Source organism: Pelobates fuscus, chromosome 1 (genome assembly GCF_036172605.1).
Source record: "Pelobates fuscus isolate aPelFus1 chromosome 1, aPelFus1.pri, whole genome shotgun sequence".
Taxonomy (NCBI): domain Eukaryota; kingdom Metazoa; phylum Chordata; class Amphibia; order Anura; family Pelobatidae; genus Pelobates; species Pelobates fuscus.
Genome location: NC_086317.1, coordinates 160,053,877 through 160,125,965, shown reverse-complemented (window position 1 = coordinate 160,125,965; position 72,089 = coordinate 160,053,877). Strand labels below are relative to the sequence as shown.

General features: G+C 42.3%; 2 protein-coding genes across 3 annotated transcripts in view; both read right to left on the bottom strand.

The window, feature by feature from the left end:
- LOC134589613 (Krueppel-like factor 15) overlaps positions 1-8,959 on the bottom strand; it is a 22,376-nt gene extending 13,417 nt beyond the window's left edge. Inside the window, exon 1 of one of the 2 annotated variants that reach the window (XM_063444346.1) lies at positions 8,711-8,959. The gene's annotated coding sequence lies outside the window, so the exon portion shown is untranslated. The remainder of the gene's footprint in view (positions 1-8,710) is intronic. The other variant, XM_063444347.1, reaches the window with a different exon arrangement.
- A 47,527-nt stretch (positions 8,960-56,486) lies between these two features.
- Positions 56,487-64,648, bottom strand: SLC45A3 (solute carrier family 45 member 3). The gene is made up of 5 exons (XM_063451322.1): positions 64,618-64,648; positions 63,690-64,126; positions 60,444-61,262; positions 60,006-60,271; positions 56,487-58,312 (listed from the first exon to the last, which is right to left on the bottom strand). The coding sequence occupies exons 2-5, from the start codon at positions 63,856-63,858 to the stop codon at positions 57,902-57,904; spliced, it is 1,665 nt and encodes a 554-aa protein (XP_063307392.1). The 5' UTR covers positions 63,859-64,126; positions 64,618-64,648; the 3' UTR covers positions 56,487-57,901.
- Between the last annotated feature and the right edge of the window lie 7,441 nt (positions 64,649-72,089).

The window sequence follows — 72,089 nt, the reverse complement described above, 5'->3', positions numbered from 1 at the left end:
GATATAGCCGATACTACTCTAGATACCATGAGAAAGGGGTATACGTCTGAATTACCCTTGAAGCAGTACGAAATTATGCCCAAACTAGAGCTCTGGGCTGCTAATGTTAAAACTGTGCATAAGACTCCTCTGCAGTTGGCACACCTAGTGTGCTGGCAAGATATGAAATGGCAGCACAACCCACACCTCCCTCATTCCTTCCTTCCTTCCTGACATCCCTCAACCATGTCTTAACGCAGGATGCAAGGTAAGTATATTTCTTTTCTATTTGTGTTTTTAAACTGACCGAGGATTTACTGTGCCAGAAAAGGTTACTCCATCCAAAAACAAAAGTTTTATTAAAACAGTTTTTGGTTGGAGAACCCTCTAACTATTCTAACTTGCTATAACAACATACTAGGTTAAAAGTGAGAAAAATGTAAAATGAAGAAATGTCTGAAATAAATGGGATTTAACATCTTATCGTATCTGTGATTACTATAGTAACGAAAATTAAATTTACTTATCGAAGCACGGTTTATTATTTACAGTTCGGTGCCATAATATGGAGTTTAAAGGCAATATGATTGTGCCTGTCAATCAGCTTTCTATGGTAAGACTCTCTACCAGACCTCCAAAGACAGGTTACCCACAGGTTCTAAATCAGAGAGACTGTATAGTGAACACAAATGTGCACAATCAGTGTATGTTCATGCATCATATCTGCTTTCTGTATGCTTGTAGTGTTTTTAAAAAAAATGGCTAATGTGTTGAAGGGATGCTGTAAGCACTATAACCATTTAAATCGCTTTGAATTAGTAATTAGTTATAGTGCATGAAGTCCACAAGAAAAGTATCAAACCTTTGTCGAGCAGTTTAACCCCTTAAGGACACATGACATGTGTGACACGTCATGATTCCATTTTATTCCAGAAGTTTGGTCCTTAAGGGGTTAACACAAAAAAAAATGTAATTTTTTTTTTTTTTTTTTAAATGTCCCTGGCCATACAAGTGGTATAGCTAAAGCAGATTACACACTTTGTTCTAGCTATGATGTGATAGCCTGAAAGCTATGACACTCTCAGCCAATCACAGCACTCTACTGCTGCTCAGGGTAAGGCTTCCTTATTAGACCAATCAGCACACAGCAGATGGGCTGCTAGATACACTCGTTAAGCATTCAAACATTAAAAATGGTTCAACTCTGAATGGAAGGACAACACCTGGGGACTACAGATGTTATAAGATCTTCAATGACATGAAGCAATTACAGTGCTTAGAATGTTCCTTTACGTTTTAAACGTCGGAAACATTTTTCGGTTCCCAGAATAGTGTCCATTTAAAGAAGAGCTTTACCTAACTCTTTGTAATGATTACATTAAAAAATATATTTTATCTACATATTGCTTATATTAATATCATTAACAAATTGTTAATGTAAGATCACTAAGAACGGTATGATTTACTGACTGCAGCAAAGTTATTTAAAGGAGAGGGACAGATACACTTTGATTCTTCACACCACTCCCTGTTACTTTAATTACCGGTATATCATACACTTAATGTTAGACCAAGGACGTAACTCTACTGCTTTATATACTTTCACTTTGGAATCCGAAACGGTCATATACAAAATATATGCATAGCATTATAGAGTGGGTTACTAGATTTTTAAACTAAAATATATTCATGCATTAATACACGGAGTGCTGAAGAGTTCTGATAGCTGTATGATCCACACATACCCTTCTTTTCCATATGGTAACCCTAGTAGCACACCCAACTGACATTCAAATGGTTTTAGATTTCTGTGACTCAGCTTGTGAGATGAGGGGTCATGGAAAAGCATTTTAAAAGCAAGATATGCCTGCATCTCTCCCCTTATAACATGCTGCATGCGTTGAATTAACGTTTTAACCTTCTCCCCCCTCCCCCCCCCCAGAAAAGAGATATTTTATATGCAGTTTGTATACAGTTATGTATAATATTTAGATTGGAGATACTGGGTTTTTATCAATGAGCATGTGAGAGGACATGGACAAGTTGAGTGCTTGCTGGAGGAAAAGCCTTCACCTGGAAGGCAAAAAGGTTAAACTTCCTGCTGTTTAACTACAAACCCTTGCATCAAATAAAAAAAAAAAAAAAAAAAAGGGCTATTGTGGTGTTAAATAGAAGTGACTCTTATTTTTTAAAAAATATATACATTCAATTTGCCCACGCACCTAGTTTATATTATCTACATGTTTGCAAAGAGTATCCACTTCCCAACTAATTGCTAAATGTTTATCTAGTTCTTTGTATTTTTCCCAGCAATAAATAAAGGTTAAGTTGAAAAAGATTGCTAAAAATGTATTTGACACTGCAGAACTGAATTCGATTTAAAAAATAAAAAATACAATATGTGTGCCAAAGTTTGAGAAGCTCATTTGGAAGGCTTTCACAATGAATTATTATTGGCTCAGATCACTTTGACCCCTTTTTCGTATTTTCCCAAATTTTGGGCGTTTTTTTTATTTATTTATTTATTTTTTAAGTGTATATAGCAGAGCTTTATAGCAATAAAACAATAATCCACCTTTAAAATGGACACCCCACTGCCAAAATACAAAATAAGTCAATCACTTTTTTGTAGACATACCCCCTAAATAAAGACAAGCATACATCTAATTTTGCATTTTTGCGGGGTATATCTAGAAGCACTTTGCAAAAGCTGTGGTTCTCTAGTCTGCTGCCTTTGAAAACCTTCTACTTCTAACCCCGCCCAGACTTTCTGTGTCTATCCAATCACAGACTTCCTAATGCAGCTCAATGAGAAGCCTTTGCAAGGCAGGTGCTCTGGGCAATTACTGCCTCTTGAATTTAGCTCCACTGAGCTAAACTAACCAGGAAGTAACAAGAACTGTTGTCTAATTGACAGGAGAGAGAACATATTTAATGTATTCAAGTGCCAAAGTTTAAGCTCTTCACACAAAAAGAGCATTTAAGCAAGCTAAAATGCTTTAGGAGTTTGGAGTGTGCCTTTATATTATAATTACTGTGTTTAGAAAGCTGACTGTGTAAATATGCACCCGCCTTTTTCTAAATTATATTTCCATTAGAATAGTTATCAATAGCTTAACACTTTACAAATGAGAGAGAGAATATATTTTAAAAGGTTGTTTTTTTGTTTGTTGTTTTTTTAAATAAAATCAATATCTTTCTATTTTGTTTCCCAACAAAATGTTTTGAGAAACTATTTTCTCTCCCAGGTATGCTGTATGCTCAGTTTGTAAAAGTCAGTTTATAAAACGCAAGACATCCTGGAAGTTCAGCTAAAAGTACAGTCAGCAAAGGTACATCCACTTAATCCTTTGTTTAGATATTATACTTTGTATAACCACAAGTGCAAATGTCGCAGGCTGCTATCTAAAGCGGACTATTTTTTGTTTTCATTAATATTATTTTAAAAACAAACAAAACAAAAACAATTAGCAGCTAATAAAAAAAAACAAAAAACAAAAAACAACAACAATAGAAGGTAAAAAAAAAAAAGTGATACTATGTTTTAGTTAATGGTAGGACACTGGTAACTTTAGAAGGCCTCGTATGCAAATTAACTATTCCAACATGCAGTTACGGTCAGTCTGCTGGCTGTACTGACTTGGAAACATTTCTATCAAACTCCACCTTATGAAAACATGGTACATGTGATATCAGATAAGGGTGTGAAGAAAAATGTTTTGGTTTCTGCACAGAATATAAAGTAACTAATAATATGTTACCTTTCTATATTTAGTAAAAAATGAGTTCAGGTAAAAACTTTATGGACATCAAAGATTTATTGAATAATATATGCAGATATGACTCAAGTCAACATATGTTGCAGTATGAATGAGACTCGCAGGTCTCGGAGCTAATTAACGTGGCCATGCAAGGCTCAGCAAATAAAATGTAGTGCAATACAGATATTTACTGAGTAACAGTAAGTGGATATAACACATTTAATGATACACAGGAAGTGGAGCTATGTGGTACCTTGAAAGATGGTATTATAGGTGAGAGGGATGAAGGATGGAAAGGTATGTTTCTACTACAGCTCACGTTACAAAAACTCTGTGAGGGTGCTAAGATCGTTCTGAGGCAGTTAATGAGAAGCCCGTGTATGGGCAGTAGCAGTGTATCAAGTGTGTGAGAGTGGCTGTGACGTGCTATGTATCTGTACATATGTCCTGTTGGTGGTGAATGTGTGGTTCTCTCATTACCTGGCAGAGGTGTAGCTTTACCGTACAAGATTGTACTCCATGTCATATAAAGGACCAAACAACACCCGCCAACTGCACGAAGAGTATGAGGAAGAGTGGAGTATACATGAGCATGTAGCTGAGAAGCATGTAGCTGAGATGTAGGGTAGTTTAAGTAGATGAGGGTTGGTTGGGTGGGCAAGAAGTGAGCTGCGCGGCTCACCCCTCACTGAGGGACCCTCCCCGCTCCCCTGGGCAGGTATTCAAACCATGGTCGCCACCACTCTGTGTTGATTGCCTCCCGTCCTGTTAAGGATGCTTGCAAGTCTTCCGCTGCCTGGATCTTGCCTACTCTGTCTAACCATTGCTCTAATGTGAGGGTCTTTTCTTGTCTCCAGCAGGTGAAGAGTTTAATTGCTAAAGTAGACTGAAAATATTATGCGTATGGAAGTCACATGCTGTGAAGCAGCAATTCTAGGATTCCTGTTATTGTGATATCTGTGTCTCTACCCAGAAAACCGAGAAAAATACAGCAAATTATATTTTAGGCCCTTCCTCTCTAAATGGTTCTTATGTTTATGTGCATCTTTAATTCTCAGTTTCAATTTACTAGTTTTAAGTTCTTATAATAAAAATGTTTTGCCTGAAAAGAGGCACTGATATGTAGGGATACAGAGGGGTTGACAGTGTGGGACCATAACCTGTAATCTAAAGAATCTGAAGTGTTCTACAGTTGGTACATTAACCAATTGAGCTAATTGGATTCCCTCACTTGGCTAATAACTTTTTTTTTTTATGTTTTTGAACTTTGACAGTTCAATATTACAGAAGAATACTGCTCCAAAGCAACGCTGACTTTAAAAAAGTATAGCCAATAGTCTCTGGTAAGTGGCACTGCCAAGAACCAGGGACTGCATGGAGCTCTGTAACCCTACAGATTATATGGAAATCTCCTCAAACCAGATTGCAGATAGCTGATGGAGCAGGCCTCCCACCAGACTCACTGCTTCCATTTCTCTCCTGCATGGTAGCACCGTATGAAAACAAGCTGTATTTTGTGTATAAACGTATGTCTGTCAGTATGCAGACAAGTGTGTGCGTTTGGCATTATGTATCTGCAAGTATGTACCTATTGGTGTACGCCTGGTGCATGAAAATCAATACTAGGAAGGGGTGTCTGAGATCACCTGAGAGTATGCAGAGGGGGAAGGATGGCAGCCACTGGTTTTGTAAAGGGCAACAAAAGGTTCTGATGGTATTCCTGCTCCCAGGTCTGTGCTACTATAAGCCACTTGACGTAATGAAAGTGGACTCAAGGTGTTCTAAGCATCATGCCTCTGCAGTAATGCTGAACTACTTATGGTACAACCATTATAAAAGTTCTACTGGGCATCAAAAGAGAACATAATCAAGGGGTACAAAATTGCCAAGTCAAATGCATATACGAATTATACCAATTAAATAGTGTGTGATCTGAAAATATGCATTCATTTAACTTTACACTTTTGACCCTCAATTATTTTCCTTCTGGTCTGAACTTATAGAGTTGAGCTATAAATGTGTCTGTTGAGGTCTTGTGATATCATTTCTAGTCCTTTCAGACTCTTTGGCTTTTACTTAGTGGACACAGGATAGAAGCAATAACATGGTTTAAGGAAGCTTAGTTTCTGCAAAGACAAGCCCTATCATTTTTTTTGTGTGTAAATTTCTTTATTTTTCAACATAAAACGTATATCAGATAAGCATTGGCGAGACTCGCAGCTCTCCATGTAATTGGCGTCATTGCGGGACACGCAGGTCCCTAACAATGAAGCCCTCTCATTTTTATTATTGTGGATTAATGTAAATGCCCAACAACCAGAGATATATATATATATATATATTTTTTTTTTTAGGTCTTTTATTCTGATAAGCAAAATGCAAGCATCACAATTTAACTGAAAAAGTACTAGCTGATGAATGCATTTGATAATGTGCTGATGCATTGTTACATTGCATACAGAACACGTTCCATTTCCTTGCAATGATTGTTCTTTGATAGTGTTCGCCTTTGTTAGAGTATCGGTGTTACAGAGGAGACATAATGCTTCAGATTAAATGCAGCAACCTAGGGATTTGTTCACGAAACACTGAACTATAGTGAATTAAAGACAGAGTTGCGGGTTAAAGTAGCAGATTTGGAAATGTTCCTCAATTCAGCTAAAGCCTCAATTAGGGTATTGTAAGCAAAGACTTTGCAGTTTGTGTCTCAATTTACTAGTTACTCATTTAGTGACTAAATTCCCTCTACGATAGGGAGGGGGGGAAATTACATACATGTATACAGTACATCCATATGAATCCAGCTCTGGTTGCATGCATTTGCCAATTCCTTAATGGGCCTGTAGACATATGCTTCAGATATTGCTTGCGCTAAATTTGGCACAGCCATGTGATCAGTTCTTCTATACACTCTCATTCATAGTCTCCAGCTGCTAACTGCAGCTTTCATCATTCGGCTACACACAGGGGGCTATGTCAACTGATACCCAGCTAGCGATCGTGTGAATTTAGCCCAATTGACTAATGGTGCATTATACGGAAGGATATAAAAAAAAAAAAAAAAAAAAAAAAAAGCATAGCTTTCACACAGGAGACATTTAGAATGAAAACATTGCAATTTATCTCACAAAAGTACGCGATTCAAGTTTCATAAGGAACAAACATTTTTATTTGTTTCAGGGTGTAAAATATATTACTTATTTGAAAGCCATATCAGTGCAAGAGTAAAAGTAAGGCAATCAGGGCTGGTGGCATTAATGCAGACCCTGCCATTAGCCATCGCGACCAATACTGCCAGAGAATGTGTGTTTGAAAGTACTAATTTTACCGGGCATCATATGTAAGTCCATATGGCATGCTTACAGTAAAGGTCACTCCTAATGTGCGAAAACTATTTAACATATAGTATCATTATTTTTACTTTTTGTTATATTACTAGTAAAGGAACACTCAAAGCACCATAACTACTACAGCATGCTGTAGTGTTAATGTACCAAAAGTACCCCTCCTCTCCACAAGCAGACAAGCCATTTGCTATAGGTTTGACAACTTACCTCGGGTTTGCCAGGTGCCAGGGCTTAGCTCAGTGAACAACTGATGCAATGAGCTGACTCAACATGGCAGGGTTTAGCTCAGGAAAGTGAAAAGAACCCAACCTCAGGTAAGAATGAAAACGGTTTGCCTACTCAGCGCAAGGCACTCTTGGAACAATAACCACTGCAGCAAGGTGAAGTGATTATGGAATTTGGATTACTCTTTTATGCTGTGGGTGCCATCTTCTGTTTTTTGGTCACACAGTTTGACCAAAATAGCAGGACCCTGGGGTACCCATCCACCTGACCACTGGATTGCTAATGAAGTAGCATTCAATGGCGAAGTAGATAGGTCAGCTGACCCTGGACAAAAACAGGTCAAAATAGATACTGCTTTTATGGGTGTAAAATGATTAGACTCACAACCAGCAAAGAGAAAATGTTGCATATTTCTGCTCCTTTACATTAATCTAAAAACTCACACACTGAATATCATATATATATATATATATTCAATACAATGTTAAACAAAAATCTGCACATTAGTCAAGCCTTGCTTTTCCCACAGATATCACATACAATATATATATATATATATATATATACACACACATATACATACACACACACACACACCAGTTGGCTGGTATAGAAAAAAAAAGAAAATAGAAATAGAGAGACCCCCCCCAACTATTGCATCACATGAAAAATGGGGCAGAGAGTTCCAGTAAGGAAGAAGTTCCCAAGTAAGTGAATTAATCTCAGAAGGGCAAGCATTAGGCTGCTAGCGTAGCACCTGCCAAGAATGGGGTGGCAGGCTTATGCAATATATGATCATATAATGTAACTAAACCCCAATTATTTTTTGCCTAGGTGAGGTGTTTGTAAATAAAACTATTACAATCTGTGAAACTCGAAATCGTAGTTTAGTGAATGAGCGAGTGCGCTGGATTGTGTATGTTATATATATGTTGAGACTCACTGACTCTAAACTGGACTCCTCCACACAACAGATCTCCTTCTCCCAGCTAGTCAGGGACTCCCACTTGCTCTAGGTATACTCTGCAATGACCCTTCTGACCCAGCATACTGGCTGCATAATGTGAGCAAGGTGAGAGGACTGTCACCCCCTGACAGGTCATTGACCAGCTCTGCCACACAGGACATGACAGGGGAATAGTTTATAAAGGGAATTGAGGGGAGAGGAGTCCTAGACAGAGAGACAGAATGCAGTCAGCATATTATATAATACAGCTCTGGCCATACCAATATACTGATATTATACACAGTGTGTGGCCCTCCCCCAGCACGGTAAGTGTATGTCCCAGCTCAGAGCTCCATGTAAACAGACCCATGTGTCACTAAGTAACTTTCCCCCCACTGATAAACTTTCCCCCGCTCCCAGCATGCAGTGCTGCCGTGCCCCCCGCTCCTCACCTGGAGGGTCAGTGGGATCCCACCCCCGTGCTCCCCCGGGCCCGCATGGCGCTGCGGCAGCTCCTGCCTTCCATGCTGGCAGCCAGCACTCACATGACTAGGGGAGGCTCCCATTGGTCCCCCTGGGGGGGCTCGGCTCCCAGGCTGCGCTCTGATTGGTCCGCTGCTCGGACGGGCTCGACTCGGGCCTGCATTGTGACGTCACGCCACGGAGAGACCGAGTGTGGCTGTCTCCCGCCCCCCGCGCGCTCCCCGAGCCCCCCCGCGGCCAGCCGCCTGCGTTACAGTCTATGTGTGCGACACCGCGTCCACTGTCCGCCGCCGGGGGCCAACCGGACCGGGCAGAGTGTGTCCGGCGGGGCGGGGACTGCGGGCTGGGCCATGTGGCTTTAAATGGGGGTGTGTCTGGGCATTTAATCCGCCAGCTCTGAGCTCGGCTCGGGCCTGCAGCGTGTGCTTTGTGTATCATCGGAGCCACGTGTCTGCATTCACCATAACCACTAACAGCAGCACAGCCTGTGTACACCATAACCACTGACAGCAAGGACAGCCTGGGCACACCATAACCACTGACAGCAGCACAGCCTGGGCACACCATAACCACTGACAGCAAGGGCAGCCTGCTAACACCATAACCACTGACAGCACGGCCTGTGCACACCATAACCACTGACAGCACCACAGCCTGTGCACACCATAACCACTGACAGCAATGGCAGCCTGCTAACACCATAACCACTGACAGCACGGCCTGTGTACACCATAACCACTGACAGCAACACAGCCTGTGCGCACCATAACCACTGACAGCAGCACAGCCTGCGAACACCATAACCACTGACAGCAGCACAGCCTGTGCACACCATAACCACTGACAGCAAGGACAGCCTGCTAACACCATAACCACTGACAGCACCACGGCCTGTGCACACCATAACCACTGACAGCACCACAGCCTGTGCACACCATAACCACTGACAGCAAGGGCAGCCTGCTAACACCATAACCACTGACAGCACGGCCTGTGCACACCATAACCACTGACAGCACCACAGCCTGTGCACACCATAACCACTGACAGCAAGGGCAGCCTGCTAACACCATAACCACTGACAGCACGGCCTGTGCACACCATAACCACTGACAGCACCACAGCCTGTGCACACCATAACCACTGACAGCAAGGGCAGCCTGCTAACACCATAACCACTGACAGCACGGCCTGTGTACACCATAACCACTGACAGCAACACAGCCTGTGCGCACCATAACCACTGACAGCAGCAGAGCCTGCGAACACCATAACCACTGACAGCAACACAGCCTGTGTACACCATAACCACTGACAGCAGAACGGCCTGTGTACACCATAATCACTGACGGCAGCACGGCCTGTGAACACCTTAACCACATACTGACAGCCTGCGTATATCATAACCACTGACAGCAGCACCGCCTGTGAACACCATAACCACTGACAGCAACACAGCCTGTGTACACCATAACCACTGACAGCAGCACGGCCTGTGTACACTATAACCACTGACAGCAAGGACAGTCTGTGTACACCATAACCACTGACAGCAGCACAGCCTGCGTATACTATAATCACATACTGACATACTATGTACACCATTACCACTGACAGCAGCATGGCCTGTGAACACCATAACCACATACTGACATACTGTGTACACCATAACCACTGACAGCAACACAGCCTGTGTACACCATAACCACAGACAGCAACACAGCCTGCGAACACCATAACCACTGACAGCAACACGGCATGTGTACACCATAACCACTGACAGCAGCAAGCCTGCAAACACCATAACCACTGACAGCAACACAGCCTGTGTACACGATAACCACATACTGTGTACACCATAACCACTGACAGCAGCACGGCCTGTGTACACAATAATCACTGACGGCAGCACGGCCTGTGAACTCCTTAACCACATACTGATAGCCTGTGCATACCATAACCACTGACAGCAGCACAGCCTGTGTACACAATAATTACATACAGACATACTGTGTACACCATAACCACTGACAGCGGCACAGCCTGTGTACACCATAAACACATATTGACATACTGTGGACACCAAAACCACTGACGTCAAGGACAGTCTGTGTACACCATAACCACTGACAGACTATGTACACGTTAAGCAAAAAGTGACATACTGTGTACACCATAACCCCACACTGATAACCTGCGTACACTGTGAACAGAAACTGAAAGCGGCACAGTGCAATACTGAAACAGGTCGATCTGCAAATATTCCCAGTCAGGTTATCTGTAATGGGACACTGTCTGTACAAGGCAGAAGCTGCAGCAATATGACTGAACATGCAATCAAGGCAGCGATTATGGCAATTCTGCTCATTTCTAATGCAAACTGTGTTGGTTACACTTATTTACTTCTTTCATAAATTGACAACAATCTGAAAATGTTTATCATCCTAAAAAGGATGTTTCTTGATATGGATCCAAATTAGGTATATTACAAAAATAGGAAAAGGAACCACACATTATACATGGCATTTGTTTGGTGACTCCTTCATATGTAATCTATGCCAAAATAAATTTAGTAAAATGGATATTTTGGATATATTGGAAATATCCTTACCAATATTAAAGGGATTTCCGTTGCAACAATGAAGGCTGTTACAGCATTTGGGTTTTGACAGCACTTACCTGTGGCCTAAGGAATTTGATGAGTACTGTCCAACCAATGGAAACTTACTTAAAGGGACTACGTTAGCATATTTGACAAGTTTTCTTTTCTGTTTCTTACTTTCCATCCAATTCCTTATTGTTTTGTTATAAGAGGAAAAAAATGTGTAATTTTCTGCATCATACCCTTAGACCTCATAACTGGCAGGTCTGATATTGGTTGGGTATATCTGCAATGCACTTATTTAGATGCCTAAAATGCTATGAATTTAAGAGCACTGCTTGCGGTACACTTTCCCTCAGTCCTCTCGTCCCTGGGTAATTACGCTGGACTGTCTGATGATCAAGAAGACTTGAAAGAAAATAGGGTGTCACACACCAGCACAATGTATGAAACCAAGAGCACTGCGCTCACCTGAACGTGCATACATTACAAGGGTGCTGCTGGTGCCTATTCATACAACATACAAGAACCAAGTCAATAACTCACCAAACAGCATTTTTATATTTCAAAATCACCTAACCTAGACAAAAATTATGGGGGTTAGTTACAGTATTTGATCATACATTGCATACATTGCATAAGCATAGGTCTGTAACTTAACCCTATACAAACGTTACTTACAGAGGCGTAACTACAAACCACCCCGGTGCGAAAATTGCCCTGGGGCTCCCCCATATGTCTAACCTCTCCCCCCCCCCCCCCCCCTTTACGTCTACTTCCCCCACTCCTATAAGTCCATCCCCCAGCCGCAGTAGTCCCACCACTGGTTTCTTCATTGCCAGTGATTGGGCCATGCTCAAATAAGCTTTCAATCTCTCATTTAAAGGGACACTATAGTCACCTGAACAACCATGGGCGTCCGCAGGAATTTTTCCAGGGGGGGGGGGGGGCATAATTGTAATGACATCTATGCTTGGCCCCTTTTTGACAGTGTCATGAAGGGGAGGAGCATAGTGATTATTACATAAAGCCAGGGAGAATAGCGTTTTCACAACTATGGTGTCAGGAATACATGTTTGTATTCCTGACACTATAGTGTTCCTTTAAGCAAATTAAAGGAACATTCTGGTCACCATAACAACTTCATCTAAATGAAAATGCTATGATGCCAGGAAGCCCCTGGGTGCTCTTTCCTTTAAGGGGTTAAACCGCTCTCAAATGGTTTGACCCCATAGGCTTCCTCCAGCTCCAGGTCCCTCAGTGGTATTCGGCATCTGAAACGGAGTGTCAGGAAGTGCAGATTGACATCAGGCATGGGTGCCGCTGATTGGCTAGAGTTGACAGTTGACGCTCTAAGCCAATCGCTAGTTCCCGGTTCATAATTATTTTTAACTTTAACTGAATGGGGAGCTACTGATTGGCTTAGAGTGCCAGCTGACCGCTCTAGCCAATCAGCAACACCCCTACCCAGCGGCACTCTGTGCTTCCTGACACTCAGTAAATAAAAGTGAACACATTAACACTGATATTTTTTTTTTACCTGGGGAGATGAGAAGGTCCAGAGTTTCCTGCCAGGCCCAGGTACCAAAGCCTTATGATGTGGTGTCCAGAATAAAGTGGAGGGTTCACTTCATTTGTCCTTCCTGCTCCAATCTCCCTTTCTTCTCCTTCATTTGACAGTCTTCTTTTTCTTCTGACACTGTCTTCTATATTTGGCTCCTTCTGCTCATTTTGCGCCCTTCTGCTCCGTTCTCATTCTGATTCCTTTCTGCTCCTTGCAGACCCTTTCTGCTCCTTCTCCTACTTTAGCTTTGTGCTCCTTGCTGTCCCTTTCTGCTCCTTCTTCAACTTAACTTTGTGCTCCTTCTGATTCTTTCTGCTGCTTTACCTTTGTGCTCCTTCTGTCCCTTTCTGCTCCTTGCAGACCCTTCCTGCCCCTGCTCCTTGCATACCCTTCCTGCTCCTTGCTGCCCCTGCTCCTTGCAGACCCTTCCTGCTCCTTGCAGACCCTTCCTGCTCCTTGCTGACTCTTCATTTAGCCCCTCCTCCCCCATGCCTCACTTGCCTAATCTATAGGCTGCCCCCCCCCCCATGCCTCACTTGCCTAATCTATAGGCTGTCCCCCCCATGCCTTACTCCCCTAATATATAGGCTGCCCCCCATGCCATACTCCCCTAATATATAGGCTGCCCCCCCATGCCATACTCCCCTAATATATAGGCTGCCCCCCCATGCCATACTCCCCTAATATATAGGCTGCCCCCCATGCCATACTCCCCTAATATATAGGCTGCCCCCCATGCCATACTCCCCTAATATATAGGCTGCCCCCCATGCCATACTCCCCTAATATATAGGCTGCCCCCCATGCCATACTCCCCTAATATATAGGCTGCCCCCCCATGCTATACTCCCCTAATATATAGGCTGCCCCCCATGCCATACTCCCCTAATATATAGGCTGCCCCCCCATGCCATACTCCACTCATATGTAGGCTGCCCCCCCATGCCATACTCCCCTAATATATAGGCTGCCCCCCCATGCCATACTCCCCTAATATATAGGCTGCCCCCCCATGCCATACTCCCCTAATATATAGGCTGCCCCCCCATGCCATACTCCCCTAATATATAGGCTGCCCCCATGCCATACTCCCCTAATATATAGGCTGCCCCCATGCCATACTCCCCTAATATATAGGCTGCCCCCCCATGCCATACTCCCCTAATATATAGGCTGCCCCCCCCCATGCCAAACTCCCCTAATATATAGGCTGCCTACAATATATAGGCTGCCTAATATATAGACTCCCCTAATATATAGCAGGGATATCCCTGTCTCTCTCCATACACAGCCATACCATACATGGTATTGCAGTTCATTTTAAATCTTACACGAAAAATAGCAGAACAAGCTGAAAAATCCCATGTGAACAACTACAGCCTTATGTATTTGTTCAGGTGAGATCTATAGCCATCTGCAGGCAATCTAATATAAACACTGTATTTTCAGAGAAAATACAGTGTTTACATTGATTGATAGGAATACCTCCAGTGGCCGTCACTCAGACGGCCACCAGAAGGATTTCCTATCATGTATGGCCCTAAAAAGGCCTTGTACACGTCAGACGTATTAAAATACGTCTGACGTGCGCAGGAGAGAGAAGGCACTGTGTGCGCGCCTTCTCTCTCCAGCCTGTCAGAGAGGAGAAGGGGCGGGCAAAGACTGCGAGCTGCCGCCGCGAGATGCCGCCCTCTGAAGTATGGGCGCATGTGTGGCATTTCTATGTAATAACAGCCTGTCACTTCCTCCCTGCCAAGGAGGAGTGGAGGGAAGCGGAAGTTGGAGGCAGAGGCTGTACAGGCAGCATGGGGACAGAGGAGAGGCTAGTGAGCTGTTACCTCATACTCATTCCCATCAGCCTCAGCCAGAGCACCAAGCAAGCCACCCTCCAGGACACACACATATCACACCCCACATATCACACATCCCCAAATAGCCCTGACCTGAGCGGCCAATATCTCCAAAAAATGCCCAGATCCATGCAGTGTAGGGGAAACTCCACTGTATTAAAGTTCTGACCGGCCACACAGTGGTCCTATGCCCAAAATTGTTCCAGGGCATTTGGTGCTTTTGCCGGTCAATTTATGGTAACGTTTGTTCCCCTTAGCCTCAGGTACCTTCTCTCCAAAAAGCGCTCTCCTGGCGGGTTGCAAAGTGGTTCAAAACCCCAAGTTGTCCGGGAACTGCACAGTCACCTCATGCTGAACAGTTCCATAACATTCGCAGCTACGTACTGCTGAGGTGACAAGGGAACAACAAAGTCCTCATGCCAAAATTTGTTCCATAGTGGTTGCGGCTAAGTACTGCTGAGGACCATTACTAAGTTTCTTCATGCGAACGGCCGCCAGGGAGCTAGCGTTCGGTTCAATTCCAGAGAAGGGAAAGTGCTGAACCAGGGGCACCGAGGGAAAGCTGCTATTGGTGGCTGGGGAGGGTAACTCCTGAACAGGGTCTCCCACCATAGTTGGTGGGCTGGAGGCCAGCTTCCACATTCCTCATTCGTGGCAAACGTCTATGGTAAAGAGCGTTTGTCACAGTGTGTATCTGAGTGTATGTGTCAGTGTGTGTATCTGTGTGCCAATGTGTGTGTGTGTATCTCAATGTATGTGTCAGTGTGTGTCTATCTGAGTGTATGTGTTAAGTGTGTATCTGAGTGTGTATGTGCCAGTGCGTGTATCTGTGTGTCAAGGTGTTCATACATGTTTGCGGGTTGTGTGTGTCTGTGTGGAGGGTGCGCGTGCATGCTGGGCAGGGTAGGGTGCCGTAGCTGGGGAAGCCACCTCCCTGAAATTTTTCCAAGTTGGGATGTCTGTGTCCTAATCTTTATTAACTATTACTGACAGAGGTGGAATCTCAGAAATAATATATTCATAAAATTAGGTGGGATAACTGGGGTTCATTGTTTTTCATTAGTAAGAACAGAGGGGTGAGGTCCACTTGTGGTTTTTGTGGTGTGGCCTTGACATCCATGTTTGTGTTCCACACCCTGTTACCTTATGGGTTGAAACAGGGTTGATATCTTAGTGAGCAAGGCCAGAAAACCACAAATCTTACTGGATACTGAAAATAGACATTGTGCTGCCTTTATCAAAGGATGAAATGCTGACTCTCCCCCCCCCCCTCCCCCCCCCCGAAACAACGACCACCAAAACAGAACCACATCCACTGTATTATATCATGATAATTAAAACTAAAATAAAGCGTAAATAATTATCTTTATGTGGCTGGCAAGGGCTGTCATAATGCTTCCAAATGGAAACACACTTTCTTATCGCATATTTTGAATCTTACCCCTTTTAGTGTATCTTACCCCCCATTTTAGTCTTTCATTCCACATTAGTGTATCTGATCACCATTGTTCCCCTTTGTGTCTATCACCCTAAGACCTGCTGTATGTCTTTCTCCCTCCACATGAGTTGCAGACTGTTTTCAATTCCTCAGTTTGGGCCTAAAATGTTACATTCTATGGTAAATTCCTGAGAATTTGTGTCTTGGTGAATAACCCTGGCATTGACAAACTTTATTATTTCGTTTATATAGCTGCAGTGCTGTGATTCTTTTGACTTTTGTATTTTGTGAACCGAGGGAGTCATGTGGCAGTGGTGATGCAATTCTTAAAAAAAAAAAAAATCTTATTTAAAAATTCAGGTGCGCACTTGAATGGTTTTCTTTACAACTTTAGCCAAAAAAAATCTAGGAGGCTACCTCATCTGTAATTCCTGTAGAAAGTAAGGGTTATTCACCAAAACATGGAATGACCAGGGATAACAAATCCAATTGTAGGCTACAATATCAGAACTTGAAAAAACTTTGACTGAATTGTGAAATGTCAGGAACTGACAGGATTTTTTATTTTTTATTTTTTTATTTTTTTTTTAGCCAAAATAACCAGTTGGGAAAATAAATCTCGAATTCCTTTGTATTAAGTTTGTCTATTTGAATTTCCAACAGATCACCATTCAGTGAATACCTCTGTTGATTAGAGATTTTTTTCCCCATTGGCTCTATTGTGACTTAAAAATTTGAAATTCTCATCAATTCTCTAGAATTCCTGATTTAGGTCTTGATTTAATAAGCTTTCCAAACGATTCAATATTTTTTAGAAAACATTTGCTAATGAATTATTTACAAAATCCCATATACTTTAATGGAGACCTTTGAAATAAATGATACATCACTTGGAAACATTTATTTGCTAACATTTATTGAATAATTTGGAAAGCTTGTTAAATATAGGCCTAAATTAGAACCTTTATAAATGTTGTACAGCCTATTTTAGAAATATTTTATTTGGATAACTTGAACTGTGAGTGAGAATGAGATATGGTTTAGAGAAATTGCATCACTTTTGATCTGTATTTTTTATATCTTTTTTTGCTTCATAAGGGAAAGGTTACTCAATGGCTTTTTCACCTACAATGACAATTCTTCTGTATTTCACAAAGATATACTAGTGGAAACTAGATAATAGAACAGGAAATTCTCGAAAATCTACAGAAAATAGTTTTTCTAAAAAATAATCTATAAACATAAAAGACTAGGAAGTGCTCAATTTTCTTTGTCATTCTGAAAGCATGATTGCGTCGGACTTTGACCACAATGATCCTAATATTTCTGCCTAGCCCCAAATATTAGGGGTGTGCATGGGGGAAATATTCGGTTCGGCATTCCGAAATACGGGAATTCGGCAATTCGGAACTCCGGCACTTCGGTTCGGCAATTTCGGCATTTTGGAATTTCAGGACTTCTCTTGCAGTCGCTTAGTAGATAACTCCCTAATTCCCACGGTATTAGGGAGTTATCTACCAAAAGGCTGAAAGACCTAAATTGGTCTTTCAGACAAATTTACCAATAATAAGTAAAAAATTACTTAGTATTAGTAAATTCTGCCCCTACTCGCTATACCGCGAGTAGGGGCATGTCTATTAATCAGTGAGCATGTACCCCCTCCCGAGCCCCCACCGTTCCACGCGAGTGGGAGCTTTTAAACTGAAGGGGGGACCTAGTGCCCCCCCCCCCGGCGGGTGGTCAGAAAGAACGGGGGGACCTATTGTCCTCCCCCCCAGCCCCCAACATCCCACCCCTGAGTGGTGGGTGGTGGGTGGTGGCCCTAAAGTAAAATAAGGGGGGGACCTATTGTCCTCCCCCCCGGCCCCCTACCTCTGAGTGGTGGGTGGGGGCCCTAAATTACTTCATTACTTCAAGGGGGGGGACCTATTGTCCTCCCCCCTGGCCCCCACCCCTAAGCAGCAGGTGGGGGCCCTAAAGTAGAATAAGGGGGGGACCTATTGTCCTCCATCCCGGCCCCCACCCCTGAGCGGCTAGTGGGGGCCCTAAGTTAGAATAAGGGGGGGACCTATTGTCCTTGCCCCCCCCGGCCCCCACCCCTGAGCAGCGGGTGGGGGCCCTAAATAAAAATGTAACCCCCAGGTGACTAGGGGTTCCCAAACCCCCGGTCACCTCCCTCCCCAAAAAAATTACTAACCCCTACCTACCCCCTCACTCTAAAAATAATGAGGGGGGACCAATAACTAGGTACCTGTAAAAAAACTTGTAAAGCCTTGCCCCACCCTGCAATTAGGCTTAGATCACTCTGGTTGGTTGGTTTAAGCCATCCAATCAGCGTGCTCCGACATGTAAATGAAGAGACTGACAGGTAAGTCTGTACATTTACCTGTCACAGCAATCTGATTGGTTAGCTTGAAATCCAGCCAATCAGAGTGCTCTGTGTCATTTTACACAGTGTGGATAAGTTCTTTGGAATTTTCCCACGCTGTGTAATTTGACTCATAACTCTCTGATTGGTTACTTTCAATTAAAAAAAGAATACATCAAATGGTAATTTTTTTTTAAAGGTACCTAGTTATTGGTCACCCCTCATTATTTTTAGGGTGAGGGGGGTATGTAGGGGTTAATTCATTTTTTAATTCATTTTTTTTGGGAGGGAAGTGCTTAGGGGTTTGGGGACCCCTAGTCACTGGGGGGCGGTTACATTTTCATTTAGGGCCCCAATCCGCCGCTCAGGGGTGGGGGCCGGGGGGGAAGACAATAGGTCGTTCCCCCCCTTATTGGTATTTAGGGCCTCCACCCACCGCTCAGGGGTGGGGGCCAGGGGGGAGGAAAATAGGTCCCCCCCTTATTGGTGTTTCTGTCACATTCATGAAACATAGCTGCGCCATAAACACAATGCACAAAGACCACAGGCAGCCCCCCAAACACACAACACATTGCAAACAGTTACCACACACACATGACCCCAGACACAAACATACACATGGTCACAGAGATGTACATTTGAACACAAGGACACTCACTGTCAGACTCACACTCAGACACAGTGACTGTGATAGTTATTAATGGGCAAAGGGAACTTGGGGGCCCAAGCAAATGCTTGCCATGGGTCTTATCTATATTAAAGATGGCCCTGTGGGCAGGACATATGGGGGGGGGGGGGCAAATTTTTTTTTGCCTAGGGCGGCAAAAATTCTTGCACCGGCCCTGTGTGGTTCAGAAATAAAACAAACAGACATCCGTCAGAAGTCTCCCCCAGATAACATGTTTCACATTGCACTGAAATAGGAATTCAAGTCCAAGTAGGTGTCCTGGCTCACTCCCAGTAAATAGAAACTGTTGCCTGTGCACTAACACTATACATATGACCCCCTGGGTGTTCTGAATAACTAACGGAATAAAGGAGTGGCTACACCATGCCTTTGATGTGGTGTAATAATATGTCACTGCATGCCTGCAGTGTAACTGACAAGATGTCACTTTCTCCACGTCTTTACTGCTAAGCTGTTAATGAATGTATGTAGAAGAACAATAGGTAGGAGGTATGTTTGTGAAAATTAAACAGCAGGGAAGGTGATTTTGTCTCTTCTATTTCACAGAGTGCTTCAAGTAACATGGTCATAGTACATTAAGTGTGGCTATGGGGCAGTATTTAGTTTGGGAATAGGGAGCACTTTTTGTCAGGTGAGGTCATGGAGGTTATAAAGGCATAGTCAAATTTCTGTTTTTTATTATCTTGAAAAAAAGTAGAATTTTCTTCTCTGCAGAAAGCAAAGTTTCAAAAGGCACGTTGTAAAGTGGAACTGTCATTGCCGTCCTCTTCCTGGCGGTCCTCTTCTGGCCCTGACGGTTCAGCTGCCAGGAGCCGACATCAATGCTTTACTCCTGTGCATTTGTGGGATCTTCCAAAGATAGAGGCAATATAGGGCTTGTCTGGGTCTCTCTGGGGCTTCCCTTCTGCCTCCTTTCCCTGCTACCTCCTCACCCCCTCACTTTTTTGCCAGATGAGCCTGCCATTTTGGTCAAGTTTAGACCACTGCCCAGGGCTCGAGTCCTGCAGGAATGTGTGGGAAGAGCACTTTTTCCACAGCAGGAACGCCGTTCCCGTTAGTAGTCCTGCACGACTTGTTTGCCCGCGAGGCGAACAAGTCATTTGCCTTGTTAGCCTTGGGGTAGGCGGCCGGTTGAACTCCAGGTGGGCGGCGAGGGTAGCCGGCATGTGACATCATATTCCGGCTCCCGGAATCACTCTGCGGCGCATGAGGGAGCTGAGCAGGGAGTGCTCACAAATCAGCACTTCCTTGTCCCCGCCTGGTACTCAGCTGACCGCCCGCCTGTCTTCCTGCCCAAACAGCATGGCTAGCAGCCCCACAGGTAAAAAATCCACCCAGCTCTCCCAAAGGTAGGGAGGCTGGGGGATTTAAATAAAAATAAAAATGTGTGTATGTGTGTGTGTATGTCTGACTGTCAGTGTGTGTGTGTGTGTGTGTGTGTGTCTGTGAGTGTGTGTGTGTGTGTCTGTGTCTGTCAGTGAATGTGTGAATGAATAAATGTGTGTGTGTCTGTCAGTGTGTCTGTCTGTCAATGAGTCAGTGAGCGCCCCCTACCCACTCACAGTCTCCCCACCCACCATATAGCCCCCCTACCCACTTACAGCCCCCTACCCACTCACGATCCCTCTACCCACCTTACAACCCCCTTCCCACTCACAGTCTCCCTAACCACCATACAGACCCCTTCCCACTTACAGACCCCCTACTCACTTACAGACCCCCTACCCACCTCACAGCCCCCTACCATCTCACAACCACCTACCCTCTCAGAGCCCTTCTACCTTCTTACAGCCCCTCTACCTTTTCACAGCCCATCTACCTTCTCATAGCCCCCTACCCTCTCACAGCCTTCCTACCCACACTTTGTCACAGTCCTCCCCACACACCGTCACAGCACCCCCCACAAATCTTGTCACAGCCCCCTCACACACGCTGTCAACTCTCCACACACACACCCTGTCACTCCCGCCATAGTTGCTGAGTTTCTAGCTGGCATCCCTGTCCTCTTGCTCCCCTTTCCGTTGGCCTGCCTTGGGCTTTTCCACATTGTACTGCTGGCAGTGCTGGGATAACTGTGCTGTAGGCCTTCTGATACTCTTTTTCTTTGTCTTTTTGCCTCCTATTTCTACAGGTTTTTGGCTACTGATGAATCTGCTGCTTACTGCTTACATTGTATTGTCTGGGTGGGTGAGCTCTGTATAGTTGGGGGATGCAGTGCCATCAGGGCCGGATTAAGAGCCCGGTGGACCTGGTGCTGACAACTATGATGGGGCCTAATTACAGAATCTTATCGACGAAAACCACTAAAACCGTCATACCTCCCAAGCGTCATGTATCTGATGGAGTTGGTGTTGGAGGGAAACTCAAAGGATGCAGCTATAAGAAAACACATACTCTATGCTAATCTCTTTATCTAATTTATGCTTTCATTTTTCAAGTAAATCCATACCAACAGCAGTGTCCAGTGAAGCAGGAAGCCAATGGGCAGGGTAAAAGAGTAGGCCACTGATGCGAATCACATGACTAGAACTGCCAGAAGGGGCGAGCATGCCCAAAAAGGGGGTATGCCTGTCCAAAGAATTGGAAGGCCAACCTGGCATCAGTGTCCCTATGCATCACAGTGTCACTGTCACCATGTTGCCCAGTCCGCTAGTCTCCCAGTGTCTGTGTCCCCATTTCTCCCAGTGTCCCCATGTCTCAGTGTGTCCCATGTCACTAGGATACATGGGGACACAGAGACACTTGGAGACATGGGGGCACTGAGACACTTGGGGACACTGGGAGACATGGAGGCACTTGTGGATACAGACATAGAGACACTGAGAGACATGGAGACATGGGGACACAGACATTTGGGGACACTGGGAGAAATGGAGTCACAGACACTAGGGACACAGAGACATGGGGACGCAGACACTGGGAGACATGGGGACACAGAGATATGGGGACACAGACACTGGGAGACATGGGGACACTGAGGCACTAGGGACACTGGCTGGGAGACATAGGGACACTGGGAGACATGGGGACACAGACACTGGCTGGGAGACATGTGAACACTGGGAGACATGGGGACACAGACATATGGGGACAATGGGAGCCATGGGGACACTGGGAGCCAAGGGGACACTGGCTGGGAGGCATGGGGATACTGGGAGCCATGGGGACACTGAGACACTAGGGACACTGGCTGGGAGGCATGGGGACACTGGGAGATATGTGTCCCAATGTGTCTACCTATGTCTCACAGCGTTCCCATGAGTCTGTGTCCCCATGTCTCACAGTGTCCCCTAGTGTCTCAGTGTCCCTATGTCTCCCTGATACCTTTGCCCTCATCCCTGACTTCCCTGAGCTCTAGTCTGTTTCTGCAGGCTGGGAGCTGCTGTCTGAACTCTCTGTACTGTGTCTGTACTCTGACTCCCCCACGGATCAGTGAGTAGAGAGAGGCAGGGAGGGATATGCTGTAACTTCCTATCCCTGCCTCTCTCCTACTGGCCGGTGCTGGTATTGCAGAGTAATCTCCGTTTATAGTGAGAAAAATATTTGCATTTGTATTGCCGGTAATACTGCAATACCAGCATGGCCAGGCAGCCTCAAATACAGGCTGTGCCTTAAAATACCAGTCAGGAGGAAAACCTAAAAGTAGTGTGTGTAAAAAAAATATATATATTTTTTTTAATGGGCCTATTCCATGGGCCTGGGCCTGGTGCTGCAGCTCCATCAGCCCCTATGTTAATCCGGCCCTGAGTGCCATACGCCATTGGTGAGCCCAACTTCCTTATTATACTGGGGGTATCCTGTCTGCCCCATGGTAGCTGTCACTGACCATGTATTTTATTAGTACTAGTTAAGCATTCTAAGGTTACTTTCTGTTCTAGTTTCTATACCAGGTAGCATATCCCATCTGCTTTGTTTTAGGAACTTATTTTAGGAATAATTTCTAAGTTTTGTCTTTTTTTTTATTTAGTTTTTTAGGCCAAGGCTCCAATCATTAATTAATCAATGTATGATATAAGGGATGGCTTTGAGGTGTAAGGTAAACTCCAGTTAAAAGTCACTTCTGCCAAGAAAGGGAAGGCAGCCTCTTCGGTGGCAAGGTTTGGCACTTCCTGGCACAACACCTATTCTACGGTTCTGGTTCGACCTTCCTCGACCCTGACTGGGAAGTGCTAGACTCTTAGTGTGATGGCAGTTCTGGGGGTGCTGATGCTTCCTGCTCATGCTTATGGTCAGGGCCGGATTAACATAGGGGCTGATGGAGCTGCAGCTCCAGGCCCAGGCCCATGGAATAGGCCCATTTAAAAAAAAAAAGAATGCAGGTATTTTTCTCAGTATAAACAGAGATTATTCTGCAATACCAGCATGCCAATACCAGGTGGGGGGGAAGGCAGCAGGGAGACATGGGGACCCTGAGGCACTAGAGGACACATGGGGACACTAGATGACACATGGGGACACAGATACTACGAGACCTGGGGACACAGACACTTGGGGACACTGGAAAACATGGGGACACTGAGACACTAGGGGACACTGTGAGACATGGGGGCTTTGGGAGACACTGAGACATTGGGAAATGGAGAAACTAGGGACACAGTGCTGTGTCCCCATGTTCCCAGTGTCCCCATGTCCCCCAGCCTGTGTCCCTAGTGTCTCAGTGTCCCCATGGCTCCCAGTGTCCCCAAGTGTCTCAGTGTCCCCGGGTATCTCAGTGTACCCATGTCTTACTGTGTCTCCCAGTGTCTGTGTCCCCATGTTTCAGTGTCCCTAGTGACTCAGTGTCCATATGTCTCCCAGTGTCCCCAAGTGTCTCAGTGCCCCATGTCTCCTAGTGTCCCCAAGTGTCTCAGTGTCCCTGGGTCTCTCAGTGTACCCATGTCTTACTGTGTCCCCTAGTATCCTAGTGACATGGGGACACACTGAGACATGGGGACACTGGGAGAAATGAGAACACTGAGACACTGGGAGACTGGGGGACTGGGCGACGTAGGGACACTGACGCTGTGATACATAGGGACACTGAGAGACTGTGTGACTTGCGAGACTGAAACACTGGGAGACAGGAAGACACTGGGAGCAATCCATCTATACAGCAGAATCAAACTGTAAGTGGTTTGTTGGTGATTTTACAGAATTTTCTCTTGTGTCACTCCTTGTGATTTACATCATGTGATGTCACACATAACTTATTAATTATACAAATGATTAAGGCTGGTATCTTTTTCCAAGAAAGGTGGCAACCCTAACTACTCTTCACATACTCTTGCTTAAAGGAACACTATAGGGTCAGGAACACAATTATGTATTATGTTTAAACCAACCTCTTGCCCCCCTGGCCCTCTTTTGCCTCCCTAAATATAGTAAAATCTTACTTGTATTCAAGTCTGCAGCTGCAGGCTCTGCCTCTGAACTGACACTGTCTGCTGACATCATCAGAAGTGGTGGTCTGAGCAAATGACAATGCTTCCCCATAGGATTGGCTGAGACTGTCAACTAGGCAACATCTCCTCATAAAGAAAAATTGATTCAATGCATCTTTATGAGGAAAGTTCAGTGTCTGAATGCAGAGGGTGGAGACACTGAATGGCAGTGCTGCACACTAGGCAGTACTTTCCCAGGAAGCACCTCTAGCAGCCATCTAAGGAGTGGCCATTGGAGTTATGTTCTCTGCATGCAGTTATGTTCTCTTATGTTTACTGCAAAAAGCCTGAAGGGAATGATTCTACTTACCAGAACAAATACAAAATGCTGTAGTTGTTCTGGTGACTATAGTGTCCCTTTAAGTTTGGAAGCTTAAGATAGATGCATGGGAACAAGACTTGTGTGGACAGGCTGACAATAAAATTAGTTTAGATAATGCAGACTTTTGTCTCTCTAACATTGTGGCATGTTCCCTTTCTTCTACACTCACTACATACACCTTTTCTCTGTCCCAGACTATATACCAGGAGCTTCTGCCTGCTAGTAACAAGGTAAGGAGACAAATGGACATGTGAGTGCTAGGGGACAGTCCTTAGAAAGCGTGGAGCGAACACATCATTAGACGCATTTATGTAAAGCTGTGCTGCCTCAGGGTGCTGCCTGCATAGTATGCCCTTAGTTGGACAGCCTGCATGATTGGTGGGCAGCCGGACATGCATTCATGCCAGGCTGGCCTTCCAATTCTTTGGACAGACATGTCCCCTTTTTGAGCATCTTCGCCCCTTTTGGCAGTTCTGGCCATGTGATTCGCATGCCAGTGGCACACCCTTTTACCCCTCCCATTGACTTCCTGCTCCACTGGACACTGCTGTTAGGGGTATGGATTTACTTGAAAGATGAAAGCATAAATTAGAGAGAGATTAGCATAGAATGTGTTTTCGTATAGCTGCATCCTTTGAGTTTCCCTCCAATATCATCTCTATCAGATATATGATGCTTGGGAAGTATGATTGTTTTAGTGTTTTTGGTCGATAAGATTCTGTAAATAAGCCCATCATAATTGTCAGCACCAGGCCCACTGGGCTCTTAATCTGGCCCTGCTTATGGTGCAGGATTGACTACGGCTGTTGATGGTCTGATTGAGATCCTAGACCCCTCTGGCCAACCACTGATTGATCCACCAATCATCAAGTGATCTTCACCAGGTAATGATTCTGAATTTCTTTACTATTGGATCTGTCGTTCCCTGGATAAATAGTTGAGAAACAAACGCCAGACAGAGTGTCCTACAGTTCCAGATAAAGTTTTAAACACTCCAGATTTTGACCCGATGGGGCACAGGGCAATTTTCGCACCGGGGTCCTGTTGTTTTTAGTTACGTCTCTGCCTACTAGCGTGTGTGATTAAAGTTCAACTAACAGAGCAGGAGATAACCTTTTTTAAAAAATATTTTTATTTATGAATAGACAGGCAAGTAGAGACATGATCAATACAGTGTTTGTAAGGTCATATGTTATACAACATCCAATATATGCAAAGTCACAAAATAGCACATATTACATGGTATTGCAATACTATCATAGTTTCTGGTAACACACTGTATAATTGGTATGCTGTGCGTCTATAAGAAGCATTCAGGATTGCCCAATCGTAGCATCTAGACATGTGCAATTCGTTTCGGTCCGAATATGAATTTGGACCAATTTCGGGCAATTCGGACATTCGGGTACTTCTGAATGTCCGAATTGCCGAGGTCCCGAAGTTGCCGAAGTTCCGAAGAGTCGAAGTGCCGAAGTGCCGAAGCACAGTATTGCCTAAGTAGTAATATACTTACCCAGTGGAAGAAGAGGAATGTTACACTGTATACTAGTTTAAATAAAAAGTATACAAACATAGCAAGGATTCAGCTGTAAGCATTTACAACACTTACAACAATCAAGTAACACACATTCATATAAAATGTAAGTTATTTAGCCAGTCAATGTAATGACAGGAATGAATAAGTAGATAACTCCCTAATTCCCACGGTATTAGGGAGCTATCTACTAAAAGGCTAAAAGACCTAAATTGGTCTTTCGGCCAAATTTACTAATACTAAGTGAAGATTACTTAGTATTAGTAAATTATGCCCCTACTTGCTATACTGCGAGTAGGGGCATGTCTATTAAACAGTAAGCAGCCTATGGCCTATGGCTGCTCACTGTAAAAAAAAAAAACACGTCCCCCCTCCCAAGCCCCCAACCATGCCGTGCGAATGGGGGCTTCTAATCTGAAGGGGGGACCTATTGCCCCCCCCCGGCCCCCACCCCTGAACGGCGGGTGGGGGCCCTAAACTAAAATAGGGGGGGGACCTAATGTCCTCCCCCCTGGCCCCCACCCCTTAGTGGTGGGTGGGGGCCCTAAATACCAATTAGGGCGGGGGACCTATTGTCCTCTCCCCAGCCCCCACCCATGAGCGGTGGGTGGCGCCCTAAATAAGAATAAGGGGGGGGACCTAATGTCCTCCATCTGGCCCCCTCCCCTTAGTGGTGGGTGGGGGCCCTAAATACCAATTAGGGCGGGGACCTAATGTCCTCCCCCCTGTCCCCCACCCCTTAGAGGTGGGTGGGGGCCCTAAATTAGAATGGGGGGACCTAATGTCCTCCCCCCCTGGCCCCCACCCATGAGCGGTGGTTGGGGGCCCTAAATCAGAATGAGGGGGGGACCTAATGTCCTCCGCCCTACCCCATCCCTGAGTGTGGGTGGGGGCCCTAAATACTAATTAGGGGGGGGACCTAATGTCCTCCCCCCGGCCTCCACCCCTGAGCGGCGGATGGGGGCCCTAAATAAAAAATTAACCTCCTCCTCCCCCAGGTGACTAGGGGTCCCCAAACCCCTAGTCACACACCTCCCCCAAAAAATTAACCCCTACCTACCCCCCTCACCCTAAAAATAATGGGGGGACCATTTAACTAAGTACCTGTAAAAAAATAAAATAAAACTTACCATTTGATGTTTTCTTTCTTCTAGAATCTTCTTTTTTCAGCCCCAAAAAAGGGCAAATAAAAAGCCATAATAACCGACGCACTTAAAAAAAATAAAAATCCATCTTTACCCATGGATGGCTCCGCGCAGACTGAGCTCTGCATGGTGGGGGAAGGCTTATAAAGCCTTGCCCCGCCCTGCAATTAGGCTCAGAGCACTCTGATTGGTGGGTTTAAGCCATCCAATCAGAATGCTCTGACAGGTAAATGAAGAGACTGACAGGTAAGTCTGTACATTTACCTGTCACAGCACTCTGATTGGTTTGCTTGAAACCCACCAATCAGAGTGCTCTGTGTCATTTTACACAGCTTGGGAAAATTCCAAAGAACTTTCCCACACTGTGTAAAATGACACAGAGCACTCTGATTGGTGGATTTCAAGCCAACCAATCAGAGTGCTGTGACAGGTAAATGTAGAGACTTACCTGTCAGTCTCTTCATTTACCTGTCAGAGTACTGTGATTGGATTGCTTAAACCCACCAATCAGAGTGCTCTGAGCCTAATTGCAGGGAGGGGAAAGGCTTTATCAGCCTTCCCCCGCACTGCAGAGTTCAGTCTGCGCGGAGCCCTCCATGGGTGAAGATGGATTTTTTTTTTTAAAGTGCGTCGGTTATTATGGCTTTTTATTTGGCCTTTTTTGGGTCTGAAAAAAGAAGCTTTTAGAAGAAAGAAAACATCAAATGGTAAGTTTTATTTTATTTTTTACAGGTACTTAGTTAAATGGTCCCCCTCATTATTTTTAGGGTGATGGGGGTAGGTAGGGGTTAATTTATTGGGGGAAGGGGGTGACTAGGGGTTCGGGGACCCCTAGTCACCTGGGGGAGGGGAGGTTTCATTTTTTATTTAAGGCCCCCACCCGCCGCTCAGGGGTGGGGGCCAGGGGTGAGGACATTACGTCCCCCCCAATTAGTATTTAGGGCCCAACCCACCGCTCAGGGGTGGGCGCCAGGGGGAGGACATTAGGTCCCCCCTCATTCTAATTTAGGGCCCCCACCCACCATTCAGGGGTGGGGGCCAGGGGGAGGACATTAGGTCCCCCCCTAATAAGTGTTTAGGGCCCCCACCCACCGCTCAGGGGTGGGGGCCAGGGGGGAGGACATTAAGTCCCCCCCATTCTAATTTAGGGCCCCAACCCACTGCTCAGGGGTGGGGGCCAGGGGGGAGGACATTAGGTCCCCCCTAATTAGTATTTAGGGCCCCCACCCACCGCTCAGGGTCGAAGTTGCCGAAGTTCCGAAGTGTCGAAGTGCCGAATTGCCGAAGTCCCGAATCTCAGAATGCCGAACAGAACCGAAATTTTTTCCCATGCACATGCCTAGTAGCATCTGCATTCTCCACTCACTGTCATTTTATTTTTTAACAAAGATAGCGTAGAGTAATGAACTAGAAAGAAGACAAAGTAAGAGTAGACAAGACTGTTAAGTCTCCTATAAGACAGGGTACCAGAGTTTAGCATTTTATATGTATGTGTCACGTATTCATCTGCTTATAAAATGTGGTTAATGACATTTACTGTCCACACAGGAAAAGTTGTGCCGAGCAGCAACCTAATCCACAGAAGGGTTAATGCTGAGCAGCAATTATGCAAATGAAACCTGGTAACTGAATTTGAGGTCAAATGCCGGTTACAGCCTATCAGATCTAGAGGAGGGGTATTTAGGCCCAGTTCTCATCCTGCTCAGTGCCCTGTCGTGGTTTCCCTTGTGGTTGTCCGAGAGCGCGTTCCTGTTTATAGTTTTCTACCTGGTTTTTGACTTTGACTTTGGCTTTGTTTATGGACTTCTCTATATTCTGGTATCCTGACTCCTGGCTTTCCTCATCGCTGTGTCCCTTTCTGTGGTCCCTGACCTCGGCTAGTATTTTTGACTATTCTTTGTACGTTAAATCCGGCCATTCTAAGGACCGGTAATACGTTACTTATTTGTCATCCGTGCTATACAGTTCTACGTGCTGGATCAAACAGTAATCCTTACAGTATGTTATCAGGAGGAAATTATGATCTGCACCGCTGCGTTGACTAGAAGCCCCTGTGACAAAAGGTGCCATACCCTCTAGCAGGGATTCCAGATCTCTAATGTGAGAAGATATATGTCCCAGGATATAGACAATAGAGAAAAAAAAGAAAGGTGAACAATAAATACCCGTTCCACAGCGCCGGTAGACTACCCTCTCCTCTCAACTCCCTCAGGTGTTTGCAGGTGGTTAGCAAATTTACGTATTACAGTGCTCCCAGAGATCCCAGACCTTGGTGAAACTGCCCATTGAGTTGTGCCATTAATTTGTCCATAAGATAGTTATCCCGCAGTTTAGCAAGTACTAAGGAACCAGAGGCGCCTCTGGGCCTGACCATTTTTGTGCTAGTACCCGACGGGCAGCTAAGTATATCATATTTAAACGTTTTTTTCATGTTTGGTCAGGCTGTCTGTGGGTCTGAAAAGCAGACAGGTCTAGGGAAACAAGGAGGGCAATGATTGGTTAATAAAGTTGCAGTGGGGCCGTCGACTGTTAGCAGTCCTTTGAGATTCTGATTACAGAATGTCCAGACAGTGGGACAGGATTGTTTGTACGACATCTAGGTCATTTGTATGTAAATGGAAAGCACAGTGGGATTGCACAGTTCCTATTGTTTTTGTTTAATCTGCAGTTCTGTAAAACATATGTGCTCATCTTCTGTCTAATTGCCCACCAGAACTTTCTAAGCAAGCTACCATGGAGAAAGAATTGGTCTAACCAATGTACAGCGCTACGGAATGTGATGGCACTATATCAATAATAAAATAATAACTGACTGTTAACTGGAGTTTACCTTACACCTCGAAGCCATCCCTTATAGCATACATTGATTTATTAAAGAAATAATTTGCAGTTCCTAAAGGGAAACAGATGGGGTATGCTACCTGGTATACAAAGTAAAACAGAAAGTAACTTTATAATGCTTAACTAGTACTGATAAAATACATGGTCAGTGAAAAATTATAATTTAAAACAATGCATTATTGATCTGTCTAGTGATCACTTAAACTCCCAGATATCAATGAAATAGGAGTAGAAAAATGTCTTTTTTAAAAAAAAGTGCTTGCCAACTAGCCCCTCCTATATTATTATTAATATTATATACTGGTTAGCCTATATAAGAGAGTTAGCAAAAGGGAGATATCAGGCAAGTATCCTAAATAAGCATTATATACCAGTAGCAGTTAAAGTAAACCACCATTTAGTTTCTAGGATCAACAGTGATAAAGGATACAAAATAATGTCTCATATGTATACCATTAAGTGGTTTGGAAACAACAAACTGTAAATGTACAAAAAGGCTACTGCATATAAAATGAAAAAAAAAACAACTAACATGTAGAGGCTTACATGCTCAACCTCCACGAGGATCAATATAAAAGTATAGCATATGGTAGATATATGCAAAGACCCCTTTCTCCGTATAAAACTGACTAGTCAGAGAAAAGGAAGTTATAAACAAAATTTTTTTAAAAGTGCATAGTGGTGCAAATAAAGTGCACAGTGATATAAATTTGCAAAAAAGACAACATGCCTGACGCGCGTTTCGGTGCAGCTTAGTGTGCACCTTCGTCAGAGGCAAGTTGCAGACTGAAAAGGATCTCCAATATATAGGGTTGAGTCCACAGCAAGAAGGTATAACCTAATTGCTCTGTGGACCCAACCCTATATATTGGAGATCCTTTCAGTCTGCAATTTGCCTCTGCGCATTAGTAATCCCCCACAGGCTGACGTCGGCGGGGAGGAACGTGGACAGAGCCTGACCCAGTGCCAAGAGACATCAGCGCTGGATTCAGGTAAGTGATTGAAACTTCAGCACTGCGGGAAGGAGGGTGCGAGGGAGGGGGACACTGCAGGATCTTTTAGTGCCAGGAAAACTGGTTTGTTTTCCTGGCACTAAAGAATCCCTTTTTTGACCATTCCCCTCTTGTAACGATTGCTCGGATGTGTAGTATGACTGATTGTGTTTGATTGCTTCTAACAGACATACTCCTTGAACTACCTATCTACCTATTTCTATAGGTGCTCTGATTTATTATTCTAGATGAATAAGATCCTTATAAAAAAAATGTGGACAACCAAGATGGCCGGTCGCACAATCTAAGAGCTCCTATACTAAAGAGCATAATCGGGCTACTACAGAGCGACCTACTAAAGATGGCAACAAACGGTGCCCAGGGATCGACCCAGAACACCATGAGACACAGAATGGTACCTGTCCGGTTCCAATCCGACGCAGAAAAACCTATGTCGACCATGCGGCCCACATCAGAGCAATGCCTGAGATCCGGGGGAATCGGCCGATCACCCGGCACAGGACACGCTCACAAGCGAGACCTCCACACAGCCCTGCTACCCCCCCCTATGGACCGGCGGGGGATATCCCGGTCCTCGCTGGGGGCGACTACCCCCACAAAGCTGCCTGACAGGGCGACAATGTCTAAAGCAAAACGTGGAGGGCGAGGCCCAAACAAGATGGCGGCACGGCTGCAGCCTACAACAAAGCATCCACTTACTGAGCCACCTAAGTGTACATGGGAGTTCTATGTTCGACTCCGAACCAGCCTCTGGACACAGCTAAATACCCGGAGACTGACATTCAAGCAGGCGATGAGAGCGGTAGCGGGATGGATCCGCCCGGCAATCCGACGCCACGTGGTAGTAAATCCCCCTCGAGCCAGATCGACCCCCCGACAGAACCGGAGCCAAAGGCCAACACAGCGGGACACAGTGCAAGGATGCTTGGACACCAGGGTTAATGCCCCCAAGCACCAGAGCGAGAACCGCCGGAGCACACAACCTGCCCGCCCTTCAGCGGCCCCAACAACCTATGCCCAGCTTGACTCGCTCCCGCACAGGAGGAATCATGGTACCGACCAAGACGCTGACCGGGAGGTGATGAGCTCAGTTGCAGGAGGGAACCCCAGGCGGAGGACCCCTCCACACCTCACACCATCCCGGAGCCGAAAGGAGGGAGAGTGCTGCCCCCACCGCCCCACGACCCTGGAGAAACCATCAGCTACACCGAAACTGGGTATTGGCTAAAGCAAGCACTGGACTGTATACTTGAGGCGGGTGGCCACCGGCTGCACCGGACACTGAACACCGAAAATCTGGCCAAAACAGCTGAACTGAAAGGGAGATGAGTGGCGCAAAAAAAAAAATGATCTATTCTGGCAAGAGATTGCAGCTTTTCACTTCAGTGGCGAACCCTGTGATATTTTCTTCATCCCCATTGACTTTCACTTATATGCTGGACGCTCTGGAGACCGTGCCAAACCGGGGTCCACTCAGGCCCATTATGCGGGACTTTTAACTGTTCGGTGAGATGGACTCATGAGAAACCACACAAGGTCTACGGTAACTCCCTCAGATGCCCCGGGGCGCCCAGCTGTGATGAGATAGTCAATACCCCGCACTCAGGGACTTCCAGTCCACCTAGCAGGCCAGCCCGTGGGGATCACAGTTCCTAACTGTTTATAATTGTGTTTTGGACACACACACTTGTTTTTTCATGTTAATGTTAATAATGATAGAATGCAACGACACAGAGACAAACTTACCGCACATCACGATATACCAGCCCAAATAGGCACAAAACACACCATAGGGCACTGGTTCTGGGAACTACCACACAATTTGCCTAAGCACTACTTCTAAGCCGACCACTACTACACGGTAACCAATAATTTTGCACTAAGACACACTAATGCAGCCAACGATACTCACTCATTACTATTTTGATAATAGAAACGTTTAGTTATCCTTGTTGTTAACATAAAAATGCTAGCTAGGCTAGATAATCATAATTGAAGGAACAGTCTGTTTAAGCCACCCTACTATAGCGATGTTACTTAATGTCACAACTAGCCTTTATACATATCTTAACTAAGCTTGCGACCCAATAACGCAGAAAAATGTCAGTATGTTTCTCTGTATCCGTACCTCATATGTCGTAACCTGTAACTGACACAGAAGTTTAACTCTTGATGAAACCACATTACTTTAAAAAATAGTGCTGTAAATCAGACATGTGATGCTCTGTACTGGATGTGTTATTACCTTTTGCAATGTCTATGCTTATATGTGAAGTCTGTAAAGCGCTACAAAAATAAAGAATTAAAAAAAAAAAAAAAATGTACTTAATGTGATTGAGTTGATTTAATCAGTTAACCTATCAGTGTTATACTGCACCAAATTTGATGTTTAAAAAAAAAATATTTACAGTTTAATTTATAAATTGAGTTTTAAAGGACTATAATTTTAACCTAGAATTTGAAATTCACCTTGAATTCATTGTAGATTGCCAAGGAAGTTTTTAATTAAAGTTGAATAATACAATCAGAGGCTACATTAGCAATTAACACAAAACATTTTTATTTTTTAAAGGAAGCGCTCCACCTAGAGGTCAAATGTGTTATTGTTCAACAAGAGTCATTGAAAAGTTTGTTCTGTACTGTATCCCAGAGATATTTCTGTCATTCTGTGTTTCTGACTACTGAGCTTAACCTTAACCGTTTAAGGATGGAGGCAATTGTACAAGTTCTGACCAAAACATAGAATTTAAACTATATGTTTGTTCAATCATAATTTACCTCATTCTTATTAAATGCACCCACACTTATTATTCAGGAGAAATGATATTATTATTATTGGTATTTATATAGCGCCAACTAATTCCGCAGCACTTTACAATATTATGAAAGGGGGGGAATTTACAATACATGAGACAATTACACAGTGACACAGGAACAATAGAAACATAGAAACATAGAATGTGACGGCAGATAAGAACCATTCGGCCCATCTAGTCTGCCCAATTTTCTAAATATTTTTAATTAGTCCTTGGCCTTATCTTATAGTTAGGATAGCCTTATGCCTATCCCACACATGCTTAAACTCCTTTACTGTGTTAACCTCTACCACTTCAACTGGAAGGCTATTCCATGGATCCACTACCCTCTCAGTAAAGTAATACTTCCTGATATTATTTTTAAACCTTTGCCCCTCTAATTTAAGACTGTGTCCTCTTGTTGTGGTCGTTTTTCTTCTTTTAAATATAGTCTCCTCCTTTACTGTGTTGATTCCCTTTATGTATATAAATGTTTCTATCATATCCCCCCTGTCTCGTCTTTCCTCCAAGCTATACATGTTAAGATCCTTTAACCTTTCCTGGTAAGTTTTATCCTGCAATCCATGAACCAGTTTAGTAGCCCTTCTCTGAACTCTCTCTTAAGTATCAATATCCTTCTGAAGATACGGTCTCCAGTACTGCGTACAATACTCCAAGTGAGGTCTCACCAGTGTTCGGTACAATGGCATGAGCACTTCTCTCTTTCTACTGCTAATACCTCTCCCTATACAGCCAAGCATTTTACTAGCATTTCCTGCTGCTCTATTACATTGTCTGCCTACCTTTAAGTCATCAGAAAAAATCACCCCTAAATCCCTTTCCTCAGATGTTGAGGTTAGGACTCTATCACATATTCTGTACTGTGCCCTTGGGTTTTTACGTTCAAGATGCATTATCTTGCACTTATCCACATTAAATGTCAGTTGCCACAACTCTGACCATTTTTCTTGTTTACCTAAATCATTTGCCATTTGGCTTTTCCCTCCTGGAACATAAACCCTGTTACATATCTTAGTATCATTAGCAAAAAGACATACCTTACCATCAAGACCTTCTGCAATATCACTAATACAAATATTAAAGAGAATGGGTCCAAGTACAGATCCCTGAGGTATCCCACTGGTGACAAGCCCAAGCTTCGAATATACTCCATTGACTACAACCCTCTGTTGCCTGTCAGCCACTGCCGTACCCATTCAACAATATTGGAATCCAAACTTAAAGATTGCAATTTATTGATAAGCCTTCTATGTGCAACAGTGTCAAAAGCCTTACTGAAATCTAGGTAAGCAATGTCTGCTGCACCACCCTGATCTATAATTTTAGTTACCCAATCAAAAAAATCAATAAGATTAGTTTGGCATGATCTCCCTGAAGTAAACCCATGTTGTCTCTAAACTTGAAATCGCCTCACTAACTTTTATTAGTTTTTAGATGTTCAACAATCCTATCCTTTAACATGGTTTCCATTACTTTCCCCACTACTGAAGTAAGGCTTACTGGCCTGTAGTTACCTACTACCTATCTTGTGAATGGGCACAACATTCGCTAACTTCCAATCTTCTGGGACTACTCCTGTTAACAATGATTGGTTAAATAAATCTGTTAATGGTTTTGCTAATACACCACTAAGCTCTTTTAAAAACTTTGGATGTATTCCATCAGGTCCCATTGACCCAGGCCCGTCGCTACCAGACAGGCAAACCAAGCAACTGATTGGGACCCCGAGCTGGCCCGGGGCCCCAAGCAGAGCCGGTACTTACTATAAGGCTGCAGCCGCCTGAGCGCTCTATAGAGAGCCCTCAGGCGGCTGCAGCAGTCCTCGTCATCACCTCCCCTTCTCTGGCTGTAGCGTGGCCGAGCTCCTTTTCCTCCTGTCAGTCCGCACTTCCTGTCAGTCCGGCTGGGAACAGGAAACTGAATCTCCTGTTACCGCGCGGTACCCGGCCGGACTGACAGGAGGAAGAGGAGCTCCGCCACTCTACAGCCAGAGAAGGGGAAGTGAGAAGAACATAGGGAGGGAGGGAGGGAGGGGGGGGTAGTAAAAAGAACATAGGGAGGGGGAGGGGAGTATGAAGGACACAGGGAGGGGGAGGGGGAGTAAAAAGGACACAGGGAGGGGGAGGGGGAGGGGGAGGGGGGAGTAGGAAGGACACAGGGAGGGGGAGGGGGGAGTAAGAAGGACACAGGGAGGGGGAGGAGGGAGTAAGAAGGACACAGGGAGGGGGAGGGGGGAGTAAGAAGGACACAGGGAGAGTGGAGTAAGAAGGACACAGGGAGGGGGGAGGGGAGTAAGAAGGACACAGGGAGGGGGGAGTATGAAGGACACAGTGAGGGGGAGGGGGAGTAAGAAGGACACAGGGAGGGGGGAGTAAGAAGGACACAGGGAGGGGGGAGTAAGAAGGACACAGGGAGGGGGAGGGGGAGTAAGAAGGACACAGGGAGAGTGGAGTAAGAAGGACACAGGGAGGGGGAGAGTGGAGTAAGAAGGACACAGGGAGGGGGGAGGGGAGTAAGAAGGACACAGGGAGGGGGAGGAGGGAGTAAGAAGGACGCAGGGAAGGAGGAGGGGAGTAAGAAGGATACAGGGAGGGGGAGGGGGAGTATGAAGGACACAGGGAGGGTAGGAGGGGAGTAAGAAGAACATAGGGGGGAGGAGTAAGAAGAACACAGGGAGAGGGGTTGAGGAGATGAGGAAAACACAGGGAAGGGGGAGGTGAGCAGAAGCAGAGATGAGGAGAACACAAGGAGGGGGGTGAGGTGAAGCGGAGATGAAGAGAACACAGGGAGGGCGGGGTGAGGAGAATATGGGGGGCGTGAGAAGAGACTGGTAGGGGAGGGTGGGGGGAGATGAAAGACCACTAAGGGGCAGTGCAGAGCTCTAAGCAGTATTTGCACTGTAAACATGTTTTATTGATATAAAGTGTGGGTGAACTTAAACCGTATGGCTATGTTGTGGTTCCTGTAGGCCTTGCGTGCATGTGGGGGGTGGGGGGGTTGGAGTTTGGGGGGGCCTCCATGTCCGTTTTGCTTGGGGCCCCCAAATTCCTTCAAACGGCCCTGCATTGACCTCTTTGTCTTTACTTTTGACAGTTGAAATAGAACCTCTTCCTCTGTTAACTCACATGTAATAAATGACTAATTTGTCCCTTTTCCTAACTGAGGTCCCTTTCCTTCATTTTCATCTATAAATACTGAACAAAAATATTAATTGAGGCAGTCAGCTAGACCTTTATCCTTTTCAACATACCTTCCTTCTTTTGTTTTTAATCTAACTAATCATTGTTTTACTTTCCTTTTCTCATTTATGTATCTAAAAAATGTTTTGTCCCTTTTTTTTACTGACTGTGCTATTTTCTCTTCTGTGTGTGATTTGGAAGCTCTTATTACTTGGGTAGCCTCTTTCGGACCAATCTTATAGATCATTCTGTCTTCCTCACTCTTTTTTTTTTTTTTATAATTACTAAATGCTAACTTTTTGTTTTTTTACTATTTTGGCCACACCTGCGGAGTACCACAGTGGTTTCTTGAATCTTTTGCTTTTACTGATAAGCCTAATGCAATTTTCTGTTGCCTTCAGCAGTGCAACTTTTAAATAATCCTATTTCTCTTGGACTCCATTTCAATTGCTCCAGTCTGATAATGACTCCTTTACACATATTCTAATTTTAGAAAAGTCTGTTTTTTTTTAAAGTCTAAAACTTTTGTTTTTGTGTGGTGTGACTCAGTCACTGTTCTTATATTAAACCACGCTGACTAATGATCACTGGATCCTAAACTTTCACCTACAGTAATATCTGATACCAAATCTCCATTTGTTAACACTAAATCTAGTATGGCCTCTTTACGAGTTGGCTCCTCAACGACTTGTTTTAGAGACAATTCCAGTAGGGAGTTTAGAATATGTGTGCTCCTGGCACAAGCAGCTATTTTTGTTTTCCAATTCACATCAGGAAGATTAAAGTCACCCATGATGATAACTTCCCCCTTCATTGTAATTTTAGCTATTTCCTCAACTTGTAGATTATCTAACTCTTCTATTTGTCCTGGGTGCCTTTAAATCACACCTACACGAGTTACTGTGTGATTACCAATTTCTTAACGTAACCCAAATGGACTCTATGTTCGCCTCACTAACTTTTATTAGGCTAGATTTTATGCTATCTTTCACATACAGGGCCACCCCTCCCCCTTTCTTGCCTTCCCTGTCTTTTCTATATAACGAGTACCCTGGTATAATAGGTATATGAGGACCCTGCTTAAACGATCTAGATGAGGTGGGGTACAAATAAACAACAGGACAGCAAGGGTGACAGCCACCAAACAAGGTGGAAAAGTAGCAGAGCTGGAGGTGAGAGTGGAGTATGGCTCTTCAGGAGAGCAAGACACAGACTTGGGTAAATATAGATAAGTTGCTCTGGGAGTCCATAAGCATTTCTGAACAGATGTGTTTTGAGGGACTTTTTAAACAATTGAAGACTAGAGGAGGGTATCATGGGGGTAGGCAGGCTGTTCCAAAAGAAGGGAGCCGCCTGCGAGAAGTCCTGCAAGCGCGATTTAGTAGCAAGGGTGCAAGCAGTGGACACGAGAAGGTCATATGCAGAGTGGAGAGACCGAGAAGAGGCATATCTATGAATCAGGGAAGGAATGTAAGAGGGGCTAGAGTTGGTTAGAGCTTTATAGGTAAGGGTTAGTATTTTGAATTGATACATATAAGATACAGAGAGCCAGTGTATGGATCGACAGAGGGGTGAGGTATGGGAGGAACGACGTGTGATAAAGATCAGCCTGGCGGCAGCATTCATTACCAATTGTAGCGGGGCAGAGAACCGAAGGGGACCACAAACAGATCCTTGGGGGACTCCAACCAAGACAGGGTGAGAGGAGGAGGTGTCATTGCAAAAGAAGACACTGAACGAACATTGGGAGAGATAGGAGGAGAACCACGAGAGGACAGTGTCACAGAGGCCAAGAGATTGAAGAGTTTGGAGGAGGAGGACATGATTAACAGTGTCAAATGCAGCAGAGAGGTCAAGAAGAATTAGTATGGAGTAGTGGCCTTTGGATTTAGCTGTGATTAGGTCATTCGTAACTTTAATAAGAGCAGTCTGAGTAGAGTGGAGGGGGCGAAAGCCAGATTGAAGAGGATCGAGGAGGGAGTTGGAATTTAGGAAGTGAATCATACAAGTAAAGACAAGTCTTTCTAGACGTTTTGAGGAAAAAGGAAGCAGGGATATGGGACGATAGTTGGAAGGGGAAGATGGTCTAGGGATGGCTTTTTTAGGATGGGTACAACAGTAGCATGCAGGAGCAGGGACAACACCAGATGAAAGAGAGCAGTTTAGGATGTGTGTTAAGGATGGTACAAGTCAAGAGGAGAGAGATCTGACAAGGTGGGAAGGTACTGAATCAAGCGGTCAGGTGGTGGTACAAGAGGAGAAGTGAAGCCACCTCCTGTTCTGTAGTTGGGGAGAAGGCCTGTAGGGTAGGGAAGATACGGTCCATGTGTGGTTGCGAGAGGGAGGAGCAAAGGGGGAGAATTCTTTCCTTAACTGTTCAATCTTGTCGGTAAAGTAGCATGCAAGGCTATCTGCTGAAAGCTCAGTTTGAAGGGTGACTTGAGGTGGGCAAAGGAGAGAGTTGAAGGTACTAAAGAGACACCTGGGATTGCGTGAACATGAACGAACAAGAGAGGAAAAGTAGGATTGTTTAGCAAGGGTGAGGGCTGTGCTATATGAACATAGTTACATAGTTACATAGCTGAAAAGAGACTTGCGTCCAATTCGTCCATCAAGTTCAGCCTTTCTCACATGTGTTTTTGCTGTTGATCCAAAAGAAGGCAAAAAGCCCAGTCTGAAGCGCTTCCAATTTTGCAACAAACTAGGAAAAAAATCCTTCTTGACCCCAAAATAGCAGTCAGATGTCTCATTGGATCAAGCAGTTATTACCCCACTAATTAGAAATTATATCCCTGTATGTTATGTTTTTGCAAGTATTAATCCAATTGCAGTTTAAACATCTGTATAGACTCTGACAAAACCACCTCTTCAGGCAAAGAATTCCATATCCCAATTGCTCTTACTGTAAAAAAAAAAAAACCTTTTCTTTGCCTTAGATGAAATCTCCTTTCTTCAAGATTTACATTTTTTAACCTTTCTTCATAACTAAAATGCTCCATTCCTTTTATCAATTTTGTAGCTCGTCTCTGCACTTTTTCTAGTGCCATGATATCTTTCTTTAGAACAGGTGCCTGCCCAAAATTACACAGCATATTCAAGGTGTGGTCTTACCAGCGATTTATAAAGAGGCAAAATTATATTTTCATCTTGAGAATTTATGCCCCTATTTATACATGACAAAACCTTACTGGCCTTAGCAACGGCAGATTGACATTGCATATTGCTGCCTAATTTGTTGTCTATAACAATTCCCAAATCCTTCTCGTGTGTGGTTATCCCTAGTTCACTAACATTTAGGGTGTAAATTGCTTGTGCATTCTTAACCCCGAAGTGCATAACTTTGCATTTCTCTATTTTAAATTTCATCTGCCATTTTAGTGCCCAGTCCCCCAATCATGTAGATTTGAATGAGAAAAATAGAGAGAGTGTGTCAGATTGCTGCAACAAATTGGGGGATAACCCCTACTGAATAACAACTAAAGCGAAAGAAATACAAGTATACCTGAATGGTGCACAGAGTTTGAATGGTACACCTGCAGGCTACTAGTATATAAGGTCAGCAATCCATAAATAATAAAATTTAACTTTTAATAATCATTTTAAAAGTAAAAAGAAAAAATAGTAAAGTAACTATAAGGACAGAGTAGTAAAGAAAAACGGTTAGAAATCTTCGTCAGAAGAGATGCCATATAAGTCAAATAATGGCACAAATAGTGAGGGAAATTAGGGGTTAAATAAAGATCTGTGCAAGAAAAACCCAGCGTTACCACCCCATTCCTATATCATAATATCACCATACTGACGAAATTACTGACTCCTCCGTTCTGCAATAGTCTAACGTAAGGTAGAAATCACTACCTTCACGCCTATACTTCTGTCCTGACTCAAATAGAGTACAGAAATCTAGAAGAGGGTGACTGTGTAAATTGCTAAAATTCTTATTTCAGCGTCATCCCTGTCTATCACCTGCACCCTCCCCTATGTTAGTCCCGACGCGCGTTTCGCCGACTAACGGTTCTTCCAAGGGAACCAGGTAAGGATTACATCGTCATTTAAATATCCCGCCCTCCCTCATGATTGGCTGTAAATCTTGCCAACGTGAGGGAGGGGGGTGGAACCTGGCCTCCTCCACATTTAACCCTAGAGGGTCCGAAATCCTGTGAGGGAGGATAGGTAATAGTCGTATAGAAAAATATACATTCCTATAGAATGTTGATATTATTGTTATGTAATATAGTTCAACTGGGCAGACAGTAAAAATATTTTAGATCGTACTGAGAAAGTACAAAGAGAAAAACGTAGAGGTATACTACCTCCGGTGTCCAGAGTTGATACTTCTTAATTGAAAACAAAGTATCCAAAAGGTAGTTAGTATTAATGTGGCTACAATATTACATCTAATATATTACTCCTCATGATATTTAGTATGAAGAGAGTCTACATGTGTTTTCTTCTGTCATTTTGTACTAGAATGTTTCATAAATTAGACTGAAGTCCTAATGCATTAAACCATATATCGTGACAGAGAGAAGAAGCAGAAAAAATACAATTGAATACCAATCCATGTAAATAATGAATAATAATTGTCATGAATAATAACAAAGTGCTTGTATAGATTATATATGTCCAGTATAAATTGTAACTTGAATTCTTGTTGGATAAAAGGTGGTCAAACATATACCCTCTAAGAATGAATAAATGGAGTAAAGTTTAACTCCTAATTTAATCCTTTAGGGTATAATGTTTGAAATAAATAAATCCAACGGGACTCGGCCTTTAGTAAGGAGACATTGATGTCTCCCTTCCTATGGTCCTGAAATATTTTTTGGATCACCTGAAACTTTAATGCACTGGATTTGGAGGCATGGTTTAATCGTAAATGTTTGGCGATGGGTGTGTCTATATGTGGATTCGTGATAGAATTGACATGTTGTAAAATTTATCGACGTAGTTGTTGATACGTCTTGCCAATGTACTGTAATCCACAAACACATGTTATAAGGTACACAACATTGGTAGAACTGCAGTTAATGAACGAGTTGACCACTACATCTTTAGATGTTCTTTTGTTATGTACCGTTTTGGAAGGTAAAATGAAATCACAAGCCTTACAGTGGCCACACTTGAAAAGACCCTTAGTTTGGAGCCATGTGGGTATAGTTTGAGCTGGTTTAAAGTGGCTGTGTGTTAAGTGATCTGCCAAGTTTTTAGCTCTTTGAAACGTCATTGAAGGCTGGTTTGAAATTGTATTTTTTAGGCACGTATCATATTGTAGTACCGGCCAATTTCTACTCAGCACCTGTAGTGCCTGGTTCCAGTTCTTGTCATATGTGCCTATAAACCTTGTAATGCCTGGGGTTGTGGAGGTATTTCTGGGAGGTCTGTGTAGGCTCTCTGATCTGTCCACAGCCTTAGTTCTTTGGTAGGCTTTCTTTAAAATTCTATTTTAGTTATTACCCCACTAATTAGAAATTAGATCCCTGTATGTTATGTTTTTGCAAGTATTAATCCAATTGCAGTTTAAACATCTGTATAGACTCTGACAAAACCACCTCTTCATGCAAAGAATTCCATATCCCAATTGCTCTCACTGTAAAAAAAAACCTTTTCTTTGCCTTAGATGAAATCTCCTTTCTTCAAGATTTACATTTTTTAACCTTTCTTCATAACTAAAATGCTCCATTCCTTTTATCAATTTTGTAGCTCGTCTCTGCACTTTTTCTAGTGCTATGATATCTTTCTTTAGAACAGGTGCCCAAAATTGCACAGCATATTCAAGGTGTGGTCTTACCAGCGATTTATAAAGAGGCAAAATTATATTTTAATCTCGAGAATTTATGCCCCTATTTATACATGACAAAACCTTACTGGCCTTAGCAACGGCAGATTGACATTGCATATTGCTGCCTACAGAGGCGGCTCTAGACTTTTTGAGGCCTTAGGCGAAACGCAAACATGAGGCCCCACTAACAAAAAAAAGTGTCACATATACACATTGATGCACTGAGAGTGTGTCTGACAAAGAGTATCCTTGTGTGTGTGAATGTATGTCTCTGAACATGTTTGCGTTTTTGTCTGAGACCCTATGTGTATGGGGTAGCTGCTTGAAGTGTGTTGTGTGTATGGGGGGGGGGAGGCGGGTGATGGTGAGAGGGGGTGATGGTCAGTGACCGAGGACCTGACACACTCTGCCCTCAGGCGGTTTAGGCGGCCGCGAGGCCCCAGCCAGCGCGAGGCCTTAGGCGGCCGCCTAAACCGCCTAATTAGAGAGCCGCCTCTGGCTGCCTAATTTGTTGTCTATAACAATTCCCAAATCCTTCTCGTGTGTGGTTATGCCTAGTTCACTACCATTTAGGGTGTAAATTGCTTGTGCATTCTTAACCCTGAAGTGCATAACTTTGCATTTCTCTACGTTAAATTTCATCTGCCATTTTAGTGCCCAGTCCCCCAATCTATCCAAATCCCTCTGCAGCAAGGCAATATCCTGCTCACATTTTATTACTTTACAAAGTTTTGTGTCATCTGCAAACACCGATACATGGCTTTCAATGCCCATTTCAAGATCATTTATAAATATGTTAAATAGAAGCGGTCCCAAAACAGAACCCTGAGGGATACCACTTACCACTTTTGTCCAGCTTGAAAATGTACCATTAATGACAACTTGTTGTACTCTGAACACAAAATTAATTTATAAATGAGGAAGTCTGACAAGGTGGGGGCCTTCCTCCAGCAGCGTTTAGCTGAACGGGAGCATCTCTGCAGGTAACGGGTCCATTTAGTGTGACAAGGTTGAAGGTGCGTCTTCCTTGAGGTGCATCTTTGGAGCGGCTCTGCAGCGTCCAGGGCAGAGGTGAGGGTAGCATTATATGAGAAGATAGCCAGAGAGGGACAGGAGAAAGTGGGGATGAATGAGAGTTTTGAAAGGAGATTAGCTGAGAGTTGCTGGAGGTCAAGAGAATTTAGGTCCCTTCTGAGTTGAGGGCGGTTAGGGTCATGCTGTTGGGTGAGGGGTCTTTCAATAACAAATGATAAGAGGTTGTGATTTAAGAGAGGGAATTGAGTGTTTTGGAGCTTAGAGATGCATTATAAAAAAAAAGATCAATGGTATTGCCAGCTACATGTGTGGGAGTAGTTACCCACTGCGATAGGCCAAGAGAGGAGGTAATAGAAAGGAGTTTGGAAGCTACTGAGGTCAGCTACTGAGGAGTTTTAAAAGAAGCAGTGGGGTGAAAGCAGAAATCCTACACCGCCACCTTTACTCTCAGCCTCTCTTGGATTGTGGGTAAGGGGAAGACCACCAGAGGATACTGAGGCAGGGGTAGCAGTATCAGAGGGAGAGAGCCATATTTCCGTTAGTGTAAGTAGGTTTAGGGAGTGTGAGATAAATAGGTCATGGTTGGAAGTTGATTTAACAGTGCTGCACACAGAGCGTGCATTCCAGAGGGCAGCTTTAAAGGAGGGATTATAGTGAGAGTTACATGGAATGGATATGAGATTGTTGTGGTTTCTGGTGTTAGCACCAGGGCTCAAGTCCTGCAGGAAAGCATGGGAACAGCGTTCCTGCACTTTTTTCAAAGCAGGAACGCTGTTTCCGTTGCTCCTGCAGGACCAGGGCCGTCTTTAACTGCAGCTTCCCCGGGCTGCCTTTCCGATCCGATCCTTCACTATGCGAGCCGCATCGCCATGTAGTGAATGACTCAGACTTACTTGCTCCTCCTCCCGACCTCCCCTGCCCTTTGCGTATGCGGCAATGCGCGTTCTGTGACATCACGTGGAGGCGGAGTCACAGCAACACTGGGGTGAGCCCTGGGTCACAGCGGTCTCCTCCAAGAAAGAATTGTAGAGCAGCCTCACACAGTCACCACATACTCCTTCCGCCCGGCCTGAGCCCAGAGCACAGCACTGATCCTTGAGCCTGCTGAGCCTGTTCTTCAGAACTGTAAGTATATATAAGGGGAGGGGAGCTATTACTTGTTTGATGGGCATAAGAGGGCTAGGTGGTGGAAGGGTGGTTGGAGGGGGTTGGGGGCCAGGACAGTATTATCTGGGTATAAAAAAAAAAAAGTAATCTGATAAAAAACAAAACATATAGTGACTAGTATTGCGCTTTTATATTATTTGCCCAGAATTAGAGAGATATACATTTTACAGCTGAAACTGGCCCAGAGCACATTTTTTTACATGCCAGTATATCTGCACATAATACAAGGATTCATAAATGTGCGCTGCCTTTGAAAACCTGCAAGGCCTTAAGTCAGATAAGGAACACCTCTGGCCAAAGTGGACTTAAAGAAAGACTCCAAACATGCTCAGCTGGTGGCAATCACTCAATGAGTTAATCCCTAAATTATCTTACAACATGGGCATCACCAGTGCCCTCCTTGCACCATAACCACTACAGCTCACCATAAAGGAACTGCTTGGAGCGTTCCTCTAAAGATAATTATCTTTTTTTTTGGAGGGGGGGATCTTGGGTGTGTTCCCACACTTTTTTCCCCAGGACCTGACCCCTGGTTAGCGCCACGTGGTTTAGTAGAGTAGGGACCAGGGTTTGGAGAGACATCATCAGCTGCCAGGAGCAGTAGGATGGAAATGAAGAGAAGGTGGGAGTAAGATTAAAATGTTTGGGATGGCTTTAATTTCACATCAAATACAGGCATTTCTCACTTTATGAACTCTCGCTTTATGAACTCCTGACTTTATGAACTTTTTTCTGGATGTGCCGCCATTTTGTTTCACCTCCATTTTGTGTCAGTGGCCCATGGATCAGGACCGAGAAGAGTGCTTTGGAGCACAAACAAGAAGAGAAGAAGAAGAATTTGTGGTCAGGAGTAGACAAGAAGAGAGATGAGGATCAGGAACACAGTTCCTGAAGATAAAGGGAAGTCTAAAAACAGTTTTAGATTGTACTGTATTCTTTTCGTGTTTTCATGTTCATACATTACAGATCCTGTAATATTATTGCACTGTATGCTATTGAGTATAGATTTGACTTGATTTGTCTGCGTGTGTGTGTGTGTGTGTCTGACATAGCTGTCTGTGTGTATGTGTGTTGGCCATTGTGCCATGTTTTGGCAGGCAGGAATAGTAAGGAGCAGGAGGGCTGAAAAGCCCTAAAAAGGGGAGAAGGAAGAACGTTTGAGAGCTGTAAAAATAAAAGGAGTAACAAAAAAGTGATTAAGGAGAGGGGGATGCTGACGATGAAGAAAATGAATAAGAAGGAGCAGTGGCGTACTAAGGGGGGGGCGGAGGGGGCGGTCCGCCCCGGGTGCCACCAAAGTGGGGGTTGCCATCCATGACCCTGGTCTGGGGGCTGTGTGAGCTGTGGCCGCACAGTGCCCCAAGGTAGTTAGGGCCGGGCGGCCAGAACAGCTCACACACGCAAAGAGCAGCAGAACTGGCCGCACGGAGGTAAAGTGGGGGCGGAGCTAATACAAACCTTGGGCGGCGCCACATCAGCAGCGGGGGCGGGGCTTAATACAGCCCTTACCCGCTGCTGTTACTGCTTCACATGGAGGTGCAGCAAGAAGAAATCCCTGCCTCTCCACATAACAGGCTCCAGGGAAGGACTTCAGGGAATCTACTCCTCCTCCAGCTCCTATCTGTAAGTAATGTATGTGCCAAGCCCAGGATCCGCCCCGGGTGCCAAATGCTCTAGGTACGCCCCTGAGTAGGAGGGTTTAAGAGAGGTTCCCCATTCAACAAGTGCAGCACGTCTCTTCATTGAATAGTACGAGGATTGATGATAATTTAAAGAAGATTTCAATATGGTATGCATGCCTTTAAAATTCCTACAACATACATGTATTTGCTATGCTGTCATGTTGTATTTGTACTTAATAATTTAGGTTTTCAGTGGTAACATTTGTTGGTCAGGAACGGAACCTGTGTTTATTACATTGTGTCTATGGTAAATTAGTTCTCACTTTATAAACTCTCACTTTATGAACTACGCTTCGGAACCAATTAGTAAGTCGGGAATTACCTTTACATATATATATATACAAATGGAAAACAATGTAATATGAATAAAAAAAAGAAATATGAGAAATTAAGAAAAGGATATAAAAGAAATATGAATTGTAAATATTTTACATATATAATAGTTCTGTAATTTGTGTTATAAAATATGTTTTGATATGCCATAACTGTAGTAATTCATATAATTTCATATTCATTAAAGATTTATTTACATAGGATGGATACCCGTCCCCCTTGTCCCTCCCCTTCTAAGTTCTATTTTCCACTTTTTTTTTTATTATTATTCCTTCTTTTTGTTTCAAATAATTTTTTGTTGTTGTTTAAGTCATACTCAATATTCCATTGCTTATTATACATAATTTTATGCTGAAAGATAAAATACACTAAAAGGCCTATACAGTATTTCATGAATATTTTTGTTGTAATATTGTAGAAATAAATTTGTTGTTATGCATATTATGCTATATTATGTCCTTTCTTTTATAGTATGCTGAGGTCAGTTGTGTACAAAGAGGGGGTGGGTGCCACTCACTAGGGCAGTGCCCGGGGCGCATTTTCATCCCACTTGCAGGAGTCTCCACATCCAGCAGCAGCATGTCCTCTGTTCTCGCAAATTCACAACCCGCGGCAACGTCCTCTCGGATCGCGAGAACAGAGGACATGCTGCTGCTGGATGTGGAGACTCCTGGGCCCCTCTTCACTTGGCAACCATATTGTGCCACCGGACCACCAGGGAATGTAGTGTCCCCCCCCTCCCTGGACACACAAACAATACACACTGCTCACTATACACACTACACACACACATACAACATACACACAATACACACACACACACTGCATACACTATATGCACACACACACACTGCATACAGTACACAAACACATACACTACACACACACCGCATACAATAAACACACACACACACTTATACCTGTGTGTTTGTTTATCTGTATGTGTGTCTGTATATGTGTATCTGTATGTGTGTTTGTATCTGTGTGTCAGTGTATCTGTATGTGTCTGTGCCTATGTCTCTCTATACATGTGTCAGTGTGTGTGTTTGTATCTATATGTGTGTTTGTATCTGTGTGTCTCTATTTGTATGTGTGTCAGTGTTTGTCTGTATCTGTGCATGACTCTGTTTCTATGTATCTGCATGTGTATACCTATGTGTCTATGTATCTGCATGTGTGCCAGGGTGTGTATATTTGAGTATATGTGTATATGTGCATACATCTCAGCATTTCACCAACACTACACACAAATACGCCCCTGCATCCAAATATCAACACTACATAAAAACACACCACATATTCAAAAAAACACACTACACAAAAACGCACGCCTGCATTCAAATTCCAACACTACATGCAAACACACCACTACATTCACTCACACATACTTCATACAAAAACAGGTTTACATTTAAACACACAAACACTGCTCAGTGCTAAATACATAAAACAAAAAATGCAAACACTGCTCAATGCTAAATACATTTAAAAAAAACGTGTGGGTGTTTTTTACATTTTAAAATTGGCACATATATAAGATCCACCCTGGTGCATAATACTCCAAGTATGCCCCTGGCTGAGGTATCTCGGTGTTTCAGCGTTTTGTATATCTGCTTTATTTTGCAGTTTTTAAGCTGGACTAGTATCTAAGATACCAACTTCTCCCTTAGGCACTTAAAATATTTAGGTCTGATATAGAGGGCTCTATTAAGAAGCTGTATTTTCACTTTTGTCCTCTGGCTAATTGCTTAGTTTAATTAACCCCTATAACCTGATTTTCTTAGAAGCCTGAAACACAGGAATAATTATTTGTAGTTTTTACTTACTTTAGCTGCTCATAAGGGTAAGGAGTTCTCCTATCCCCCTGTTTTGAGGCAGGCAGAGATTATTTTACACGTTTATATGTGCCACTTTATGTACAGTATTTTATTTTTGGGTTGCATTTTAGACCAATTTGTTGCTTGATAAAGATTACATTTTTTTTTAGCCTTGTCCTTGTAACCATCCAGACTAAGTGTCTGGTTGGGTAATTTTCTTCATTTCTGTACATGGTATCAATATCAAAATACACTTCGAATAAAATGGTCTATCTAGCTATCTCTATATATAATTTAATTCTCATTGTAGTTTTATATATTATTTTTCTATCATTAAATATTTTTTTTTATTCCATGTTTTGGGATCTGCCTGAAAACCCAGGCAATCCGGTCAGTGCTGCAGGGACTGCTTTGTCAGGCAGTTTCCCCGATCGGGATTGCCACGGAGGGTATTTGGGTTACGGGAGAGCACTATAGTTAGGATGTGCTATGCCGCCCTAACGGCATTAAAGCTTTCCTTTTGTAGTAAAGCATAGCATGCCCTAGCATCGTTAAGTGGTTAACATTACTTGAGTATATATTAGCAGCATGTTATAGATTTCTTTTGCATGATACGGTGATAACTTCCAAAGAGCAGAATAATATTGGTGCCAAGTTCCAAGTTCTACAATTGAATCAATGAACAAGAAACCAATGGAATGTTACTGCGGATTGCTCTGTCAGTCAAACTTTAAAGAATTCTTACCGAGTTATTTACTATATTTAAAATGGTCAGAAATTAGAAATGATATTCAAATTAATAATTGCTGTAAATTGCAAAAGTTGCCATCTAACATGTCTAGCAGGAATGTTTATTTCTCCATTGCTGTGTGAGATCCATCCAACTTGTGTGCGCACACATTTAACAAAGTTCTCCCCTGGAGAAAGGCAAGACACTTTTAATCAACAAAAATTGTAAAACAGGCTCTGTATTAACTGATGTCAGCAGTATCACTTGAAAAAGCCTAAGGGCGAAACGCATTGTGATTGTATAGAATTACTCTTTTTTATTTGTTTGATCTATTTTTGTATGGTATATCACAATAAAATAGCTTTTACCATCAAAATTGTTTTTTATTTATCCAGAGGAGATTCTACAAAAGCTGCTGCATCTACTTACATACATGACAATAGGCATAGCACCCAAGCTGATGTAATTGAGCATATGGTGCTCTTATAAATGTAAGTAGATTTAATTCTGAATTTACAATTGTTACCATTTCAAGCAAAAAGCGCTATATTTGTTTTATTCATTGCATATGACGGCTGCACTGTGAGCACTCAAAAAGGATACCAAAAGACATATTCGGGAGTGGGGATCATATCGCTCTAAGGGCTATCTAAGAGCCGATTGGAGGCTCTCCCTTTGTAAATGCATTTTTATCACTATAGAAAGCTTGACAAAGACCTGCATCGAGGTCGAAACGTTGCTGTGCACTTTGATGTTCCATTAATAAACTCTGCCTGAACCTGAGCATTTTTTCTTTACATTACATTTCAGATGAGCCATCAATAACAGAACCAGAATCGATTGCCCACTCATCTTGCATCTGATCGTTTGCCCATCAAGGAGGATAACAGACGGACCTCCAAAAGATACAATCTCTAGTAGGTTTTACTTCGCTACTAAAAAGACTTTTCTCTTTGGGACATATACTGCACTTAGTATTCAAATTGTTAGATTTAAATTTTATGCATCCTTTAGTTATGTGATACTCATATTTATGTAGTGGTATTTTACTACTATGCTTTCTATTTTTTTCTTCTGGATTGTGGTGGTATCCAAGTTACATTCTTGCTGCTTTTGATGTTACTATTGTATCTTATTTTTGTTTGTACAATGAAGTCAGCAGTAGTTTGGCTGCCATCAGTTTATGTCCGGCTCCACAAATTCTATGTGATGAGAGGAACTACAGCTGGGGATAAACTATTAAGCCCACAAACTTCTACTGGCGGAACAAAAATCAAACTTAGACAAAATCAGAGGCAGCTGATTGGTGGTGCCTCTTTTTCATGTTACTAAACTCAATTTTATAGTGCTTAAACAGGTTATCACTTTGTGCCAGGGAATTCCCTGCTTGATGTCAAACCAGCAGCCACTGACTCTTTTCACCATAAACAATACAGACATGCCAACATTTTATAGACACTTCATTTGTAGAGTCTTCAGTTTTTGGGCCATTGTGTGTTGACTTTATATGAATAACTAGCTGTTCACTGTGACAACATTGTAATGCCCTTTGTGTCTCCAGGATTGTCCCACTGCAAGTAAGACTATTTGTGCTAATTAAACTTTCTTCTCTTTCTAACTTAAAGGACCACTCTAGTGCCAGGAAAACATACTCGTTTTCCTGGCACTAGAGTGCCCTGAGGGTGCCCCCACCCTCAGGGACCCCCTCCCGCCCGGCTCTGGAAAGGGGAAAAGGGGTAAAACTTACCTTTTTCCAGCGCTGGGCGGGGAGCTCTCCTCCTCCTCTCTGCCTCCTCTCTGCCCTGTCGGCTGAATGCGCACGCGCGGCAAGAGCTGCGCGCGCATTCAGCCGGTCGCATAGGAAAGCATTTACAATGCTTTCCTATGGACGCTTGCGTGCTTTCACTGTGATTTTCACAGTGAGAATCACGCAAGCGCCTCTAGCGGCTGTCAGTGAGACAGCCACTAGAGGATTAGGGGGAAGGCTTAACCAATTTATAAACATAGCAGTTTCTCTGAAACTGCTATGTTTATAAAAAAAATGGGTTAACCCTAGCTGGACCTGGCACCCAGACCACTTCATTAAGCTGAAGTGGTCTGGGTGCCTAGAGTGGTCCTTTAAGCATTTTTGTGGTATACAATATTGCACATCATGTAAACTTAAGGTGTAATTACTTGCTGTATTTTGTTTTCTTTAATATAAATTTCCTATTTATTTATTACTGGCATTTATAAAGCACCAACAGATTCCGCAGCGCTGTATAACTGGGGAAAAAAAGACACAATAAGAACAGACCGATACAACAGGTAGAGGACCCTGTCCGTGAGCTTACAATCTAAAGGTTAAAATGGGGAGATGAGACAAGAGGTAGCAGAGGAATTTGTATTTGATGGCAGAGATAAATAAATAGTATAACTGCAGCAGCTGAACGTAATAAGGAGGTGATTGGCTGTGGTTCCAAACAGCTGGAGGTGCATGCTATATATTAGAAGGAACCAGGGTGGGTGGATGGGTAGAGCAGAGTAAAATTAAATGGCCTTCTTGTTGCTGGGATGGATGAGGGATTTTTGGGCCTAAGGAAGAGAGATGGGGGATGGAGCATGCCAGCCATTTGTTATAAACAATTAAATATTTGCACACCAAAATTCTAACAGCCAGATTATTAATAACTACATGCAACAGCAAGTACAAAATATTACCGTAGTAAACTATATGTAACAATGGCAGCATCATTATAGTAAAATAATAATCTAGTAACAAAATAAAAGAAGTCCCGTTAAATATCTTCTGCGTCTCTGTTTGTACCTTTGAAGCTGCAGTATTCAAATGAAATGGGCTTCTTGTTGCTGGGAGTATACCCCAATGAAGTCCAAGACTAAATACCAAGCATTCAAAGGAATAATACTCCTACTCTCTATGCCCTTCTATCCCATATGCCTAATGCATCTCAGTATTGTGTATGGAATGAGAATTCTACAATAATGACACACTTTTTATGCAAATCTATAGTATGTTTAATGTTCATTTGTGCTGTTATGTCCACTCTGGCCTTACTTTGGATCTAAAATAGTTCAAACAAACAAACAAAAAACAACTTAACATAAACATATTAATGATTATGACACTCCCCCTCCCCCTTACTGTTGTTTACTTTTAGAAATACATACTTTTAATACAGATAGTTCTGTCAGCAACCTCTTCAGTGAGTTATGTGGAGTTTCATGCCACAGAACAGTGTGTAAAATGATTCTTTCGGATTGGATCTGATTGGATATCAAATTATCCAATCACTGTATGTTTTGTTTTTCAGTGAAATTAACAGTGTGCTTTTTCTGAGTAAAAAAATAAAAATAAATAAAGACAAAACTCATTGAATAAATTTAGCAAACCTTTATTTTACTATATTATTAATTTCTTCAAAATAAATACAAGACCGTTTTTAAGATATGACAGATACAAAAATCATTTTATTGTATTTTCCGATTGTAAAAAACAATTAGGACTTGGTTTTCATTTCACAAGAGATGCAGATGTATCCATCAACAACACAAGTTCACCGTGCAAAATAGAACATAAAATATTCAATGTAAACTAACAGTCAATCTCATTCCTTCACATATGTTTCACTGTCTCCAGACTAGCAAAAGCCTTGAGTTTGAGAAATTCTTTTAGCAATTATCAAGAAACTAGTAGAATGGTTACATGAGACTTCCCAGCATCCTTTGCCTGCAACAGGCCAAAGGTTTTTAACAACTAAATAAAATGGTTCTTACTGACCCACCTCAATTCAAAAATCTGTAGAAATGCTCAAGTATATGCATTTTATGACAAACACCAACAATTTAGTATCAAAAAGATTAAATTTGCTTAAAATAGAAAAAAAATACCCTTCACTTTTTATGTATATATAAATACGGTAACCCTGCAATGGTAAATTTAAATACTCTACAAATAGATTTATCAAAGAAAAAGTAAAAAAATATTAGATGTACATATAAGAATTTCTTCATATAAAGACATGTATCACTAAAGTAGAAAGACATTCATTACTGCCTTTATCCTGCTAAAGAAATAGAATTTTGGACAAACTCTCTTTGTCTCTCAACGTGGCAAAGAGAGTAACGCTTAATACATAAATTATAGTTACCGGTATATAAAGTTTTTCCCCCTATTTATAAACAGGAGCTGCAACAAAAGTAACTCTGAAACCTTTTTTAGCTGGCAGTAAGAGAAGAAAATAAATAAATTATTTTTCAGCCTATAAACATACATTACATGTATAAGAGGCACACAAAGATCATATCCATTATTTTTTCTTGACATGCACTTTCACCACAGGTTTATAATAATGTCACACTTTGCAATCAAGCGTTCAGTTTCAAACTACTTTCTAGTCGATTATTAGACCTTCGTTATTTTCTCTAGAGAAAAAAAAAATTACACGGGACAAATATCCCTGATAATAAATTACTTTTAAATAGTCCTGGTCAATGGCTAGAGTATGTGAACAGGTATAAATAAATCAAACGTGCCAAACGATTCTCTCTACAATAGTGTAATACCTACCAGTTAGCAAAGTGCATGGATATTAAGAAATGTTTTTGCTGCCAAGGTAAAAAAAAACAAAAAAAAACAACAAAATGCTATGAATCCCCTTGTTTGATGTGGCTACAGGCTAGAATTAATTTGGAAGGAAAATATTAAAGTATCAAAATGGTATGTTCTGTGAGGAGTACATTCAAAATTAAATGTGTAATATCCTGTTCATTAGGTGGAAGAGATAATGGAATATTCTACTAAACATATAAAAGTTGTTTTGTATTTGTTTTGTTCTGGCGTAGCTTGGCATCTGATGCATATTATGCCCGATAATTGTCTACCGAACAAGGAAACATGGGGAAAGTATGTCCAATATACATTCACAATTCCCCACAAATGGTTCTGCACAGTATATGCATGCACACAATAAGCTGATGGATATTCCAATGGTGCCTCACAGACTATACTACATACATTGTATAGACTTAAAAACTGTCAGGACACTCAAAGGGTTAAATCCAAAGGCAGAATTATTATTAGAAACAGAGGCCTCTGTTTCCATAAAAAAATCTGCTTTTGAATTTAACCATTTGAGTGTTGTACTTTAAATTCTAAACACATATTCACATGCACAGCATCTCAAAAACAGGTGGCACCACTGTACCAGTTTTGGAGTGGTGGTATGTGTTTCTGCAGCACACAACACTTCAACATTTACTTTGTAGTAAGTGAGGTTTCCGGTCTGTTATAAACATACGATTAGCAGCCATCTTGTTCATACTATAGATTACCGTGATTAGTGGGTGATGGATAAAAACAACGTGTATTATATTTTTGTAATAAGATGCTGCAACTTCATCAACAAAAAAATACTAAACTGGGAATTTTTGTGCATCAAAATCATGAGAAAGTGTCAGCATAAGAAATAAATCTTATTAATTGTGTTTAAATTTGATTCAGATAACAATGGCTTAAATCAATAAGAATGATGCCAGGCTTAGAACAATACGCATGCTTTGATGAACAGGTGGTTCCACATCCATAGTTTTCTGGCCATTGGCCTTCCTTTATCAACCAGTAATATTTTCATTGTTTTATAAAGTACAGAACAGCTTCTGTATGACGATTACTGTAAATCACCCTTAGATTGCAGTCAAGTTTTCAAGTACAAAGTACACAATATATTAAAAAAAAAAAAAAAAAGAAGACATCCCATTCGCCTAATTTAAGAATGTATCTGATAGAATATCATATAATACATCCAGATGGTTTGGATGTCGATAGATGTACCATGCATCTAATCACCATAACATTATATTATTAAGGCTTTTGGTCCAGAATGTACCCCGTGCCTAATTTCAGTTCAAAGATTGGTTTATAACTGCAGCAATGTGTAAGCAATTTAGCTTACTGCTGCTGTTCGCCAACCTTCCTGGCTCAGACACAGCAATGCAGGATTTTTTACTTTGATCTTTCACCTGTCAGTGTTGTCCAAAATATCTTGCTTTCTACACTGGAGCTATCAAATTTGCTGTAAGCATACAGGTTGGTGGCTCTGCTGATCTGTAAACTATGATAATAACCATGGTGTACATGAAATGTGTTCTGCGTGCAAGACTACCCTATCACATTTCTTTAAAAAAGCATTGCGTCAAGCAGAACGAAAGTACCATATTAGTGGTTCTTGTGCAAATACTTTCAATTGAACCTATATCCTCTAAATCTATATCCATACCTTTGAACTAGTCAAAGTCAGTAACCACCAGGGAACAATAAGGTGGTGATCTGTCTATAATATCACTAGGACCCTGGGCAAAGCATTTTCTTGGGCCCCCTGGCCCCCTCCCTGCCACGCAATCACACCTTTCACATACATACTTACAAAGACATACACGGACAGACATACTGACACATACACACACACACACACACGGACAGACATAATGACACACATATATTCACTGAGAGACATATTGACATATTCACAGACACACAAAGACATACACAGACACACACAGACATAATGACACACACAAACATACGCTGATAGGCATTCTGGCACACAGACACACACTAACAGATATACTGACAGACACACACATACACTGAGACATACTGACATACCCACTGACAGACATACTGACACACACATGCAAAATTTACACTTTTAAATCTACTTCCCGTTTCCTATCTTGAAAGATTGCTTCCCTGGTGTCCAGAGTGGTGGCCATCCGGCTCAGCCCCCCTCATCTCTGCCTACCTGGTCTCTCCCACGCGGCTCTCTCTGGGAGGAAGTGACTCACGGTAGTCATTTCCTCCCATTCTGCCAAAAAGCAAGGGGGCCCGGTCGTGCTGTTAAATGCAACAGCTCACGACAGGGCCCCTGCTTACAAATGCCCACTGGGTGGCCCTTTACTGCATGGGCAACCCGGTGAGCTTCCTTAGTGTGCAGGCAACAGGATGTACTGGGAGCCCATGAGGGGGAGTAAGCTGTTGAGGGCTTGGCTGGCCTTGGCTGGAGAACAAATCTTACATCTGAAGTTTCATTATAAATCCAAAGAGTGCCTACGTAAAAGACACAACTAAAAGGGGGCCTTTATTTTGCAGCAAAAAAAAAAAAAAATATTTATAAAAGACAATTACTATAGCAGCAAAAGCCATCATAAAATGTAAGCACATATAAAATTAATTTACTTAGCAAAAAAAAAATAAACTCTGTTCGTTATTGAACCAGCTGGAGATGCCAGAACCTACGTAATAGTAAAAACAGGTATGTTTCAAAAGTAGTGGTTCTAATCTTATTGTATGATAAATAACTCTCACACCCAGTGTCAAGGATTCTGCACCGCTGTGTGTGTGTGTATATATATATATATATACACACATACATACACACACACACACACACACACACACACACACACACACTTTCTATATAATAAATAGAGCATTGTATATCACAATTACTATACTACAATTATTTGCTCTTCTATTTACATTTCAACAAAATATAGGAATATTTTTTAAGACTTTCAATAGTATAACCATAAAATATATATTTGAATTATACAGCTTTTAACAATGTACATCTATGTACCCATATAATTTAACGGACATTTTAAAATGTCAGGATCCAATGTAAAATATAAACATTCCATTAACTTTTTTTCCTTCCGTCTATTGTGGACTTCTAGCATTCACCAAAGCTTCTTGATTAAAAGTACCAGCAACTTCATAAATAAAAAAAAAGGTGTCTTAAAACAGATTTATCTCCAAACTTTGTGCAGAAACTGCTTACAAAGCATCCACTTTCATCATATCGCTTTTATCAAATACAACCTTATTGGAGAAATAGATGGAAATCAGTCCAAAGAGTGCAGCTGCAGCAACGTAGGCGGTCACGGTCTGAGTCATTTGGACAATGATACCCACAAAAAGTGAGGGCACAACTTGTGACAGTAATAAAGCACTATCTAAAATGGCCATATCCAGGCAGATCCCATGGTTGGCGACTACAGGCTCTGTTGCAGTGGCACTCCCGTCACTGGTAGAAGGACCAAGGCACAACGGGGAGTTGTGGGAGCTGAGCAGTGTAACAGCTGTGCCGTTCGGCGTTTCTTTAATGAAGCCAGACTTCCACTCTTTCTCGTTCACTTTGTCTTCTGCTGTGTTCTCACACTTGTCCTTGTATTTGGGGAGAAAAACCTGTTGAATAGAAAAATAATACTTCACTCTCACATAAAAGCAAGCAAGTCTCAAATTTAACATTTTAAAATGTATATATTATTTATATAACAGCATACGAAATACTTCTTAATTGATCGGGTCAATCTTTTTGGACAGTAAAAGGAAGGTTCTCTCATCTGGTCTACTAAGACCGGGGTTGCTGTTCTTTATAATGGATCTGCAGAACCCTATAACGATGCATTTTGTATTTAGGGTTCTTATATTTAACTTTTGCCTTCCATTAATCTAAAATCCTTCCTTGAAGCCTTAAAAGCTTGCAAAACACACAACACTTACAGAACAGAAGAACTCTCTGATCCCCAGAAGACAGCCCATCCAAGGACAGCAGGACAGAAGAGAAATCAAGAAAAAAAAGGAGAGAAGATGAAATGAGAGAAAGGGCCAAAACAAGCATACATCACTGGATCAGCATGTGTTTTTAAAAAGCTAAAAGCAAATAAACTTAAAGGGACATGTTTATTAGGAAGAAAAAAAATGAAAAGAAAACCAATCCTTGTGTCATGAAAAATCCTACCTGTTAAACTTAAAAAAATGTATGCTGTTTTTTTTGTTTTGTTTTTTAATAAAAAAAAGGAACAAGCTCTATCTATGTTGATTTTTGGAAACTAACTACATCCAATAGGACTTTAGTATAAAAGAAAAACGTAAGGCTGTAACCAGCGGCCACCACTATTTCCAACAGCCAGTTGGAGTCATTGATTAGTACATTTCTAGAGTGTCAGATTTATGTACTCAAACTATAGTTTGCGGATTTAAAATGTTTCATAGGCCTACTTTTCTGAAAAATACAAATGCAGATGTATACTTAGTATTACAATGCAGCATTGAACAAATAATGTAGGAACAAAGGCAAGGTTTGCTCGGTGTGTCTTTCCATTGACTTATATGTATTTTCCACTCCCTATTTTGGTCTGGATTTTGCAATTGGTTTTCAATTCAGTACATTTCAGTGCTAAGTAAATAAATCTCTGTGTTTATAACCAGTTTGTGTTGTGTATTGCTAGTCATACCAAATTACATTGCCTATTGAATATGAAACATGGGGGAAGATTTATCAAAGCAAAAACAGGTGCTATTATGGGTATAAATGTTGAGAGATGTTTTATTGGTTTCCATGGTGATTGTTCATTACTTAACACTGTGACCAGAATAGCACCTGCAAATCCCCCCCATGGTGTCTAAATCCACCGAATTTAAAGGGACAATATAAACAACATAATTACTACAGCTCTCTGTACTGGTTATGTACTATAGTTAAAAGACCTTGAGAAACGTCCCCTCTTATTTTGCAAATAGTTTGAGACTGGTTTAACAAAAGTTGGAGCTCCCTTAGCGTTCGCCCCCTCTTCACCCACACTGAGTAAGCAAAATTTACATATGTGCATTATGTTCGCTGAAAAAGAACATAAAGTCATTCTAAAATAAATAATGCCACTTTAGAGAAGACACACACAAAAATAAATTTTAAACTATAAAATCCGCACCTTTTGACTGCTATCCATAAATTCTATAGTGTTCACTGTGTTTATAAGGAAGAGGATGAGATGGGTGTATAGTGTGAGGAAAGCTGGATACGGCCTCCCATCCATGCGCTAGTCCTGACTATTTGCAGGCAACGATCATTACAAATTATAATGCAGTATATACTTACCTGGCGGTTATTGTGGTAGAGTGAGGTCAGAGTGTACGGCAGGATCTGCAGAACAGAGAACGGGAAGCCAGTCAAGGCTGCAGATGCAGTAACCAGGATCACACTTTGAGAGAAGCACATGACTGTTGCAGCCAATGGGAGACAGGTAACAGCAGAAAGGTACACATATCGAGTGCCAAAAGTTTTTATGAGATAGTCCATGGAGAAAGAGAAGATCATGGACATCACAGACTGAAGGAAGAGCCCCAGGCTCCCCATTCTGACTCCTAAAATAGAATATACAGATAGTCAGGCATATAACTAAAAAGAAGGTAAAGATGCCAATGGAAGCACAAATCACAGCAACATTGTAACAACATCATATATTAAAAACATAACATTAGGTAGTTAAAAATATCTTGGAGTAACAGAAGTAGTACAAAGATCAATACTACCCACCTTCATCATACCGAAGTCTAGCTTCCGTCCCTGGCTCTGCCACGGGCACACCATGATAAAGTCCTTCACCAACAAAGTCAGTATAAAAGAGAATAAGTGTCATGAGACCCATCCAGGAGAAGAGTTGTGCTACAAATAGACGCCACAGAGCAAAAGGTACCCGGTAACAAAACTTCCTAATTCGTGACACAAAAGCACATATGCCTTTTAATGCCATAGCTAAACGCCAAGCCCTGAGTGGCAAATTCCAGAGCTGCCAAGCTCGTAAATTGGTCACCACCCTGGATGGAACTTCTCCAGGAACATCTACATGTGCACCACCAGTTCTCACTTCTTCAGAAACAAAGAATGTGGCAAAAACACATCCAGCCAAAATGACTAAAAGTAGGATAAAAAGACACTGTTCTTGCCCGCCTAACTGCTGTGCCACCCAGCTGCCATTCCAGTTTATAGAAGGCAATAAGTATCCAATGCAAGCACCTAGGCCAACAGTCAGGGCATACATTGAAAATGCTTTGCTGCAGGCCTCTCCCTCTGGGAACAGGTCAGAGAGCAAGGCTTCCAATGGTGTAAAGCAAACCTGTCCACAGGAATCCAATAGTCCAATGCCAAGGATGAGGAAAGCCACCTGTGTTCCAGCATAGTCGCCTCCCGTAAATGTTGCCAGTTGTTTAGAATATGGGATAATGATCAGACTTAACATTACTCCTAGGCACAGAATCCAGATAAAGGGTCGGCGGCGGCCAAATCGGCTCCTCAGTCGGTCGCTGGCAGAACCTATGAAGTGCACAACTAAAAGGCCAAGGATGGGACCTATACCTAAAAGACAAAAAAAAAAAAAAATGCATTAAAATGGAAAGCAGAGGTTTTGGTAAACACATCAAGAAGAATTTTACTGCAAGTAAAAATTGGTAAAAGCAGTCTGATTTTAGTATCTAAATTTCAGTCTCCATAAGTGTTGCAATTATCTACATTCCCATTCAAACGTTTTCTAACATAGCTACCAAAACTTTGAGCAAAGTGGACTTTCCACTAGATCTATCAAGTACAAATGTATTAAATTAAAGTAAAATTCCCAGCACCATATCTACTAAAGCCAACTGTAGTGGTTATAGTACCAGGAGTGCCTTGGCACCTTATCCTTATAACCTGTCAAATGTCTTGAGTACAATTTAACAGTTACCCGTTACTGGTTTTATAGCATGCAAAGGCTAATTTTACTGCATATTTACTGCAAAACATAAAATGATCTGTGAAGGTACATGCACACCTTGGCCAAACAGATAAAATCAATTAAAAAAAAAAAAAGCCAAAATATGTTTTACTGCTAGTAAAAGTAATCAACTCTGCAAAAGAATTTAAATAAGATTCATAAAGGTAATGGAGAACAAGAAAAAAAGAGAAGTGATTTTACTTTGAATCACTAATGAATCAATTGATCTCCTTATGTAAGCACTTTCTAATCATATGTATAAAACTACAAAAAACAAAAAGATAAATAATTAATTCACAAGACCACTTATAGTACTGGATGTTTAAATTCTCAGTGGAAGCCCTACTCAGCCAAAAGCAAAGCACAATGTCCTAAATAACTCAACTAAGGGAAAATCCACCAACAAAACCTTCTGCTCACAGGTATGCACAATGGGTGGGCCATATAGCCCTCTCCAACCACCATTCGGGTGCTGTCCAACCATTTGCATATGTTTTGGTTCAATCCTAATTTTTCTAAGAATCATGAAACTAGAATCAATCATTGACAGAACTGGTTATCATTATAGATCATCTTATTTAAAGGGACACTATAGTCACCAGAACAACTACAGCTTATTGAATTTGTTCTGGTGAGTAGAATCATTACCTTCAGTCTTTTTGCTTTACATTTAAATAAATATTTTCTATTGAAATTACCACTTTTAGACTGTAGAAAAAAAAAACATCATACTCCAAGACACAAAAATAACTTTAACAAGCCTTTAAACTGTCCTTCCTTTTATTTTTTTAACCATAGTACCCCTTCTATGTTCAGTCTCATTTGATATAAATTGACTATTTGTGAAATAGTTCAGGAATTATTCCAAAGCTCTTCAGAGTCCTTTTCGGTAGATTCAGAAGTGCTCCAACTGTATATAACTAATTTGTGATAATTTATCTGATTTCTCCAAAATAATCTAACCTCAGTTTGCAACATACAAGTTTCACCACTGTTTATATTAAAGGGACACTATAGTCACCAAAACAACTACAGCTTATTGAATTTGTTCTGGTGAGTAGAATCGTTACCTTCAGGCTTTTTGCTGTAAACACTGTCCTTTCAGAGAAAATGCAGTGTTTACATTACAGCCTAGTGATAACTTCACTGGCCACTCCTCAGATGGCTGTTAGAGATCCTTCCTGGGTCATGGCTGCCTAAAATGCATCCAAACATTCAGTGTCTCCACCCTCTACATGCAGACACTGAACTTTCCTCATAGAGATTCATTGATTCAATTCATCTCTATGAGGAGATGCTGATTGGCCAGGGCTGTGCTTGAATTGTGCTGGCTCTGCCCCTGATCTGCCTCTTTGTCAGTCTCAGCCAATCCTATGGGGAAGCATTGTGATTGGATCAGGCCACCACTTCTGATGTCAGAGGAAGTTCACAGGCAGAGGCAGCAGCTTCAGACTTGAATACAAGTAGGATTTTAGAATCAGTAGGGAGGCAAAGGGGGCCAATGGGGTTAGATAGTGGTTTTCACACAATAGGGTCAGGAATACATGTTTGTGTTCCTGACCCTATAGTGCTCCTTTAAGTTCACATGTTCTTCTATGTAAAAGCGGTTTTACAAAAAAGTTCTGTAAAGTTTAGGTTTAATTATTGAATACATACTTATGTTTTACATAAATAATGTTTTAAAATGCCCTTGAATGCACTCCTTAACTACATAAGTCACGTTTATCTTTCTACTTAGTGGAGGTCCTCTGTGGACTATTTAGTTAAGGCCAAGAGTTAAGTGACTTGGGTAAATCTGGGTTCAGTGCAAGATGACTCAATAACTTTAACCTGTTTATTAGATGAGCTCTAATTCAGTTCTATCCAACTCATCCAATTTTAGGAGACAAACATTGATTAAAACGTGTTTATCATTTTTAATACTATATAAATCTGAGAAAACAGACCATTACAAGAAGTAGTACAGGAATCGTGTAGAAAACAGAAGAGTATTTGTATCATGTTGTATATCCATAGAAAAGCATACCACCTACCTAATACCATAGTCATGAACTTTTCTTCCACTCCAGCCTCCAGCAACAAAGGGGGAACAAAAGTGACTCCTGCGGCCAAACATACCTCGAGACCACATGTCAGGGAATTAACAAGCAGGAGCTGTGCCTTAGCACTGTGGAGGAAGTGGGGGATCCCGGACGTCTGCATCTTGATAACTTTTGACGCTGTCTGAATCTTCTAGTTATACTTCTAAGTTCCGCAGGTAAACACTTTATATCCTGCTTCACCCCTGCTGCTTCTGTTCCAAACAGCCATCCTTACTACAGTGAGCCACGAGTTTAATGGTACATATTAGTGGATACATCTCCCATCATAATACGGAAAGACGAGAGGAGCAGGGAGATTGAAATAAGGGTCCGGCAGCTCTTTTGGTAAAAATCCAATGACGCTATATCCAGTATATAAGCATCATAGCCTGGAAAAAAAATGAATAAAAACAGACAAATTAGTTTTGTTTTACAAAGAATATAATATGCCATTGTTAAAGTGTTGCATTTTAATTTACCCAACAGAACTATAGCTTTTGTATGATCATTCTCATTAAATGTTGTGTAGCTTGAGCAGGACCCGCATCACCTTCTGTCCCTGTTCGTCTAAGTTGTCTTGCTGTAATCATTTCTTTGTTTGTCCATGTTTTGTACAGTGCTACTGAATTTGTTGGCTCTATAATCTATAACAATAATCAAACGAATGTAATAATCTAGTAGTAGCACAAAGCAAAATGCTGTAAAATGAATAATGCACTCTACCAAATATGAAGTGCTTAGGAAAAAGGGGTACGTATAAAATATTTTTCTACCATTCTCTGGTTTCCTGTGTGTTTTTGACTTAAAAATTAGATAAACCCGAATGGTCAGGAAGGGACCAAAAACTCCTACGTAAAATCACCTTAGCAGCTAGACTCACCATGGCACAGGCATGGCTTAAACCCGAAATCCCCCAGATCAATATGGTGGTACATAAAATAAGAGATATCCACGTCATGGACCACCTCACGGCACTGGTGAGAGGCACCTTGAAAGCCTATGAAAAGGTCTGGGAAACCTGGAAGGCCTGTGATAGAGAGAACTGAGGTTAAATCAGGAAATGGGGCACCACCATCACCAACCAAACCCGAACGTAATCCAGACGAAACTCCGATCTCCGCCTGAGTGGCTCCCTCCCCCCCCTCTTTTTTCTTCTCTATCCGTTACTCCTTTTCTTTTGGGTTATTGGAAGACACAGAGACCACGAACTGAGGCCACCAACCACGAGCGGAGGGCGTCCAAAACAGACGAAGCACTCTACTAAGGTCTCCAGTATTCTACCAGGTTAAGTGTTCACTGTTTATTTGTTAACATGTGTCGCCAACAAAAATACACCTAGGCTTGAGACAACGGACTTAATACTGTAAGAATCGCATTACACAATGTATATATGTACTTGACAGTATAAATGTATGTACTAAGTTATGCATACTTAAAAGCCAAAGTGCAATGTAACGACACGCCAAAAATAAAAGAATTTTAATAAAAAAAAAAAATTAGATAAATCCTCTGATGCACAGCAAATGGAATGAGGTATGACTCAGTTTTTGCATGTTATCGACAAATACCTTTCACCAAGAGTCATCTATTGATATATATAGACTGATTATTTTATTTATATATAATCAGGGCACGATAAATCCCAGACGACTAGAACTGGGATTTGTCAGTCCTTTACCTAAAGCGGCTGGCTGGGCAAACAATGGTCTCATCGAGGTGGTCGGCTGAGGCAGCGCGTGAGGGAGCAGTGATCTTCCTGTAGCTCCTCTCTGCTCCCTTATGCTGTATAGTGACAATCACAACTGCCCATTGCTGCACAGGTTAATGCTTTTTCATTAATCCACAGAGAGAATTCACTTCTGGAGACTTAAGTTTAGCATTAAAACATTAAAAGATCACTATAGGGTCAGGAACACATGTATTCCTGACCCTATAGTGTTAAAACCACCATCTAGCCCCCCAGTGCCCCTTGTGCCTACATATATATAGTAAACATCTTACTGCATGCAAGCTTGAAGCTGTAACTGCATGCTGTTAGACACAGAAAAACAAGCAGTGTGCTGACATCATCAGAAGTGGTAGCCTGATCCAATCACAGTGCTTCCCCATAGGATTGGCTGAGACTGACAAAGAGGCAGATCGGGGCAGAGCCAGCATGATTCAAACACAACCCTGGCCAATCAGCATCTCCTCATGGAGATTAATTGAATCAATGGATCTCTATGAGGAAAGTTCAGTGTCTGCATGCAGAGGGAGGAGACACTGAATGTGTGGATGCATTTTAGGCAGCCATGACCTAGGAAGGATCTCTAACAGCTATCTGAGGAGTGGCCAGTGAAGTTATCACTAGACTGTAATGTAAACACTGCATTTTCTCTGAAAAGACAGTTTTTACAGCAAAAAGCCTTAAGGTAATGATTCTACTCACCAGAACAAATGTTTTCCTTTTTCTTGGGGAGAGGTACTCCACCAAGACTGGCATAACTTGCAATGTTCTTAGATCTTTTTTAATGGGACCTGTAATGACCAGCATTAGCATCTTCTTAACGAGTATTCCTTGTTCCCCATGTCGATTAATTCAACCTGTTATTCTAGTTTCAGTGTTTACTTTCTGACGAAAATAAATAAACCTTAATGTGTAAAATAAAAAAATAAAAAAGACAAGGAAGAAGAATGACAAAATGGTAAAGTGAAATTAGGGTAAGGAGGGTCAAAGATCTGTGTCTAAAACAGTCCAATTATATTGTTGAGGTGCAGAATGTGCTTTGTATTACACAGGCGTTTTGTAGCTCTACAGGCTACTAGAGGTATAAGGGCAAAAGGATTGTTCTCTGCGGGAAGAACAGGTCAGTTGGTCTGGAAGGAAATTTCGTACAGTAAAGTTGTATCTTATTACTGGGGATTCTGGACATCCAACTCATTACTCCCTTCCAAAAGAATTTGCCACCAGCATTGTGTGAACTGACGTTAAAAACTACTTCTCCCAACAATGATAAACAGAAATTCTGTAATTTTAATAAATGAGTAGGCTTGAAGCACATTGAAGATTGTCTTGGATACTTGTTCCCTATAACTGACATCCAAGGTGGAATTTAAATCATGTTCCCATCTCTGGATATATGAAAGGGTGTGTAAATGTGCAAATGGTGGACACGTGTGCCTTTTTGACCATATACAAGATGTAGTGTAATTCAGATAGTACCTAGTTTTATTAAACACACAGATGTAAATTTATACACATAAAGTATAGAATAAAAAGCAAATAGCTGGATAATAATTATGTATACATGTATAACAAACACAACCACTTTCATAACCTCAGCATGTATCAAAACAAACACATTAAAGGAGCACTATAGGGTCAGGAACACAAACATGTATTCCTGACCTTATAGTGTTAAAACCACCATCTAGCCCCCCTGGGCCACTCATGCCTCCATAAATATAGTAAAAATCTTACTGTATTCAAGCCTGAAGCTGTAACTCTGCATGCTGTTAGACTCAGAAAAACAAGCAGTCTGCTGACATCATCAGAAGTGGTGGCCTGATCCAATCACAGTGCTCCCCCATAGGATTGTCTGAGACTGACAAAGAGGCAGATCAGGGGCAGAGCCAGCATGAGTCAAACACAACCCTGGCCAATCAGCATCTCCTCATAGAGATGAATTGAATCAATGGATCTCTGTGAGGAACGTTCAGTGTCTGCATGCAGAGGGAGGAGATACTGAATGTCTGGATGCATTTTAGGCAGCCATGACCCAGGAAGGATCTCTAACAGCCATCTGAGGAGTGGCCAGTGAAGTCATCACTAGGCTGTAATGTAAACACTGCATTTTCTCTGAAAGGACAGTGTTTACAGCAAAAAGCCTGAAGGTAACGATTCTATTCACCAGAACAAATTCAATAAGCTGTAGTTGTTTTGGTGACTATAGTGTCCCTTTAATATAAACAGTGGTGAAACTTGTATGTTTAAAGGCTTAGTTTAAAGGCTTGTTAAAGTTCTTTTTGTGTCTTGGAGTATGACTTTTTTTTCCAACAGTCTAAAAGTGGTAATTTCAATAGATAATATTTAAATGAATCATTGAGGACAGAAAAGTCTCCCTGGCTGCCAATGAAATACCTGGGGAGGTTTTCTTCCCCCTTTTCAATAAACTGAACTACAGCCGCAATCAATGAGTGCTAGTCTCTCCAAAACAGAGGCCTCTCAATTATATTGATGGTGTATTCCAGGGCAAAGACTGAATGTCTAAGCTAGGGGAGGTTAGGAGGTCTTCAGCTTTGCAAGCTATTTTATACATACTGCCAAAGAAAAAATGCAGAAAACTAACATGAATCATTTTCAAGGGTATATCGTATAAAGCATTCTGTTAGCATCCTGTTAAAAGAACATTATAGTCACCCAGACCACTTCATCTCAATGTAGTGGTCTGTGTCCAGTGTCCCTGTCCTTTTGACCCTGTAATGAAAAACACTGCCGGTTTTAAGAAACCGCAATGTTTACACTGCAAGATTAACACCCCCGTAGTAAAACTCGTACATGTGGCGCAGAAACCCTAAAGGAAAGAACTGACAACACTTTCCTACAGGGAATTCTGAATGCGCGCATTGGATTGGACCCTCACGGAGGAGGCAGGGCCATGACATTGGCAGGGGAGCAGCGCCAAGAAAGCCGCAGCGCTGTAATAAGGTAAGTGAAACTTGTATTATTTTTGCTCTGGGAGGACCTATTTTGAGGTAAAAAGAGGGACACTGTAGCATTAGGAATACAGATTTGTACTCGTAACGCTATAGTGTTCCTTCCATATGGGGTTTCCAAGGAGTGGATATTTTACAAAAAGAGTGGCACTTTCAAGCAATTCACATGATTACTTGGGGGAAAATGGATTCTAGACCCATCAAAATGAGAAGATTATATAAAGAGGCTTGATACTAGCCATTATTACGAAATATATTTTCAATGCATGTTAAGAGTGATGGAATTCACGTTTCTTTTAAACACATTAAAGCCAACCTTTAACCCCTTAAGGACCAAACTTCTGGAATAAAAGGGAATCATGACATGTCACACATGTCATGTGTCCTTAAGGGGTTAAAGTGACAGGTTAAGATAAGCAGAAGGTGCATTTCTTCATTGCAGGCTGCATTAAACTTTTACTTTGATTTTACTGTTTTTAAATAGAAACTTAGAAAATTGCTTTCTTTTAAAAAGAACAAAGTACGAGCAGTAAAGATATGACGAGAATACAATCCAGATAAACCGGAATTACTACAAACCACGGAAGCATGGTGACCATGTAAGCACAGATTATTCAGTGCATACTCATAGCTAAGTGACACAGAGCTGATCACGCCTGTCATTCAGAAAGATTTATCTATATTCACTTTGCAGCACCTTTTAATTGCCTCATGCATTGTGCCCTTTCACGCACTCCTGATTTTACGTTATTGAGAGCCAGAGTTAATAATTACATTGTACAAATTAAACTTTATTGAAAACGCTTTTATTAGAGGTGTTTGCATGCTCCATAAAAGAATATTGCAGCTTTTATTGTTATTAACTCTCTTATAGGTTTTGTAGCTTGCAAAGGTTATTTCCCCCCTCAGTTACAACTATGGGAAAAAGAAAGTACACCCTCTTTGAATACTATGGTTTTACATATCAGGACATAATAACAATCAGCTGTTCCTTAGCAGGTCTTAAAATTAAGTAAATACAACCCCAGATAAACAACACATGACAAATTACATCCCATCATGATTTATTTAACAAAAAATAAGGCAAAATAGAGACGCCATGTGTTGTTCATTTGAGGTTGTATTTATCCAATTTTAACTCTTATATGTTCTTTTCCCCGTGACTGTATATCTAGATGAAAGTCAAACAGTGTTAACAGTGCTTGGCTTCTTGAAGACTTAAAATCTTGTCTATTTTATACATTCCTATGGAAGGAATCTCTGTCTCTGCCACCTCTGAACTTGTAGACACAGAAGGTCTCTTCTTTTCACGTCCATTGGCTATCTTAAGGTTGTTAGTTAATGTCACCTCCACAGTTGGGATGTATTTGTGGTGTCCACCAGGAAAGTTAAGGGGAGGAATGGGGGACAGCAAAACAATGCACCATACACTACACACAGCTAGCATAAACACTGCACACAGAAAGCACACACACGATATACAGCCAGCACACACCGCAGACTCACCACACACACACACACATTATATACAGCAGGCACACACACTTACTGCATACAGCAAGCACACACCACACACACTCACTACATGCAGCCAGCACAAAATCACCACAAACACATTATATACAGCCAGCAAACATTACACATATACATATACACATATACATATACACACACACACTACACCTAGCTGACCCACACCACATGCTCATTACACCTAGCCACCACACATATTGTGGCGGACCGCCTGGTACCACGACTGAGTACCTCCGCCAATTCACGCTTCCTACTAATTACTGAGTACCATAAGCACTGCACTGGGACACCATAAGCACTTCCAGCCCCTAGCTGCCGCAACTTGGATGGGGTCTTTGCCCATCCTGGACCCAAGTCCTGGATCCAACTCACAGTGGGTAGACTCATGTGTTGGGGGAACAGCTATAGCAGGTATAGCTGTTCCCCCAACACATGAGCCGAGGCTTAATGCTGGGAGTAGACTGTTTAATGCAGGTAAACACTCACAATTTATACACACATTTAAACCCCCAACAGCCTCATTTACATACAATAGGGTACATAGAGCACTATAGTACAAGGAAGGGTGGGGTCAGACAATAGCAAGGGCTGATGGGAGATTGAGGAGGGACAAAGCAGCTAGTTTAAGCTGGTCGGGCAGTGCCCCTGGGACAACGCCCTGCTGGGGAAACAATTGGACAGGAAAAAGGGGGAGGGGGAGAGGCACATACAAGCAATATATTCTACATACTACTCCTCTGTGCCTGGGAGATAATTGAGTCAGGAACAGTACAAACTCAATTATCTCCAGGTACAGAAAAAATACACAATTTCACAACACTCCAAAATCAATGGAAACCCCACAAGGATAGCCCCGATCCGAGTGACCAACATATCCAAAAATCACTCAGATCGGTTCAGTGGTTCAGATTTTCCATGGAAGTCAACTTTTAAAATGTCTTTTTTACATGGCCCATAGTCTTTGGGCAGGAGGCCCCTCCAGGTACACGTGGCAGAGGCATCTTTGCCACATATACTAACGGGAGCACAGAGGACAAGATACTAAACTTCACATTTTTGCACATTAAATCTGAATGGCAAAATTAAATAGTCAGTTGTTAACTATAGCTGAGGATTATTATTATTTTTTTTTTTTATTTGTTTTTTACAAATGAGCTATTTTGCCCTTAGGTTTTCCATTCAGATTTAATATGGGAAAATCCCAAGTTTAGTGAATGTCCAGGTCTAAGCACTTTCCCTAAAATTTTAATTTTGCGTCAAGACAAGTAGATTGTCATGACAGACAAGTAGACTGGGCTACCACTTTAGTCTCCTGGAAAACTAAATTTTTAAAAAAAATCCACTGCCTTGACGACATATACACTACTATGTTATAGAATTTATTTTGTTTATATTTCAGTTTCTACTGTATTAGACCCTAAACACCCTAACCCAGGGGTAGGCAACCTACGGCACTAGTGCCATGCACGGCACTCAAGGTGTCTTTGCACGGCACTTAAGGCTGCTAGAGCCAAGCAGGCGCTGGCATATCAGGAGTCTCTGTGAAACTTCAGATATCTGCTAATACGAAGAGGTAGTGAAGGACAATCCTTAATTTATGCATTGCAGAACGTAGAGGAAGTGATCTCAGATCAGTTCCTCCCAGCACTTATTAATGGGAATCCACACTGTAGTAGAGCATCCTGCAGCTGCTGTTGCAGCTCCTGTCCTTGAGCTGTGCCTGGTCCCCACTGGAACCCAGGGAAGTCACCCACACTGCTAGATATACACAGAGCTGCAGAATAAGCCTCGCCTCTCATACAAATAATACAAACAGCCCATACTCAAACACAACACACAATCCGCACAAACTCAACACCACTAACAATCCATATACATGCACACAATTCCACATGCAGCCTCTCACATGCAATACCCCAAACAGCCCCCACACACTACCAAACACACAATGTGACGTATCCATCAACACACAAAGCAATTACAGTAAAAATAACAAGCAGAATACGGCAGCATTCACACCTCAATTTATAAAAATAGGATGGGCACGCTACGGGACATCACAATCCTATTTCGGCACAGTGCTGCTAAAAGGTTGCCTACCCCTGCCCTAACCCAAACACTCAA

Excerpts from the sequence above, each read along its gene's own strand:
- SLC45A3 (XM_063451322.1), bottom strand. The coding sequence starts at position 63,858 with ATGCAGACGTCCGGGATCCCCCACTTCCTCCACAGTGCTAAGGCACAG. Across the intron at positions 61,263-63,689 it reads GTTCATGACTATGGTATTAG|GTATAGGTCCCATCCTTGGC; the intron begins GTAGGTGGTATG and ends TTTGTCTTTTAG. Across the intron at positions 58,313-60,005 it reads TCTACCACAATAACCGCCAG|GTTTTTCTCCCCAAATACAA; the intron begins GTAAGTATATAC and ends TCTATTCAACAG.